Source organism: Diuraphis noxia, unplaced genomic scaffold (assembly GCF_037042655.1).
Source record: "Diuraphis noxia isolate RWA-SAM2 unplaced genomic scaffold, SU_Dnox_SAM2 contig0002, whole genome shotgun sequence".
NCBI classification, from domain to species: Eukaryota; Metazoa; Arthropoda; class Insecta; order Hemiptera; family Aphididae; genus Diuraphis; species Diuraphis noxia.
Window position 1 is genome coordinate 19668951 of NW_028301712.1, and position 63193 is coordinate 19732143.

The 63193-nt window shown below is 29.8% G+C and overlaps 4 protein-coding genes and 1 pseudogene across 9 annotated transcripts in view; 4 read left to right on the top strand and 1 right to left on the bottom strand.

Moving 5' to 3' along the window:
- The window catches only part of AGO1 (protein argonaute-1), an 18399-nt gene extending 10079 nt beyond the window's left edge, over positions 1-8320 (top strand). For both annotated transcript variants that reach the window (XM_015525005.2, XM_015525007.2), the window contains 17 exons: positions 97-204; positions 310-590; positions 652-783; positions 880-1054; positions 1109-1331; positions 1392-1539; positions 2334-2591; positions 2710-2864; positions 2996-3066; positions 3130-3243; positions 3332-3498; positions 3561-3745; positions 3807-3903; positions 4358-4464; positions 4527-4656; positions 4736-4935; positions 7756-8320. In XM_015525005.2, coding sequence (XP_015380491.2) covers positions 97-204; positions 310-590; positions 652-783; positions 880-1054; positions 1109-1331; positions 1392-1539; positions 2334-2591; positions 2710-2864; positions 2996-3066; positions 3130-3243; positions 3332-3498; positions 3561-3745; positions 3807-3903; positions 4358-4464; positions 4527-4656; positions 4736-4935; positions 7756-7864 — 2660 coding nt within the window. In that variant the 3' untranslated portion in view covers positions 7865-8320. The remainder of the gene's footprint in view (positions 1-96; positions 205-309; positions 591-651; positions 784-879; positions 1055-1108; positions 1332-1391; positions 1540-2333; positions 2592-2709; positions 2865-2995; positions 3067-3129; positions 3244-3331; positions 3499-3560; positions 3746-3806; positions 3904-4357; positions 4465-4526; positions 4657-4735; positions 4936-7755) is intronic.
- Positions 8321-23180: 14860 nt separating this feature from the next.
- LOC149058192 (uncharacterized) lies at positions 23181-34755 on the top strand (annotated as a pseudogene). Its single transcript, XR_016190607.1, has 7 exons — positions 23181-23384; positions 23926-24274; positions 24477-24643; positions 24720-25002; positions 25070-25308; positions 25409-25570; positions 34347-34755. The product of XR_016190607.1 is annotated as an uncharacterized LOC149058192 (transcript).
- A 3149-nt stretch (positions 34756-37904) lies between these two features.
- Tap42 (immunoglobulin binding protein Tap42) lies at positions 37905-40417 on the bottom strand. Of its 2 annotated transcripts, none has more exons than XM_015524999.2 (4): positions 40098-40417; positions 39819-40040; positions 39241-39729; positions 37905-38265 (listed from the first exon to the last, which is right to left on the bottom strand). In XM_015524999.2, exons 1-4 carry the CDS (start codon positions 40145-40147, stop codon positions 38073-38075), a joined length of 954 nt encoding a protein of 317 aa, XP_015380485.2. In that variant the 5' UTR covers positions 40148-40417; the 3' UTR covers positions 37905-38072. The 2 variants fall into 2 exon arrangements, with proteins under 2 accessions (XP_015380485.2, XP_015380482.2); XM_015524996.2 differs by having other exon boundaries at positions 39819-40045; positions 40098-40416.
- Positions 40418-40552: 135 nt separating this feature from the next.
- Positions 40553-43430, top strand: LOC107174161 (EARP-interacting protein homolog). Its single transcript, XM_015525000.2, has 7 exons — positions 40553-40879; positions 40965-41099; positions 41426-41620; positions 41677-41800; positions 42007-42157; positions 42409-42549; positions 43071-43430. The coding sequence occupies exons 1-7, from the start codon at positions 40826-40828 to the stop codon at positions 43354-43356; spliced, it is 1086 nt and encodes a 361-aa protein (XP_015380486.1). The 5' UTR covers positions 40553-40825; the 3' UTR covers positions 43357-43430.
- A 6018-nt stretch (positions 43431-49448) lies between these two features.
- On the top strand, positions 49449-59632 carry P5CDh1 (delta-1-Pyrroline-5-carboxylate dehydrogenase 1). Of its 3 annotated transcripts, none has more exons than XM_089221610.1 (13): positions 49449-49774; positions 50467-50579; positions 51888-51964; positions 52510-52643; positions 54015-54062; positions 54130-54344; positions 54407-54578; positions 54644-54831; positions 57130-57352; positions 57416-57594; positions 57667-57855; positions 57914-58032; positions 58944-59632. In XM_089221610.1, the coding sequence occupies exons 2-13, from the start codon at positions 50527-50529 to the stop codon at positions 59054-59056; spliced, it is 1710 nt and encodes a 569-aa protein (XP_089077736.1). In that variant the 5' UTR covers positions 49449-49774; positions 50467-50526; the 3' UTR covers positions 59057-59632. The 3 variants fall into 3 exon arrangements, with proteins under 3 accessions (XP_089077736.1, XP_089077735.1, XP_089077737.1); XM_089221609.1 differs by having other exon boundaries at positions 49449-49739; XM_089221611.1 differs by lacking the exons at positions 49449-49774; positions 50467-50579 and having other exon boundaries at positions 51889-51974.
- Positions 59633-63193: the final 3561 nt, after the last annotated feature.

Consider the following 63193-nt stretch of genomic DNA (forward strand, 5'->3'; position numbering starts at 1 on the left):
TTTTCTTCTATAAATTATTATATAAAGTAAATAGCTAATTGGTAATTTATATTTTAATTATCTATTAATTATAATTTTCTGAACAAATGTTTTTAGCCCCTGCACCAGCAGTCGTTGCCCCAGTACCAGTTGGTGTACCTGGAGCAATGGGTGTTCTTCAACCTCAGGCTCCTGCATTGCAACCACAATTAGTTGATGTACCAGGTAAAATTTAATTTTAATTATTATTATTTTTTCTTTTTAGTTTTTAATATCATAGTTGTTTTTTTTATTTATAAACTGTTTGTCTTTAAAATTATTTGTTAATAGTATTCAACTGTCCACGCCGACCAAATTTGGGACGAGAAGGCCGTCCAATTGTGCTTCGTGCTAATCATTTTCAAATATCCATGCCTCGTGGTTATGTACATCATTATGACATCAATATTCAACCAGATAAATGTCCTCGAAAAGTCAATCGTGAAATTATTGAAACCATGGTTCATGCGTACAGTAAACTTTTTGGTAATCTTCGACCTGTATTTGATGGTCGCAACAACTTATATACAAGAGATCCACTACCTATTGGAAATGATCGAATGGAATTAGAAGTATATTTTATATTTTAAATTATGTTATAATAACATAACATTTTATTAATATTTATTTCAGGTTACATTACCCGGTGAAGGTAAAGATAGAGTATTCCGTGTCAATATTAAATGGTTAGCTCAAGTATCGTTATTTGCTTTGGAAGAAGCATTAGAAGGCCGCACAAGACAAATACCATATGATGCTATTTTGGTAAGTTCTTCACTTATATTACTTACTTCTAATCAATAACTACCTAATAATTGATTTTTTTTTTTTTATCTTAATTTATCAATTTTTTTTATGTAGGCATTAGATGTAGTCATGCGGCATCTTCCTTCTATGACTTACACACCAGTGGGAAGGTCATTTTTTTCTTCCCCGGAAGGATATTATCATCCATTAGGTGGTGGTAGAGAAGTTTGGTTTGGTTTTCACCAGTCAGTCCGGCCTTCTCAGTGGAAAATGATGCTTAATATTGATGGTAATTTATTATAATAGAATAAGCCTATCTTCATTGACATATTTCTTCTTTTAGTATCAGCAACAGCTTTTTACAAAGCACAACCCGTGATAGAATTCATGTGTGAAGTGTTAGATATTAGAGATATTGGTGAACAACGAAAACCATTAACAGATTCTCAAAGAGTTAAGTTTACAAAAGAAATTAAAGGACTTAAAATAGAAATTACACATTGTGGAGCAATGCGTAGAAAGTATAGAGTTTGTAATGTTACAAGAAGACCAGCTCAAATGCAATCGTAAGCAATTCATTTTAAAACTCATTTATACTGTCATACATATTTTGATTCAATTTTTAGTTTTCCATTGCAATTGGAAAATGGTCAAACAGTAGAATGCACAGTAGCTAAATATTTCTTAGACAAATATAAGATGAAACTACGTTATCCACATTTACCATGTCTTCAAGTTGGACAAGAACATAAACATACATATCTTCCTTTGGAGGTTTGTTTATTTAGATGATTAATATATTTTGAATACATCATATTAGTATTAAATTGCCTTTAACTAATAATTCAGCTACCAATTTGAATTTACTGATCTGCTTTACTATTTTTATTTTTAAACTATATAGTTTTATGCATACAGTGGGTTAATTGCATTGATATTAAAGAATGGATTGGCCATTTGTGCTTATTATATGGGAACAAACATGAAAAAAGGCCTTAACACAAATATATATATTACCTATATATATATATAATTATTTTACATGATTTATGATAAAAGAAAAAACTGTTTTTTCGCTTCCCTATTTCGGCACACTTCCCTCTATTTTATTAATAAAGCCATGGCTTATCCATTCTTTTATATCTTTGGTTAGTTGCTATAAATATAAATTATCTCTAGCAATTTTACTATACATTTAGATCCTTATTGAATTTAGCATACAATGATACAACTAATCTATTTGATTTCAAGCTTGTTTAATTTGTTCCATATATGTATGTTAAAACAATTGTTATACTTTAGATAACTTGTTTATAAAACAGGTACATTTAGTATCACAGTATATGATAGGTGCTGTGTGACAGGATTTTAATGTGTTCCTTATAAAACTAAAATAGAAAACATATTATCTGAAACCAATAATTCTTTAATTTTAAATACAGCTACTTTGAGAATGTATTTAAAGTATTTAAATTTTGAATAGTATAAAGAATAATTGAATTCTTTTACTCTCAAGTACTTCACAAAATTTGTGACAAGTAGTAATTATTGTAAACTTCTTTCATTAGGTCTGTAACATAGTTGCGGGTCAACGATGTATTAAAAAATTAACCGACATGCAAACATCAACCATGATTAAGGCAACTGCAAGAAGTGCTCCTGATCGTGAACGAGAGATTAATTCCTTAGTTCGTCGAGCTGATTTTAATAACGATTCATATGTACAAGAATTTGGTCTTACTATATCAAACAGCATGATGGAAGTGCGTGGTCGTGTTTTGCCACCACCAAAATTACAATACGGTGGACGAACCTTACCTAATCAGGTATAAAAACATATTAAGATTTTTCCCACTATATATTTTGTAACACTTTCAATTTTGATAACAATCTATCTCTAAAAAATGTTTGTTTAGTTTTATAAATTATGTTAATTAATTATAGGGAGGGTTAAATGTTCAACAAACTAAACAACAAGCATTGCCAAATCAAGGAGTTTGGGATATGAGAGGCAAACAGTTCTTTACGGGTGTTGAAATTCGTAATTGGGCAATAGCTTGTTTTGCACCACAGAGAACTGTGCGTGAGGATGCATTAAGGTAACTAAAAGTAATTTAATAATTATTAGAATGGGTGAACTAAATTATTTTACAATATATTTTGTATTGAAGTCTCAAAAATGTATTGTAATTTTTATGTTACTATGTACTATACACTATTTATACTTTAGAAATTTTACTACTCAACTCCAAAAGATAAGCAGTGATGCTGGCATGCCAATAGTTGGTCAACCATGTTTTTGTAAGAACAAAATAATAACAAATTTAATATAATTTTATTTGACTATGTTTTTTTTTCAAACAGGTAAATATGCTACAGGGCCTGACCAAGTAGAACCTATGTTCCGTTATTTAAAATCAACATTCACTGGATTACAACTTGTAGTTGTTGTTTTACCGGGGAAAACACCAGTTTATGGTATTGTTATTTTATTTGTTAAAAATGTTTAATATTATTAATTGATTTTAAATGTTAAATTAAAATATGTTTTATTAATTGTTATTAGCTGAAGTCAAAAGAGTTGGAGACACAGTTCTGGGAATGGCTACACAATGTGTTCAAGCAAAAAATGTTAATAAAACGTCACCCCAAACATTGTCCAATTTATGTTTGAAGATCAATGTGAAATTGGGTGGTATTAATAGCATTCTTGTACCAAGCATCAGACCTAAAGTACATAAACTTCTTAAAAAAGAAACCGGGCTTTTTATTAATGATTAATTTAAATCTTCCAGGTATTCAATGAACCAGTGATATTTTTGGGTGCAGATGTAACTCACCCACCTGCAGGTGATAATAAAAAACCATCCATTGCAGCAGTAGTAGGATCTATGGATGCACATCCCAGTCGTTATGCCGCTACTGTACGTGTCCAACAACACAGACAAGAAATTATTCAAGAACTTAGTTCTATGGTCAGGTATAGTAAGATAAACTTACTTTAATATAATCATATTGTTAATCATCATATTTAATTTTAGGGAACTTCTAATCATGTTTTACAAGAGTACTGGAGGTTATAAACCTCATAGAATTATATTATACCGTGATGGAGTATCCGAAGGACAGTTTCCTCATGTACGTTTGGTTTTATATAAATATATAAGATACTAGAGTTGCAGTTTTTTTTATATATATATATGTATATTAAGAAGTTTGCTTTACTTACTATCATTTTTAAACTACTAGTATTTTGAGTAATTAAGTATAATCAAGTACTCAAAATATTGTAATATTTGTATGTACAATAAAATATAAATTACTTAATACATACACCATAAGACTATAGGTTAATACAAATTAAGAAGACATCATCATTATAATTCTTTTCTTCTCAGACCCACGCACTACAAGATACAATGCAATTATGTTGTATCAATTTTAATGATTTTTAAAATCTCTTAGAGTAAAATCAATTACAATAATTAAGGATGTGCACTGGCATCCTTTTAACAGATGTTTTATTCATTATTCACATTTTTTAAGATATAATTTATTTTTTGATGTGTTCTTTTATTACCTATTTGCATAGGTCTTACAACATGAACTTACAGCTATTCGAGAGGCTTGTATAAAGTTGGAAGGTGATTACAAACCAGGAATCACTTTTATCATTGTTCAAAAACGTCATCATACCAGGTTAACTTTTTTTCAGTATTTCAAGTCTTATGTTTTTAATAAATTATTTACTTATGTTTTAGATTATTCTGTGCCGATAAAAAGGAACAATCTGGAAAATCTGGAAATATTCCAGCTGGTACAACCGTTGATGTGGGTATAACACATCCTACAGAATTTGATTTTTACTTATGTAGTCATCAAGGAATTCAGGTAATAATTTGTAATAATAATTCTTACTTGTTTGTATGTGTATATTGTGTTTTATAATTATAATTAAAATATTTAACAGGGAACAAGTCGGCCAAGTCATTATCATGTTCTATGGGATGATAATCATTTTGAGTCTGATGAATTGCAATGCTTGACATACCAATTGTGTCACACTTATGTCAGATGTACACGTTCTGTATCTATACCTGCACCGGCCTATTATGCTCACTTAGTTGCATTTAGGGCTAGATATCATTTGGTTGAAAAAGAACATGACAGGTAACATTATTGAATTTATTTGTTTAATATTATGTCTGCATAGTTCTTCATGATTCATTTTTTTTGATCCAAAATTACTTATACTTCAACTCTGGGTCTCAAATGAAATGGTTTATTATTTCCCCATGCATGTTACAATTTCTGAATAGTTATGACTAGCCTTTTCTAATGGTAATATTGTTGTGTTGCATGAACCTGAATATTTTAAGAATCCATTAGTTTTGTAGATGAAGTTCATACCATCTTTAATATTAATATGTAAAGCTTGAAAATTTACTATACAGTCCCTTGTAAGTTTTTCTTTCTGGAATTTAATTAGATGTCGCTTTGCAGTACAGTCGAAGGTTACTGTAGTTGGATAGAATTAAATTTGAATCCGATGATATTATATCATTACATATGAAAAACGATTCTGAGTGGAGACGGTTTATTTGTCTAGAATATATTATTATTTTTAAAAATTGTCATATCTTGGATTTAAAAATATTTTTTTTATGAATTTCTAGGTTAAAATAATTTGTGAATTTTCATGATTTTTACGTATGTTGTGAAAATTCAAACTTTGAATGCTTATAAAAAAAAATTGTGCTATTGTGTTTTTAATTTTTTTTCAACTGCTATTGTAACAATATATATTGCATTCAATTTTCAAGCTTTTCTACCCAACAAATAAATTTTTATCAATTTTATTAAAATTAATTTCAAATGCCCATAAATGTTCAACTTAAGTCGACATTTTTTGAAATTTGCGTGGTGGATAGAATATATTTATTTAACATTCAGTGAAATTTTCATGTACCTATCTATGGTCATTTTTTTTTAAATTTCATCAAAAACCAAAATCAATTTTGTTGAAAACTGATTATGCGTAAAATTTCCCGTTTATCCCTTAATTTTTAGTTTGTTCATCCCGATTATTTAGAAAAATATTGAGAATTTTTTACTTTTGACCCCCCAAAGTACCAACCAGATTCACTTTCTGATCGAATGTGGTACTGAAGTCGAATATCGAAGCACTTTTACTGCCCCAAAACGTGATGACAGACACACAAAAATAAAACATATTATGGTAATATTAAGACATTCCTCGCTCCGCTAAAAATCTAAAATAAGATTAAGTCACATAAATAAAAATATTTTTTTGAGTGTTAGAAATTCAAGAAAATAACACTATGTCTCGAATCCACATACGACTTATGACGCTTAATGTTAAAGTAAATTGTATTATTATATTTAAGACTATGGACATAATCTATATTTTTATCTGTTTTTTTACTATATTTTATTTTAGATTCTGAACAAAGTGATGAATGTAATGAATGTATTGATTTTACAATGATGTGTGTTTTTTTTTTTGTGTGTGTACAGCATAACTAGTCGAAATAATGCTTCAATTTCAAACTTTGGGGGTGGCTTCTGATGTAAAAGTGAATAAAATCTTAGTTCATTATAGAGGTCAAAAGTAAAAGTTTTTTTTGAAGTGTTGATAAATTTTTTTTGGCCCTATCAAAATACTTGAAAATTTAATAGAAAGTTCCTCATAAGTTATTCTTAAAGTGATTAAAAAATTATAAGAATACATACGCACAATTTTTTTTTTATTAGTATTTGAATATCAAATATTGACTTAATACATAAAAATTACGGAAATGTTCAAATTATCTTCCATAGAAATTCATAAAAGTTTTTTTTTTTAAATCTATGATTTGAAAATTAAAATACAAGGCTCTTAACACATTGTAACAACAGCAGTTGAAAAATATTAAAAATGTATAGCCACAATTTTTTTTTAAAAGCGTTCACAATTTGAATATTTACAAAATACATAAAAATCACGAAAATTCAAAAATCATTTTAAACTAGAAATTCATAAAATATTTTCCTTTTATATCTAACATTTGAAAATTAAATACAAGGCTCCTAACATATTTTTACAATACCAGTTTGAAAAATAAAAGAAATATATAGTCACACATTTTTTTATAAGCATTTAAAGTTTAAATTTTGACTAAATACATAAAAATTACGGCAACGTTCAAATTATCTTAGATAGAAATTCATAAAAGTTTTTCCTTTTATATCTAAGAATTTTTAATTTTATATAAGGCTCCAACATATTTTTACAATAGCAGTTAAAAAAATATTAAAAATACATAGGCACAATTTTTTTTTTTATAAGCATTCAAAGTTTGAATTTTGACAACATACGTGAAAATCACGAAAATTCGCAAATTATTTTAACCTAGAAATTCATAAAAATTTTTTTTTGAAATCTAAGATTTGAAAATTTTTAATAATCTATAATATATCCTAGACAGATAAACCGTTTCCGCTCAGAATCGTTTTTCGTATACAATGATATAATATCATTGGATTCAAATTTAATTCCGTCCATTAGACCATTAGAGTAACCCACTTGTAACTTACTGTACAGTGTACAGCATAGCGACATCTACTTATCCACTTTTTTTATGTTAAGTTAGGATTATTTGATATATATACGTGGAAATGTTGACGTATATGTAAAAATTTAATTTTTTTCTTTGTTATTTGTCTGTGAAAACTCAAATAGCTGGCTAATCCAAAAATAAAACTGCCTAGACAACATTTTTTATTTATTTTAAATTTAATTTTTTTTTTGTAGTATTAAAAGTGTAATCCAAACAGTACTATCTGTATAAAAGTATAGCATATTTTATTTAAAAATCCATACTGACATTATTTACAATTATAATAATGTTTATTTAAGCCATAATTTATCCTCGAATTAAAAATTTTTTTTATGAATTATCTGTAAAAAAAAAAATTATTTGTTTGCAGTGGTGAAGGATCACATCAATCTGGCTGTAGTGAAGATCGAACACCAGGTGCAATGGCACGAGCTATCACAGTACATGCTGATACAAAGAAAGTTATGTACTTTGCTTAATACCAAAATTGAACGATTACACGTAACATATAAAATTAATATTAGGCATAAATTATAATACGACCTACCTTGCCAATCATTGCCTTTACATGTAACTTTAGACCAAAATAATTATTATTTTTTCGACCTCTGACAATTAATTTTAAGTATTCATTGTCTTATTATTATTATTATTTTTTTTTATATTTTGAATTCCCATCTAGTTTTTAGATATTTTCCAAAGTTCAATTTTGTTGTTGCTAATAATTGTTTTGTTACCTATTTTTCTTTCTTTTTATTTCTAATCAAAATTAGACATCACTTGAATGCTTCCAGTATCTTAGTTATGCAATTAAATTCTAGTCTAACCGGTGTATCGAAGGAAATGTTTTTGAATAGCAACAGCAGTAATGAAAAATGCATTCCTCTTTTAAAATATATAATTATTGTATAATAAATATATCATATTATTGTTAAGTGTGTATTATAGTCATAATTAGTAATTGTTTGTATTCCAATCTTCCTGCCAACTTAATCTCTACTTATCTGATTTTATTTCTCAATTCTCGAGCTTAAATAATTTTAATTGTGATTAACTTTAATTGTATTTACTTTTTCTGGTTGGTTTATTCCCATTTCTTGTTGACATAGACTTTTGTTGAATGTGGTCCTCAATCAAACCGGAAATGTGGTACCAGTCGTTGCTTAATATCTCAATAGTCTTAATTTATATATTTCAATGAGTTTTATCGTTGGCTATTTAATAACTCCCAAAAATTTCACAAAATACCTTTATTGTGATTATTGATTGAAATTATATTTTATTTTTATATTATACATATTGGTCTTATACCTAAAGTATATTATTTTGTCTTATTAAAATACGAAAACTTTTTTTTTTGGGGTTAAATTGTTACAAACACTAATTGTACCTGATACTTAAGAATATTATACATCTTGATTTAGCATATAAGATTTCAATTCAAATTGTTTTTAGGTTAACTTGATCAAATTTTAAGGGAACAAAATAATTTTCCCTCAAAATGATTTTTAAATACTTAGATACATAAAACAAAATTATACACTAATTATATGATAACTTAAACTATATTATACATACATATAATTTTTTTTAATATCATAGTATTATATTAATCAAACAATGCATATTATTTTAAAATGTGCATTTGATTGGTACCACAATATTGCTAACCCTCCGATAATATAATTTGAGTATTAAATCAATTAAATTAAAAAAATATATATATATATACATTTACCCAATAATAATAATAACGATTATTACTATTTTATACAATATATTATATAAATTTAATCTTAGTTAGAATTTAAAATTTGGTTAATATTTAGTTGTCCAGTATTCAAAAAGTGTATAAGTATACTTTGTATGCCTTTTAAACTACTGGTGTAAGTATATTTAATATTTATAGGAAAAATAACATGGGATAACTTTTATCATACCCATTTATTATATATTACGCTTATATTCTGTTAGATTTTATTATTTTTTTTTTTTTTTCAAAAAAATGATGGATCTATAACTTTTTTGCAAATCATTATATACGAGGTATTTGTATTATAAATTATAATAATATATATTTTAAAATTGTAGTGTAAAATTTGTTTTAAGTAATTTGATTTTAAAAATATTGTTTTAAGATTATAATATATGCATCAAAAACATATAATTTAATTTGTGCTTAATTTATATCCGTGTATCTATCTGATAATTCTTAATTTACAATGTGTGGTTTAAGGGGTTCAATAATATGCATAATCTTTAAATTATTCTGTATGCAAATAGATGTTATAAATGGTATGTAATGCTTGTATATACATACATAATACATATATTATATAAAATAAACATGATATTTATTACCATTTGGTGTGCGATTAACGGATATGTAATATATTCAAACTTTGTAATAGTTTTTGTTCAGTTTTATAAACATTTTGGTAAAGCATTGTGTAACATCAGTTCAAATGTATCTTAGATTAAATATTCAATTTTTTGATTTTTATTTTTACATTACTTTGATGACATTGCTGATGGTTAATATTTGGATAGGTTAATTTAATGTTTTTTTTTTTTATTTTTAATTATACACTTATACATATGATTTCATAATTCATACCAATCTGTAAAGATTGATAATAGAGGGTGTATACAAAATATTGAATCCTAAAGAATAAACAAAAATCTACTAAAAAAATAGTTGAATAAATACTTAATTCTAAAAATACTTGTTTTATAACTTATAGTAAAATAATATTTTCCAGAATAATACACAATTAACAAAATATCATTTAAAACATTCATAATGCTTTTCAAGTTTTCTCAGTTTTAGGAGTTACTATAGCTTAATTTTATATTTATGTACACTATAACAGATGAATATTTATTTAACAGTAAAAATTTTTCATAATATCATGTTGCTGAAATAAATTCTATTTTACTGTCATCTAAAGAATAAAGTTTTATTTTAACGCGCTGGCAGAGTTTAACTCCGTAAAAGGTGATTGTATTCTTATGACCATTATTTTTGTTAAGTGGGAAATTATTTTAGTTGTTTCATTTTTTAACATGTTTTAAATAATACTAATTTTGTGGTAATTTAAACTAATAAAAGTATTTTTTAGTTGAATATTTATAGCGTCAATATCAATATCAAAAATATCCTCTGGAATTCCCTTGATGATATTCTTGCGTTTAAATTTTACACAATGTAAATTTACTTTAATTTTAGAAATACATAACAATGTAAAAACTAGAATGTATTATTGTGAATGTAATATTTGCCATGAAATTTGTAAGATGGAGGCAGTAAATACCCACGTAACGATCTCTTAAAAAACTTCTATTACCCTAAACATATTTTATTAAAGTTTCTCATCTGTGTGAATAAGGTAATATAAATTACCTATAAATAGGTGGCAATTTTTTATTCTTTTCCCTATACTTCTCTATTAGTTGTTTTACATGAGCCTCCACGCAACGCCCTCTGGACAACGACAGCATTTTGATCACGAACGGAGACGTACATCATCAACATGCTGACGGCCAATCTTTCGACCACCGGTCGACAAAACCACCAAAAACGGTCCTTATCAGGACCATATCTGACGAAGATGTCACTTAATATTGAAGGACTGACATTGGAGAAAGAAAAAATAACATCAAATTTGGTGAAGGAGTACAATGTAGACGTACTGTGCTTACAGGAAAATATTATAACCACGATTGAACTTACCCCAAGTGAGTATGACAATTATAAAAAAAGGTGAAGATAGTATCTAGAAAGCACATACCACGGAGGTGCCGCCAAAACTATATAGCAGGCATGCACATAACTTTGGAAACCTCTATAAGAGCTATAAGGAAAAATTCGCTTAAAACCTGTTTGACGATGAAACAATAGAAATAAGCGAATTCCTAATCGCTGAAATTTCAGAGCAGAGAAGAAAAGTCTGGAGAGATACTATAGAAGAATTAAACCTCGCTCAAAACAGTAGTAAAGCATGGAGACTGCTGGAGAAGTTGAATGGAGAAAACAAACAACGACTCGCGCATACAAATGTATCTGCAAATGAGATAACTCATCAGTTAATAATGAACGGTAAAACTAAAAAAGTAGAAAAAACCTCATAAAGATTAAAGAGAACAGTTGAGGAAAACAATGTGTTTACAAGTCTTCTCAAAACATCGGAAATTGAGACAGCAATATGAGAACTTAAAAACAAAAAAGCAGGAGTAGATGAATTAAGAATGGAGCAAATTAAACTACATTTTGGCGCTCAAACTATCAGGCGGATTAGTGAATTTTTCAATAACTGCATACGCCTCAAAAAAATAGCAAAACCATAGAGACAAGCGCACGTAATAGCGTTACTGAAACCGGGCAAGAACCCAGACGAAGCAAAAAGCCACCGCCCCATATCACTGCTTTGCCATATGTAAAAAATATTCGAGCGAGTAGTTATGAATAGAATAAAAACTACAACCGATCCAAATATTTTTCAGGAGCAAGCAGGTTTCAGAGTCAGGAAATCATGCACCAGTCAAGTCCTTAACATAACACAACACATGGAGAATGGCTTTGAGGGAAAGATGATTACGGGTGCTGTCTTTATCGATTTATCTGCGGCATACGACACGGTAAACCACAGGAAACTACGTAGAAAAATTTACGAAATGACAAAAGATCCCTCACTTGTCTGTATAATAGATATGTCATAAAAAGATAGACGATTCTATGTTAGCCTGAATGGGAATAAAGTTTAAAGGAAGACTCAGAGAAACGACTTCCCGCAAGGGAGTGTACTAGCACCAATGTTATTTAACGTGTATACGAACGACCAACCAATTTGTGATAGAACGAAGCAATTCATATATGCTGACGACCTTGCTCTAACAGTACAAAGAATAAAATCTGAAATAGTCGAGAATGTACTTAATAAAACCCTAGAAGAGCTGACCAGATACTATTACACCAACTTTCTGAAATCAAATCTGACCAAAACTCAGGTATGTGCTTTAAACTTAAGAAAACGAGATGCAAAAAGAAAGCTTATGATCAAATGGAATGGCGTAGACCTTGAACACTCAGACCACCCCAAGTACCTTAAAGTCTATTTAGATCGAAGCGACAAAACACACTGCGAACAGACGAAAGCCAAAGTAAATGCAAGAAACAATATACTTAGAAAGCTTGTGGGTAGTAAATGGGGAGCAGGCCCTCACACTCTACGGACCGCCACTTTGGCATTATGTTTTTCAGCAAGGGATTTTGCATGCCCAGTTTGTATCAGATCAGCACATGCAAAAAAAGTAGACATTCCGCTGAATGAAGCGACCCGGTCTAATAACAGTATGTCTGAGACCTACCCCAGTACAAAAATTATACATAACGAGTGGAATTGCCCCACCTCACATCAGGAGAGAAGTGCACACCTGAAAGGAAAGAACGAAGCCATTAACGGATGAACGACACCCAATGAATGGACAAGTAGCACCCAATAAACGGCTCAAGTCTAGAGAGTTTCCTTGGAGCATGTGAACCGCGAACAAAAAGACCAGCCGACGAACGCTTAGAAAATGGGAAAGAAGAATCAACCAACTCTGACGTGATTAAAGAAGCATTACCCTCTGGACACCAACTACCATATCGAGATTGGAAAACGTTTAATCACATACGGCAGGAACAGCCGGAACACGGGTAAATCTTGTAAAATGGGGCATTGAGGAAAATCCAAAATGCGACATTGGAGAAATACAAGACGACGAGCATCTGCTGAAATGCACGAATGCACCATATATTATACAAAATAAAAATGATCTGTTTAATACATTGACTGATCGGGTAATTGATTTTATAAAATATTGGTAGGTATAGAGATAGGTATATGAGTTTTGTCGAGAAGAAGAAGATGTTGTCTTACACCAAAATAATGGCTCCATTGTTGATTTTCCTGGCATAAAACCAAACTGATATTCTGATATTGATGTCTCACTTCTTATTCTCTTCTCTATAATCTTTTCCCAAATCTTGATACCATTATGCCTTATAAGCTTTATTCATCTATAGTTTCCATATATGGGTATGTCATCTCATTTTCTTTTAAATATTAGTACAATAAAACTTTTTCTCTAATATTATGCAATTTTCCTCTCTATTAGTCTATTCGACCATTCAATGCTTACATCTCCTAAAATTTTCTACGCCACTACAGGTACTCCATCTGGTCCTACTGTTTATTCTTTTCCATCGCCTCTTCATAGCAACTTTCACTTCTTTACAGACTAGACAAATCAATCCATAATTTTATGAAATACTCTCCAAAACTTCTATTGAATACTCGTTCAGTAATTTCTCCAAATATTCTTTCAATCTCTTTTTACATTGTTATGTAATCTACTTCCAACTCGGATAATATGCTTTGAATCTAAGAATGGGTTCAATAATTTCAGTTTGCTTTTCGAGGACACTAAGTTCCCTTTACTCGGCGCACCTAGTTCGTCTTGGAATGATACAGCTTGAGCTTGATCGCCTACTATCAGTGGTCCGGACTGCCGTGACTGTTGAGTTTTAAATAATAATGAATTATTACGGAAATGCAATATGAATGCGGTGATTCGTATGAGTGGCAGCCATTTAGAAAAATTGTTTAATATGGTATTTTCTTCTTGAACCGTCGTCACCAGCGCAAGTTTGATTTGGCGGACTTCTGGTACTTCTTCATCGACTGATGGTTGTGCTGGCCACATTTCATGGTCCAGTGTGAGCCACGTTGGACTACACCTCCTGATGGAGGTTTGACATTGTTACACCATGGTAGATTAGATCTGATGGGTTGCAGTCGATGGGAACATGGTACCACTGCTCACTGTTGGAATTATCTAAAATTTGCGCTACCCGATTTGATACAGATGACTGTAATGGCTGCTTACTGTTGATCCAAGATATCACAACTGTGAAGTCAGACCACAAGAAAATGTCAGAATCATGAATATATATATATATATATATATCAAGTCTTTTGGATTGGATTTTAACATCAGTGATATGCTCAGTCAGTAACACTGCTCCGCACAACTCCAGTATGGGTATGGTGGTTGGGCGCATTGGTGCGACCCTAGATTTTGATAAATATAAACGTGTTAACTCCATAAGGTTTGGCCGACCTGTTTTCCAGCGTCATCGGCCCTGTCGAACGACAGGACGATATCTGAGTAGTTGGTTATGCGCCAGGCGCTGTCTGTGCGGTTGTTAAGTTGTTTGTTTGTCAAACTTTTTGTTTTGTGTATTTATTAGGGTTTATTTTTTGTTTTTATGTTTGTATAGCGGTGCCAATAATTTGTGAGTGCTTGTTGCCATTGCGTTGCACTAGTGTTGGCAGCACTTCATTGTTATCGGCAGCGGCGATGGTGATTATAATTTTTGGCCACATTCGCTATTTCCGTTATGTTTTTCTTTCTTAATTCGTTCGGATAAGTCCTGTAGGCCTTTTTAGGGGTAATATTAATACCCAGTTAAATTATTATTGTGTAACAGTTCTTTTTTTTGTCGTGCATGAAAAAACCTCGTGTATTGTGATTTATTTTTTATTGTGTTCGCTGTGATCAACGCTGGTTTTCTTGTTCCTATTGTCTGGTAATTATGGTTCGGCAACTCTAGTTTGAATATTTATTAACTTTGTTATTGTTAGCTTAGGGTTGTCACTTTACCAGCAACAGGACAACTTTGGCACTTAGTGTCTGTTGGTCCAGCATTTGTGAATTGCACGGGGTTCGTTTGTTTTTTGCTAACGGTCTTGTGTCGGTACCGTTTGTTCTATGTGGCCACGTAAGTGAATCATAGCTTGTATTTGTGTGAGCTGTAGCTCAATATTTAATATTAATAATTTAGTTACCTCAGTAATATTGTATTCTTTTTATAAGGGTCACCTGAGGCACTATTGATAATTTGCCATTTTTTATACTATTATAAAGGCCGTTTGAGGCAGGATGATGTATTGTATTATTATTATTATTATTGTTACCAGAGCCATTTTAAGCATAAATTTATTGTTATTATTATAATTATTTTGACTTCGGCATTTGTGTCACTTATTATATCTATTTCTCCAATTGGAGTCATCCTGGCTGTGACTTATTAAATTATTTTTTTTTTACTGTAATTATATTGGACCAAGTGGTAATTTATATTATTTTATACACATCATAGGTATATATATATATATATTATTTATTTGTATTTATTATTATTTGATTATATTGCCAACCAGGCAGTTTTATTCTATTATTTCTTAATTTTATTTATTTATCATAGGTACAGTTCACTAAATACTTTATATAGCGACAAGGCTCGTCCACTATTATTGTAGTCACCTTATGCACCAACACTTTTGTTTTTGGTTAATATGTAATAAAGTGATGTTGGTTTAACTCTTTTGTTTGCTCATAATCTTAGTGTTTAGTTGATTTTTTAAATACTTATAATGGAGTTAAAAAGCGGCGTTTTCTTGGCAACTCATATTCGGTTTGGGAGCGCACTTAGATACATGCACGTACTAAATTCTTCTAAGGAAGCATCACAAAAACCAAGCAGCTGCAACTTGCTCCAAGTTCGAGAAAAGACGTAGCGTGGAATTGTTATGATATAAAAAACTCATAAATGCGATAGAAAGGATTAATTTATTTTACTTAACAAAATGAACATAATAAGGTTATAACTTAACATAACATAATAACATGATAAGTCGATACAAATCTCTCTCGGCATTCGACACTGAGAAATGACGCGATTTCGCAGATCAAACGTCGCATACGTACTGACGTCTCTCCCAACGTCCCAACGTTCTCACTGACACCCTTTTTGAGTAGTACAGTGCTGACACCCTGATTTTACAAAACTTATAACAGTTGACGTAGTTCACCCAATAAGTTATAAAACAACTTCCAACGTTTATCCTCCGGTAAAACTATGTCTCAGTTCAACTTAAGGGTCCTGTTGCGCCGTTACCGATCCTACAGGTTTGGCGGTTGTCGACAACTACAACTTGCGTCATGTGTTGAAAACTGGAGCGGAAACGGGTTACCCAATACATACTCAGATCACAATGTTATGGCCGGAAACACGTATATTTTGCAATAACCATAAGATAAATAAATAATAACTAGCGGGTACCCAAAGTTATTAACTTAAAATGTAATAAAAATAAAAATATAATATAAATACAAATATAAGAGCTGGAAAACAATATTTTATTTTATATAGCCCACTGCCTACGTGGGGGGACTAAGTAAAGGATTGGCCTGATTTAGCGACTGTTGGTTCGGCGATGCTCCTGGTGGATGACCAATGGGGATCCCTCGCCGGAACTGCGACGGTGGACAATATTTTCGGCTCGTCGCTAAACGGTGACACGGCGTAGTTCGTATATCGGCGCGAATAGCACGTGATTCGGTACCTGGCGCGAGGTGTGGCGAACACGAAAACCAATGTACTTAAGTGCCACGGTACTTAGTAACCACTCGCGATCACGCAGAGTGTACATAAACGAGAACGCAAAACACGATGTATCGCTCTGCGTCTGACGTCGATCACGACGGAACCGACGGACAAACAGGCGTGTTCACACACGACTTTTACTTAACGCAACGTACCGGGTGCGTATAACGACAACGAGAAAAAAACGAAATATAAAATTGTTGTGAATACTAAATATGGCCGCTGATCACAGCACAGCTGATTCACACACCTCGTGCTCACACGAGGTTTTCGGGACACACACACGACACGGAGAGCGGTAACGCGGACGTTGCGTCACGTTCAACCGTTGGAAAAGACAGACTTTACGAAAAGTGTTCACGATGGCCGATGGCCAACACGCCGGCACGGAACCGCGGAGGGGGGAAGCGTCGCTCGGAGCTTCGACATAGAACGCAACTTGGAACGTCTCTGCTTTGGCGGCACCTGTTCCGCGTTCGAACAGGTCCACAGCTGCTGAAAAAATATCTTTACCTTGATAATCACAGGAGAATTAATGAACCCAACAAGTTCATATATCTTACTAACTTCAGATAGTAAGGTCCGTTTCGTGATTTTTACAGCTTGAATCCATTCTCCGAATTCAAACTGGAATCTGTCAGTGCTTGGCTGCCACATTAACCCGAACGCACTAATCATTTCTTCGTCTGTTAGTGTTAACCGATAGGCAAGATCATTTTCAGCATTAGGAATTTTCAACATCAGACGGGTTGAATTTGAGACCACTTTCGAAGTGGAAAGCCATTAGAGTAAAAATGTTACTAAGTGATTTGTACAAGGTGTAGGTAGCAATGATCTTCAGTGACACCACCACTCATAAAATCATCTACATAGAAGTCTTCAACAATGGTTCTTTTGACTGACGAGTCATATATATCATTTCAAGTAATGTATTGAACATATTTTCGTTCATTCGTAGAAAGTTATAAAAACTTTATGTCTTCAGCAGCACGGAAAAATAAGTTTTTTCAATTTTTCCGAGGGAGGGGGTCCCATACAAATTCATACAAATAGCGACAAATAGTTTGGAGTAGGAAAAAGTTGAAAATTCCAAATCGGGGGTGGGGAACACGGGAAAATGGTTTTTTTCATTTTATGTCAAGATTTGAGGAAATAACACCAGTATCGTCAGCAAAGGTGGCTAGGGTAATAATGTCGTTAGAATGGCAAATATCATCCGTGAAAATGTTGCAGAGAGTAGGGGTCAAGATGCTGCCTTGGGGTACAATTGCTTTAATGTCATTGACTGTAGATAGTTCATCATTACGATTAACCCTAAAAGATCGGCGGTTGGTGAGAAAGGATTTGAGGAGGAGATAGAGTGAAGTTGGTAGAAAACGAACTTTATATAAGAGGCCATCATGACAAACACGTTCGAACGCTTGGGTCACGTCTAGAAATGCACATGTACAATACTTTTTTTATTCTAAAGAAGAGGCTATTATGTTGACTTTTCTATGAATTTGGTAGTAAGAGGAATGTTTGTTTCTAAAACCGAATTGGGTGTTTGGAAAAATTTTTTTGTCGAGAATAAATGGGAAATGGGTAGATTCTTTTAAGTAATATTTTTTCCAGGATTTTCGTGGGCAATATCGTGGGTCTGAATGAGGAAGTAATATCCAGAGGTTTTCCTGGCTTATGAATAGGTATTATAATTGAATGTTTCCAAGAGTCAGGGAAATAAGATAATCTGAGTATAGAATTGTATAGCTGTGTTAGAAACAAAATAGCTTTTTAAGTAGGGGCTTAATGATTGAGTTAGTTATAAGATCTTGTCCTGGGGATTTGTTTGTGAGGAGATTTTCAATTAAATACTGGATTTCAGATGGAGTGGTGTGTTTGGTTGATTGGTTGGTTGGTAAACACATAGGGAGAGTATTGGATAATGTGATTTACATGAATTAAATTAATTTCTTCAGAGTTTGGCAAAAATCTGTTTTCGAGGTCGGAGGCAAATAAGTTAGATTTTTCAAGGTCTGAAATAGCAAGGGAGTTATCTGGGTTAGGTATGCTTATGAAATTATGACTGTAACTAACCTTGACTATTTTGTGCTAAATAATGTTGATATTGGTGGAATGGATAAAATATGAAACAAATGCCAAGTAAAGAAATAGAAGGCTGAGTCTTATGGACCTGAGTCTTATGGACTATGTTGTAGTGGTAGAAAAGTAGTTATACATAAAATTCCCGAATCAAAATCGGTCATCCACGGCAAGTTTTGAATATGACTAACAGACTATTTAACGACGAATAAAACACTAATTTTGAATCGTATAAATTTGGTATTTTTAACGAACAACGAAGTTCTCGGGGATCAGCTAGTTTTCTAATAAATTTAAACATTAAATTTACCTCTGATGAAGTTTTTTGTTTGTTTTAATTAAAACAAAACAAATATGCTCGTACTAGTGTTTTGTAATATTGTTGTTGAAAATGTAGGTACTGCAGTATTTATTACTTGTTAGCTTCTTGAAATGCATTTGCATGAGCGCTCGTGTTCCCCTCCCCATTTTATTTTGAATGACTTCTTCTTCAGTAATCAACCCTAAGGTTGGTTTTACAGCATTCTCAATTGTTCCCTCCATTCTTCTCTGTTACTGGCCATTCTCTTCAGTTCTTCGTAGGTTCTCAATCCGGCATCTCCAATAATTTTAGATTTTGAACGAAGTGATGAATGTATTGATTTTACAATGATATTGTGTTTTTTTTTTTTTTTTTTTTGTGTGTGTACAGCATAACTAGTCGAAAAAATACTTCAATTTCAAACTTTGGGGGTGGTTTCTGTTGTAAAAGTGAATATCCTTGGTGCATTATAGGGGTCAAAAGTAAACATTTTTCAAAAAAATCGAGAAAAACAAAAAAAAAAAATGACAGAAAAACGGGAATTTTGGCTGCATACTAGTTGCGGTCATGACGATTTTTGAGATAAACAGATGTAACAGTTGCGGTCACGCCAATTTAGGTAATATCTTAATTGCGGTCATAGTTTTATTAACTCCAATTCCAGGTGAAATTTATATAATTTGAATGTGGAAATAAAACTTGATACAGGCGCTGAAGTTAGTATATTACCCTATAGTTTCTATAACAGTTTGATACCAAAGCCTACAATTGAAAAGTGTGAAGTAAGAATAGAAACATTTGGAGGATATTTAATAAAACCATTAGGTACAATATGGGTAGAATGTCAAGCTCAGAGTGAAATGAAAATAAAAGGAAAATTTCTTGTTGTTAATGATACAGTTTAACATGGGAAATGTAAAAAAAAAATAGAGGCAATACTTGGCTCAGAATTGTGTGACAAATTGAATCTAGTTAAAAGAGTGCGAGCGATTAAGAATGAAGATCAATTTATTAATAACAATATTGATGTTTTTACTGGTTTAGGTTTATTTCCTGAAAAATGTAAATTGGTTTTAAAAGAAAATGTTAGTCCTGTTATAAACACTGTAATAAGGGTTTCACTGTCTATAAAAGATAAGTTAAAAAATACATTAGACCACTTGGTTAAAATTAAAGTGATAGCTACTGTAAATGAACCTGTTGACTGGATATCAAATATAGTATTAAGTAGAAAAACCAAATAAAAAGTTACGTATATGTCTAGATCCTCAAGATCTTAATATAGCACTCAAAACTGTCAAATATCCAATACCAACATTAAAAGAAATTATACCTAAGTTAAAAGGAAAAAAATGGTTTACGGTGGTTGACCTCTCTGGTGGTTTTTGGCAGGTAGGTCTTGATGATGAATCAAGCAAATTATGTAATTTTAGTACCCCATTTGGAACTTATAAATTCTTGAGACTTCCCTTTGGGTTAAATATATCACCAGAATTTTTTCAAAGCTTATTAAATAAATATTTTTCTAGTATAAAAAACCTAGTAATATACTTTGATGATATATTGATAAGTGCAGACACTAAAGAAGAACACGATACCATACTAAATCAAGTAGTTCAAATAGCAAGAGAAAATAATATAAAACTAAATAAAAATAAAATACAATACGGTATGAACGAAGTTAAATTCTTAGGATTTTTATTCAACGGAGATGGAATGCGTCCTGACCCACAGAGAGTAAAAGTAATAAATGAACTAAAAGATCCTTTAAATAAAACTGAACTTCAGAGAATTTTAGGCATGGTAAACTATTTAAGAGAATTCATACCAAAAATGTCACAAATAATATCTCCTCTAAGAGAGTTGCTTAAAAAGATAAAATTTGGGTCTGGAGTGAGAGCCATTCAGCAGTATTAAAAGAAGTGAAACGTTTAATATGTAACGCCTCCACTTTAACTAATTTTGATCCTAATATAAAAGTAGAAATACAATGTGATGCATCACAGGATGCCATTGGGTGTTGTTTACTTCAAAACAAAAAACCAGTACGTTTTCTCTCAATGTCCCTTACAGATACAGAAAAAGGTTATGCCCAAATCGAAAAAGAATTATTAGCAGTGACGTTTTCTTGTCAAAAACTACATAATTACATATATGGAAATGATAATATTATAATTTATACTGATCATCAACCTCTATAGTTAGCATAATTAAAAAAGGTTTGGATAAAATACAAAACAATAGAATCAAAAGACTAAGAATGAAATTATTTTTGTATAAATTTGACTTAATATACCTATCTGGCAAGTATATGTACATTGCTGATCTTCTAAGCAGAAATTTCAAAACTGGTAATATTGTGACAGACGATGAAAGTATGAAGGATAAAATACACACAGTAAAAGTGGGAGAAATCAGGTTTAGTAAGGAGAAAATTAATCAGTATAAGCAAAACATGCTGGAGGACGAAACGTTAAAAATGGTAACTGAATTTTATAAAAGTGGATGGCCTAAAAGTCTTAGTAAATTAGAGAGAAATTCAGAGCTAATACATTATAGTAAACTAAAAAATTAAATAACAATGGAAGAAGACCTCTTATACTGGAATAATAGATTATTAATCCCTAAAAAAACTAGGAGAGGGATATTGGAGTTGCTTCATGAAACACACCTAGGAGTTCATAAAACAAAACTTAAAGCAAGACAGCATTGCTATTGGCCAGGTATTAATAGTAATATTGAAAATTTTGTGTTGAGTTGTACTATCTGTCAACAAATTTCCTATAATAATACTAAAGAGCCGTTAATTCAACATGAAATACCTGAAATACCATTTTTAAAGCTAGGAGCAGATATAGCAGAATGGGCCGGAAAAAAATATTTTGTAATAGTTGACTATTATTCCAAATGGTTAGAAGTAATACCAATTAGAAGCGCAAGGTTTACAAAATTTTTAATTTTAACTATTTTTATATTTTTCCTATGGTAAATAACTGATATCTTTCTACATAGTACAATATAGTAGTCTGCAGAAATGTCTTAAAACGACATTTTAAATATAGCCAGTACTCAATAATGTATAAGTTATTTTACGGTATTGGTACTTTATGTGACTAATTTTTCAGCATGATTGAAATAATATTGTTGTTCGAACGCGGAACGCTGTGCGATAGCACAAGGTTTGCTCCAGACACCACAGGTGCGTGGTGACAAATAAGTGTCGTCCAGCAAGTTCCCCCCTACACTGCCGAGCAATTTATCGCCTGCTGCTGGCTATGCCGCTAGCCAAGCTGGCGCCCGACACCGTCTGTCTTTTTTGAGCGGTCGATCCGACACATAGTTGTGTCCGCTCGTCAATTTTGTTTGCGTACCTGGTGGTGCGTCCAGCAAGGCCGCGGTGTCCGATTTATATTTACATCGGCACGTTGTCGACATTTTCAACATCCACCACCACATTTTGTTGCGATCCAGCATTTATTGTCGCTCGGGGTTGTCGATGCCACTACGTTTTGGCGGTACAGTGGAAAATCGGCCGAATGCAAGGCCGGACAGTTTGTTCCAGAACCACAGCCGCGGTGTTGTATCCAGGTCGTACTTGTAATACATTATTTATTGTATGCTGAATATTAGTATTGATATTTGTTTAATCACGCTATTAGCTGTGAACATTGTAATTAGTGCAATCCGCATTGCGATTGTATGTTATTTGTAGGATATATACATATTTATTATTATATTATTAATTATTTCCCGGGGCGCCCTATATTAATTATCGTATGTGTACCTTATACATCATATTTATTGATTATTGTTTGTATTAATATACTGTGTTGCGCTGTTACGCATACACGCTGTAATCTATTACATATTGCCTTGTCTGTTATATTTACACTGTAATCATTTGTGCGTAACCCTCCCAATCCTATACATCGCGAGTCGATATAGCCAACCGCCGGAATTTGTAGGAGCTATATCGGCGATCAACAATTGTCGTCTTCGTACGTGATTGATTTAATAGAGAATAGACGAAACCACAAGTAGCACATTTGCGGTAGCGCACTGCGTTTCAGAGGACCTGCAGTTGGGAGGGGCCTAGGCCTAGCCGCCTAGCGGTGAGCATGAAGTAAGTTTAAAATCCATATTTCATAGTTAGGTTTAAGTATTATACGTAATTGTTCATTAGGTACCTACCTACCTACCTAATATGAATGTGGTAAAAACTAATTATAAAAGAAGTATCTTTAGAAGTTTAAAAAAATATCGTTTGAACATTTATTTTCATTGTTGCATTGTGTGGTTTACTTACCGCAATCAGTGGCGTAGTTACGATTGGGAGGGGGGTGTAAGGGGTTTCCACCCCCCCCCCCCGCCAAACCACCCAAAAAAAACTTTTTATATTGGTATTTTATCTTCTGTGATACTGATTACTATTATTATAACTGATTTGAAACAAAATAAAAATTACGTTTAGTTTAACTAATAACTTGTATTTTGTGTCATAAATATATTTTAACCCCCCCCCCCCCCCACAGAAAAAAATCGTATCTACGCCGCTGACCGCAATAGTGTGGCGACCATGTCTGGTCCGGTTTATAATGAGCGTTTTCACCGGTCCGGTGAAACCGGAGTAATGTGGCGCGGCCCTAAGTTAATTTATGTTGCAGACTGAAGTATGGTCGGATTGGGGCGCTCATAGACCAAAAGGTCACAGTTGGTGGTACAGCAGAACTAAAAATTGTCAGTGCCCAGGGAAAAGATGTTTACATTTTTTACCTGGTCACTAAAATGCTGTATTTCAACAAACCGACACTGCAGTCATTGGCATCCACATTAGTCCAGTTATAAGGGATAGGTTGACAGATTTTTCAATCAATTTATTAATAATCCCGAAAGTGGGCTGTTGTTTATAGACGGCCTTAACTGGTACGAAATGCGTAATCTGCGCTGCGCGCTACGTTTGAAGAGGAGAACCTTCAATTGAAGGTGATTGTGTGCGACCCCGTGCGCGAAAACGTAAGATTTAATTTTTATAACCATTTATATAATATACCTACTATACATTTTCATGTTCATAAATAAAAATTATTTTTTTTTTACACATGTGATTGAATAAGATTTTTATTTATGATGCCAACAAATGTATGTGAAATATGTAACAATATTCAAGAACAAGTTAATAATTGGCTCATCAAAGCATAAAATATGTAATTTACAGTTTCAGATACCAAATCATTCGATCGCCGCATGTTTGGAGGCAAAAATAGAATTTTTGGAGTGTAGTGCTCATCCGGACACGCTTTTAATACTTCCAGTGGAATTAAAAAGCGCTAACGAAAATCCCATATTTAATACATGCCTGGAACATTTTCGTCTGTCACCAAGGTAATTTAATGGTTTTATATTTAAATTTTTATCAACGTGTGATTAATTTTTTTTTATTTAATTTTTATTTTTACAGCTTAATAGAGAACGGGAAATGGGCATGTGTTGAAAAAGGAATAGTGGTCCGAGCAGATAATAATTTTGTTATCTGGGCACTTTCGTGGGATGATATACATTTTTTTCAGACTTTGGAAGTCCAAATTAATGAAACGAGGGAAATGGTGCCGAATTCATTAATTTGGGCATTTCCAAAGACGCAAATTATCAGATATCCCGTATTTATATCTTTATTAAGGTCCAAGTTAGCCGACGATGTACCACAGCGGTATACAATAAATTATAGTGTGCAATCCAAATATGTGAGTTCTGCTTCGGATATCAGAAGAAAATATTATAGTAATTTTATTTATTTATAAATTGTTAAAGGCCAACGCAAACAATTTCAGTGACGGGAAAATGGCCAAGAGGTAGAGCTACTCACCGGCCTTTACCAGTATCATATACACCTGGCCAAGGCGGACTTGTACGTGGTCGTGGCGAGCTGATACGTGGTCGTGGAGGAATAATGGGTGGTCGTGGCAGAGGGTTCCATGAACTTGGTAGTCACACGCCCACACTATCCATGACCATTTACACAGACGCCCTTAAATCGATTGTGTCTGTCGGTTAGTTTCAATAATAAAATATTAAAAATATTAATTTGTATAATATTATTATTAGTTAAGAAATAGTCTATAATATATTATTTTATATTGAATTAAATAGTTCAAATAGCTATAACTACTTCCACACTGGCCGCACAATCAGCACCACATTATGGTGCACTAAATGAATCTCGGGGACGTGGACGAGCACGAGGATGGCCACCAATCATATGCCATTTGTGCACAGCGTTTGGACACTTGCTGCGGAACTGTACAAACAAATGTATGTACCATGGTACTTCTAGACAATTAAATCAAAATTATTATTTATTTTCTACTCCTAAACTAATTTTATAGGTAATGAAATATTTTACGCTATACATCAAAGTGGGTCTAAACAATGTTTGAACAACGTTAAAAACAAACATTTTTTTAAATAAAATCAATAAATTTATACCAAATTAGTAAATTACCCATGACAAAATGTATCATGAGTTTTATTAGTTTTACATTAGGCCACAAATTCGGTAAGTTGTGTAACCCTGTTACCTACTCTAGGTGGTGTTGTGTCGTTTAAACTAAATAGCATTTCGGGACATTTCTACTAATGTAAATGGACATTAATACTGAATATACCAAAATGGTAACAATTTATTAAATACCAATATTTTTAAGTAGCTGCCTGGAACTAGATGTGCTGTCACAATATGCAAAAATAGTTTACAAGCAACCAAGAAAAATAATTTAAATATTTCATACCATACATTTCCAAAGGATCCAAAATTATGTAATGCTTGGATAAATGCTTGCTGGAGAAAGGATGAATGGAATCTTAAGAGGCTAAGACCAGCACAATTTGTAGTATTCATTTTTTAGAAGATAAATTTGAAGTAGATTTAAGAAGTAAATAAATGAACATCAAAACAAAAAAAAAAATTGAAAACGTCAGGTGCCTAATTAATTAACTACTTTATTAACCTGGGTATACCTAATAATTTTATTCTTTTTTTAGCTGTTCCAACTCAGAACTTAAAAGAGAATTATTTATCAAATATATCAACTGACTTGACATCCAGACAAGTACGAGCTAATAAACGTCATAATGAAACTATTGTTAAAAACTTATTACATCCAACTGAAGATAATGATCATGCACAAAGTGATGAAGATTTAATACAAGAAGATCAAGACAAATTATATGGGCTGTCGCCAGCTATCATTGAAGAATCTATTGAACAAAAGTACCAAAAATTACTCGACGAGTACTCAAAATTAAAAACAATGTATAAACATTTATTACAATTCAAAAGAGTTCAAAAACACCGTGTTCTCACACTGAACAAAAATGTTAATACACTCTCCCAAAAATATGGAGAGTGTGTTTTACAAACTCAATGCCTACAGGAATCTTTAAAGTTTGTCACAAACTAACACAAAAACATTTAGACTGTATAAAGTCTGAAAGACAAAATGTTGGCTTAGCAGCACAGTTACTTTCACATAGTGTTGCCACAGCTTTAATCCATTATAAACCTGGTCAAGATAAGATACTATCAGAAAATACTGGACAATTTATTGAAACTATAAGTAATTGGTTTGATATAATGAATTCTTACACGCCATCTGAAACGTGCACTAAAAAGCCATATGGCTTAAATTTAGAGGAGCAGAATAATTGCTTAGAAAAAGTATACAATTTAATATATTCAATGAAATGCCAAGGTAAAAACGTATTGCAAACATTTCAAAAAGGAATTTTAATTTCAATTAAATCTACTCAAGAACTTTTCAAACATTTGAATAAAAAATATAATATATCTTACATACTGACTCACAGACTAAATCAAGATAGTCTTGAAAGTTTTTTTTTCTTTGATTAGGAGTCGCGGAGGACTAAATGATCACCCAACACCTTTAAATGCTATGTATAGGATCAGAATAATTGTGCTTGGTAAGAATCCAGGAGTAGTGCAGTCCAAACAGAATATTGAATTACAAAATGACCAATCTAATTCAGAAGAATATTTAGTTGCCAATGTTATGGCAACTGCAGATGTTAAAATTGATTTAAATAATGGATAGCAGTTTGTCATCAGAATATGAATCTGCCCAAAACAACTTACAAGCAACAAATGAAGAAGATGGCTTTAAATATTTATGCGGCTGGCTTGCCAGAAAATTTAAAAACAAATATCCACATTTGGGAAACTATACTAAAGATAATAAACATTCATATAACATGCCTAGTTGGGTTCATAATTTATCATTTGGAGGTTTAACTGAGCCAACTGAAAATTGGGTTATGAAAGCTAAACAGTTTGAAAACATTTTTAAAAAGTTTTACAAAGAAAAAGTCGACCCAAACTCAAATATTGTTAAAAGATTATCTAATTTAATAAAAAAAAAGCGGGCAAGTCGTGGATGTCGCTCTGCTGTACTGTAGGTTACTGTAATGGATGGGATTAAATTTGAATGCAATGATAGGTATCATTGTATACGAAAAACGATTCTGAACGGAGATGATTTGTCAGTCTAGGATATATTATATTTAAATATTGTCATATATTCTATTTTGAAACAAATATTTTATTTTTCAATTAAGACGCATTTTGCATATGGCATGGTTAATCAATTAGTGTAGTTATCATGTAGTTATCATAATTCATAATACTTTATATTATCATAGATATTATACATGTACCTGGTTTGAGGATAAATCGTTATCATTACGCAATTTCATAAAAATTTAAAACTCAAACGCTCAAAACATTTTTCCCATAATGATGCTTCAAATTTTCTCTATAGCTGTTTGAAGCAAAACTTATGGAAAACTTGGTGTTAAATTTTATAACCTTAGATATAAATACAAACAATATTATGAATTTTGAACTACAAAATAATTTGCAAATATTCATGGTTTTGACGAATTTTTGTCAATATTTGAAATTCAAATGCTAATAAAAATTTAATTTGAATTTCCGGTGGACATTTTTTTTGTGATAAAGATTGAAAAATTTATAAGGAATCTTGTATTAAATTTTCAAATCTTAGGTATAAAAGGAAAATTTTTTATGAATTTCTAGAATAAAATAATTTACGAATTTTCGTGAATTTTACGTATGTTGTCAAAATTAAAATTTGAAAGCATGTAAAAAAAAAATGTGGCTATATATTTCTTTTATTTTTCAACTGCTATTGCAAAACTATGTTATGAGCCTTGTATTAAATTTTTAAATCTTAGAATTAAAAAGAAAAACTTTTATGAATTTCGATCTAAGATAATTTGAACATTGCCCTAATTTTTATGTATTTAGTCAAAATTTGAACTGTAAATGCTTATAAAAAAATGTGTGACTAAATATTTCTTTTATTTTTCAAATGCTATTGTAAAAATATTTTAGGAGCCTTGTATTAAATTTTCAAATCTTAGGTATAAAAGGAAAATTTTTTATGAATTTCTAGGATAAAATAATTTACGAATTTTTGTGATTTTTACGTATGTTGTCAAAATTAAAATTTGAATACATGTAAAAAAAAAATTGTGGCTATACATTTATTTTATTTTTCAACTGCTATTGTAAAAATATATTATGAGCCTTGTATTAAATTCTCAAATCTTAGAATTAAAGAGAAAAACTTTTATGAATTTCGATCTAAGATAATTTGAAAATTGCCGTAATTTTTACGTATTAACTCAATATTTGAACTGTAAATACTTATAAAAAAAATTTCTGACTATATATTTCTCTTATTTTTCAACTGCTATTGTAAAAATATATTATGAGTCTTGTATTAAATTCTCAAATCTTAGAATTAAAAAGAAAAACTTTTATGAATTTTGATCTAAGATAATTTGAACATTGCCGTAATTTTTATGCATTTAGTCAAAATTTGAACTGTAAATGCTTATAAAAAAAATGTGTGACTTTATATTTCTTTTATTTTTCAACTGCTATTGTAAAAATATGTTAGGAGCCTTGTATTAAATTTTCAAATCTTAGATCTCAAAAGAAAAATTTTTATGAATTTCTATCTAAGATAATTTGAACATTGCCGTAATTTTTACGTATTAAGTCAATATTTGAACTTCAAATGCTAATAAAAAAAAATTGTGCCTTTGTATTTTTATAATTTTTTAATTACTATAAGAATAACTTATGAGGAACTTTGTATTAAATTTTCAAGTGTAGTAAGTAACTGTTGAAAAAAATCTAAACATTCATCTACAGTTAAATTTATAAGCTAGGTTAGGTTAGGTATAGGACGATATAATAATAGTTTTACTAATTAGTCTTGGGTCTTAACAATATATTTATGTTGAAAGTCTTTAACGAATTATTATGAATTACGAAATTTGAAAAGACTTAAGGTGGTTCTAGTCAGTCATATTCTAAGGAATGTTGTATAGGCAATACATTAGACCCTTGCGATATGACTTGTTAGTGTGTGAAAAGTAAAATTACATTAGTGTGTGTGCGTTATATTTTATCGCGCCCGCGACCCGTATCAGTACCCCTATATATATATATGTCAAGCCGCGTGGCGCGTACCGTGTCATTACGGACTGCTATTTTTAATTTTATCTTATCTAACAAAATAAACTACAATCAATATAATATACAATGAAGGGTCAATGATCTTATTATTATTATTTATTGGCGGGTGACACATAACAAGGAAAATGCTTTTGCAAATATGATTTGTTTATAGTTCTTAGATGGGAGGCCACTCTGTTTTTCAGTTACGTGTCATCTCTAATAATACATCGACTTACCTATGTTGCCGTGGCTTGGAAAAAAGTTTTATAAAAGCAATAATTAGAATATTATAGTCCATACAGTTTCGTTAATATTTACGTAGATGGTTAAAATTCAACCTAAAATACATTTTTTTACTTATTTTTATTTTTTCAATTCTGTGTCATCATTTGATGTTTTTTGTGACTATATGTCTATATATTATATTACGTAGTTTTATAATACATTATGCATTCTACACTATTAAGTCACCAATTAATTAGTTTATTATACATACTAACTACGCGTTTGGCTTATTTTCACGTCAGCGATTTTTTTAGTTTTTCCGTGAAATCATATTTTCAGTTTGATTGTTCTTATACCTCTTAGTTTGGATACATTAAAACAATAATTAGCTATAATATCAGCTAGGTGTATTACAATTTGAAATAAAAATTAAAAATTTATATAATATGCCTTTTGTTCATAATATACAAATTACAAATACAATATACATTATTTTATTTTGAACTGAATAAAATATGTTGCATCACGTAAAATTAAAAATACAAATTAAATGATAGTTAAATAAATGAAATAATAATTATAAATGTAATAATTTACCAACTAGGAATTATCTTCATTTTCTGATGCAAGTCCATCCCTAATAGGTAAATTTCTATCAAACCGAGAATCAACCATTTCTGGCAATAAACAGCGATAGTAGAAGTTAGTTAATTGTTGTAACATTTTTTCGGACCAAAAATTGTCGTCTCTTTTAATTTTTTCATGCAGCATACCTCGAGGTGTCCAAATACAAAAATAACAAAATTGTCTCTTTGAAATATGAAGTTGACCTTGTACTTGGTAATAAAACGTATCCGTACGTTTCAATCGAAGCTTCCCATTCACAATTTCACAACTTGTAATTTTTTTTCTTGATTTTTGCGTTGCGTAAAAATTCCCGTATTTTTGTCGATTTTTTGTTTGTTTTTCCCGCCGCGTTTAAAAACTTTTTGAAATTTTTTAATTTTGACCCCCCCAAAGTACCAACTAGATTCATTTTCCCATCAGAAAAGTTGCTGGTCGAAAAAATCTGAGCACTTTTACTGCCCCAAAACGTGATAACAGACACAAAAAAAATAAAAAATAAAAAAACACTCATCATTGTAAAATCAATACATCAAATCGGACCAACCATAATCTCACAATCTTGTCACAACCAAAGGTCTAAAAGCGATAATTTTTCAACTGGCTAGAACCACCATAAGTTTGTCTACCTTTATCAAAAAAAAAAAATGTATAAAATCAATTCAAAATAAATTTTTATGAGCGTTTGAAGATCTTATTTTTACAACATTGGATATTCACTCAATTTCTCAGGTAACAATTTTCTTATTTTGTTTTAATTCAAAAACAAATGACTGTAAATGCATGAAAATTTCATTGAATATTGATATTCTCATTTTCTAGACACGATAAAATTTTGAAAATATTTTGACTAATTTTGAGCTGTTTATGGACAATTTCATTTTATATTTTTAGTTTTTTTTTTTCAATAAATATCAATACAATTTTATTTGATCGGCCGAAAAGATAAAATAAACACTTGATAAAAATTGAATTTTCCGAGGTTGTTTGTTTTTTAATTATAACAAAAATATAAAGAAACCAATTTATAAAAACTAAACACATTGCACCTATAATGTATAATATTGTAGTTATACTAATAAACATTAATCACTTCTGCGTTTATTTTATGTCTGTCTGATACTACTAATCTGTATGTGGGTTGAAATATGTTATTATTTATAGTATGAGTCATTGTGTCATCGTTTGTATTTCTTTTAAAAAATAATAGAAAATTAAAAATTAATAATAATAATAGAACAATAAAATACAAATTACCTGCTATCAGACCAATCAATGTTTTTGTCATTATTTTCATTTGAACTATTAGAATGATCCAAAATCTATCACAAACATCAATGAATAATACACCATAATTATTATTATATTTACTTATGTAATGTAAAATATAATCAGAGACGGATTTACCATAAGGCATTGTAGGGAGGCACTACCTAGGGCGGAAAATTTATTATAACACTTATTTTTTACAGCGTATGCGTATTTTAAAATATGTTGAAAATTGTAATAAATGCCTATGCCATATAACGGTAAAAAACCTGCCTCTAGTTATTTATATCTATAACATTACAAGGTATTATTTTAATTTATTATACAAAATAAACACATAGATACCTGAATATCGTTGTTCTCTAAGGTTTTAGTAATTTTGGATTGCAGATTTTTCAAATTATGCCTTGATTTTTTCCGTGGTGCAGATAATTTTGGACGAGTTTTTTTACTGAATCGCCAATCACTCATTTTTATAAATGTATTATTATTTGCAAATGCATAAAATGAACACAAACGTTAAACGTAGTGAAACACGTGATGGCAACTGACGGTAACAACTTACTATTTTCATTGATTATAAATATTATAGTATTATTATTAGTAGTACCTATATATTAGCATTACTACTAAAGTATTTTAATCAATGGTATTAATAATAATATAATAAGTAAAATATATAATTTTAATTTCGAAGAAATTCGAACTCGATAACAATAGACTTTATATCGCCCAGCTGCGGGTACACGGTTCAATAGCACACGTACGCGCATGCACAAGTCAACGTAATCACTCTGGAAAAATATTTTTGTACACTCGTAACAGTGAAAAATGCTAATAAGCTGGCGAAAAATACACATACTTATAGTGGTCCAATTTCAATTTTGAAAAATTATTTGAATTCGTCAGCCTCTTTTCTATGATTTGTAGGAAACCGATTTTGGATATTTTGGATAATTTACGTATACTACGGTTTCAAATGACTGCTTGATTTCTCAAATTTAACTTGCACTTTTAAGTGCTAACAAGACAAAAAGATGAAAAAGTTTTTCCTACAGATCATAGAAAAGAGGCTAACGAATTCAAATAAGTATTCAAAATTAAAATTTGACTACTAAAAGTATGTGTATTTTTCGCCAGCTTATTGGTCTAAATGCATGAAAAATCCAATCTGACTAGAACCACCTTAAGACGTTTTATTATACTATACGGTGTATATGGCTGAAAAATCGGGCCTATTGTGACGTCATTTATCAATAATCGTTTTTGATTGGCTAGCGGTGTTTGGCTTCGACCGTATGTCTACTATCCGTGGGTTAACCTCACCTATTTGTATCTACTATCTTATCATGTCATAATTTTGATAACACAATTTCTCACAGGTTTAAATAATAATAAACGTTTATAATTTATAAACTTATAAATAGTTAAAAAATGATTTTTTTTCGTGAAGGTAATTAATTAATTTTATTATTTGACATTTATATAATTAATAGTGTGATATATATTTTTGGTGTTCCCATAAATTAAATGATAATCATAATAAGCCTATTCATATCACAATAGTATCCATCTATTGTCTGTTCTCTGAGTTTCATGTCCATGGTATAATAATATAATAAATAATAGTATAACAAATTGAAATTGAAAGTTAAGAACTTGTGAGTTAGACAATTACCATTTATTAATTAATGTATGGTTTTCAATAGTGTATAATTCAGACTTTGTGACTTGTGTTTAGTGTTGAGTGTTGTAACTTATCGTCTGTAGAGTCAAGTTGTCTGATATTTATTGAGGGTTTATATTATTTCTCTACTTTCAGTATCATTAATATTTTACAAAGATCTTTTAACCAACTAATTCAAAATCATTTTGAAGGTAAGATCACTTAGGTCTCAATTGTCTTTATTTCCAAATTACATTTTCCATTAATGTAATTTATTATTTATGTTCATACCATGTGTATATTAATTTGAATTCAATTTCCAAATTTATATATAAGAATACATCGATATTGTGTAAAATATATGATTTAATTTTTAATTTTCAAAATGTATGTCATGATACCCGTTAAGCACCGATAACTTTTCTCTAACCTTAAATTTTGTTACACATATGCTGTGGGCCTGTAACACCTTTTGAAGTTTGAGCTATGTCTAAACACTCTTTTTTTTGTGACTTGGACTACCTTGATTATTGTGTTAGTACCTTTGAATATCATATCGATACCAGTTACCTATGTAACTGCCTGAATGTGTGATTCCATTATACTATCTTTTGTTGAACCCCCCAAACCCCTCCCCCTAAATACACCACTGAGGTTAATAAATAGTATTAATATTAAATTTATTTTTTATGATTTATATTAATTCTGGCATATGGATTATTTGTCTTTTGTTTCAGGCTTTCTCACTGCTGTAAAATAGTTTTCAAAAATTAATCTGTTGAATTAATAAAATTGCACATAACATAAAATGCAGGAATTTGACGATAAAATACAAAACCAACTAAATCATGCAATAACGGATAACAGATATGTGTTTGATTTTGAACAAATCAATTGGAACAACAAACAAACAAACCATAAAAGCAGTATTACACAAAATGCAATAAACAAAATTGAAAATGAACGAGAAAATATAGAAAAAGATTTAAAGTTATTACAAGCTATTAAAGACGAGAGATCAAGACTGGAAAATTTAATGGTTACATTTTTACAGATGAAAAATGAACTTGAAGAAAAACTTGAGGGGTCACCAAGTCTTTAAAAAAATTGTCCATTTGACTTCAAATATAAATTGTTAATATGAAAGTTGTGATTTATTGATCTAATTTATAAATATTTACATCTCAATTTTTCCCATTTTCTCATGTATTTTTTTAAAAAAAATTCCACAACCACCTAAGTACTCATTAGAATCCACTTATCAAAAATTTAGCCGGTGCTACAATTCCTGGTAATCCACCAAGACGCCTAAAGCGCAAGTGGTGTCGTGATTTGTTATATATAAAAAAAAATAACATATTAACATAATAATAGTTAAATATCATTATCAAGTGACCATAAGAAGTGTCATAATTGGGTGGCTCCTTGAGCTCCTTCCATCACAATAATGTTCTTGTCAATTGTATTCTTAGCATATATTCTTATTGTACCTATAATGATAGAGTATATTAATTGTAAAAATAAAAATAAAATAAAAAAAGCATTTTGTGCATTTGTTTTTAACACATATTTTATATTTTAATGAATTTAATTTCAATTTAGAATATTAAACTAATTGTAACTTTTTATATATTATATTAAATAATGATAGAACAAAATTAATACATGTATTATGTACTTATAATTTGTTTGGGTTTTAAAAATAGTTTAAATTGTATTTCCTAACATCCTCTTAAGTATACATAAGTTATGTTTATAATAATACATATTTTTTTTTTTTTTTTTATTGACGATAAAAGTTTATTTACAATCTATACATACAGTGTATAATAAGTAAGTGTGGTGACTTAAAAAGAAAAAAAAATAACATTAGTTACAGAGAAGGAAGGTTCCCAGCAGTGCCACCTGACAAGAAGTTAGGGTTTGAGTTTATTTATTTTATTTTTTATAATTAGGGTTTTTAATTTTTTTTTTAATTAGGTATTGAGCAGATCTCTTGGCCATTGCCTTTTTAACCTTCTAGGAATGATTGAGGTAGAGGATAAACTAATAATACATATTGATGAATATTTCTAGCCTCCCTCCCCCTACCAGTTTCTTAACTAAATTTATGCTGTATGAGTGTCTGATAAGTATAACTTCTTTAAAAAAGAAGATATTTTGGTATTCATGTCATATGCGGTCTACCGCACATTTGTCGTCTACCACATAGTTAAAAATATGAATGAAAACATAAATGTAGAATTACTATATATTTATTATTGTAGAATTTCAACATAATATTTAATAATACAAAAAAAGTATATATATATATAAAAAATATGCATTCAAATATGTTGATAAATTTAATTAGCATATATATTAGAAACTAACTGACAAAAAATGTAAATTATATAGAAATATTCATTAATAAATTTAAATTAGGTACAATATAATCTCACATCTCTTAAAAAACAATCAAATGTGTTGTCATTCTTGTTTTTTAGACGCCACCATTGTTCCGCCAAATATGAGGGCAGTAATGATGGAGATCTACCATGCATTTTTACCACAGTGAACACAAGGATGAGTGTCGATTTCAATAAGGCCTCTTTCCTTTTAAAAAGCTACAGTATTTTCTTCTGATTGAACGATTGCATAAAAATGTTTAGCTAACATAATGCTTTAACATAGAGAATGCATAATTGCAGAATAATGTATCATGTATAACGGCATAAACTAAACTGTAACTGATTTTCTCATACGTTTATGATTACAGACAGGAATACACGATTATTGCTATATAAGATAAAGAATTATTAAGTTAAGATAAAGCTTAATAGCTGTCGAATGCCACCGTCAGATCAACTTGAATGACCATAAAAATATAAATAGATGTGCGACAGTAGACCGCATATGACATGTAGATACATACATGGTAGGTTACATACGACATGAATAACAATATTTTCCTTTCAAACTCAATTTAAATGTTTTTGTATAGAAATCATGTAATCATAAAATAATTGATTAATTTATAATTATTTTTCAAGTATATACTACTATTATGAGTTAAGTATTCGATCAGTTAAATAGTTTCAGAGATTAAACCGATCAGACGAACATTTTTTATTCTTTAAATTATATAACATTTGTTAAATAAGAATTTTGAAAAATCCTTTTTAAGGGGGTTTTTGCATTATAAAATGAACTTTTTGACTAAATTTTACACCCATATCTTCAGTGGTTTTGGCTAGGTTTTTTCCCTTTTTAATCACTGTAGGAGCAGAATTTTGAAAAATCCTTACTTAGGGTAAGGGTGCCTATATTACAAAACGTAATTATTGTCCAATTTTCATACTTATACCTATAGTGGTTCCTGCTAGGCGATGATGAATTATCCAGGACATCTAATTTTATAATTATATAGATTGGTAGTTACAATTATTGCGGCTATCGCTTATTAATTTATTATTCAACTGTATCATTGTTGGTCCAAATTGGTAGAATGATTTTTTCGAGTAAATCTCTCAATGTTTATAACTTCAGCTTCGATAACTCGCTTCTTAATTATTAAAATCACTTGTTTCCACCACAAATCCTAAAGTCAAAAATTATTCAATCTGCCTATACAATGTCTACATCCAGTGGCGGCTCGAAGGGAGTATATTTGAATCATGTGATTCACAAAAATATTAATGGGTGGGTGGGTGGATCTTATGGTTGGAAAAGGTAGACTGGACCATGTTTGCAGGTTGGTAATTTAAATATTAAATTATAAATAATAAATATTATATATTTATATATAGCCGTAATGTGTACTCAGAAGATAACGTACAGAAATAAGTAATAACTAGTAACTATATTTTAGGGTGGGTGGTGTAAAAATATTAAACGTGATTCGAGTGAAAAAAAGTTCAAGCTGCCACTGTCTACATCTTTGAAGCTGTTTTAAATATCACATAACATTTGAAGAACATTAAGTACATATCTTCTTACTCTATGGTACATACTATAGTCTCTAACCACAAGTAAAAATCTATCATTGGTATAAAATATAAAAAGCCAGATTTGCTTGGTATCAGATTCATTTTTATTAACAGTTGAAACGTAATGTACTATGTTAAATTATGTTTTTTATGCATCGCGACTGGTAAGGTTAAAGATCAGGTCTCTAAATTTCTCGAATAAAAACTCATGTGAATAAACAATTTTTTTCCAATACATTAAAAAAAAATGTATTGTTTTCATTAAGTATATTTAGGTCTTAAATATAATTTCCTAATGAATTACATATTTACAAACAATAATACAACTATTGGCTGACCAAAATTTATTTAGATTGAATATAGCTATTTACAAAAATGTATTAATAGTATTAGTAAACGATTGGACATCAAGTAATATAGTAATATAGTTCATACATAACAGACATATTTTGTATTTATAGTACATTTTAATATCAAAGACTCTTATCAGGCCCTTTAACTTCTATTATGCCTATTACCCCATCCTCGGCGATGGTCATCTTTGTACTCGTCACGAGCATTTAGTCGTTGTCTTTCGTTTTCTTCTTCTTCCTCATTGATTTTGTCTTCCTTATCTTCTTGTTCTGGTTCTGGGGCTTCAGATAGTTGTTGTAAACACTTGGTGTTATCAGCAGTAGGCAAATGCCATCTAACAAGAAAAAAAAATAATATAACATACATTTTAAGGAACAAATGCAGTTTAGCTCCCTCGTGATTTTTTCGATTTCCCCCCTCCCTCCCTCATTTGTGTGCTTTAAAGCACTGAATACAAAAGACTAATTAAAAAATTCTTGCAAATTCATAACTTTCCCAAGTTTACAATTTTACACATTTACGCATGCATGAGCAAAACACTGTATACTTTGCTTTCCTACGTTTTTGTAATGAATTATCACCTCATATTAATTATGTTATTTTATCTTGTTATAATATTATTAAAAGATAGTTCTTGAAATTTGTAAAGAGGAACTTAAAGTATGATAAGTAGTTGATCACTTCGCCTACTGGCTTCGGTCACCAAACTCAAGGTTCTCCATACGATACCTCTCGTTCGATGCATGATCGGCTCCCAAACCCCCCAGAGTTAGAATGTCGATCTGAGGAAGAGGGGACAACCTCTTCGGAGTCGTGGGGGGAGCATCCCTGCCCTTTGAGCAGACGGATAACCTCACAAGTAAATTTAACTTTATTAGTTAAAGTAACAAATACCCTCTTCGCCTACCGGCTCTAGTCACCAAAACCCAGCCTCTGAAAAGGGGCAATACTTAATAATCATATAATTTTAAATATAATTTTAGATAAAATTATATATTTATGGAAATTAGGTTATAATACACCATTAAAATGTCGTTACCCTAAGTGTGTGACTAATGCCGCTAAGCAACAACAACAACATAGGTATAGGAAAGCTACTTACAGTGTTTCAAGAATGCATGCGTAAATCCGTAAAACTATAAACTTTAGAAAGTTATAACTTTCAAAATAATGATTTGCGAGAATTTTTAAATAAGATTTTCGTATTAAAACACATATTTTCAGGGGAAAAGAAATCGAAAAATAGCGTGGGAGCTTAATTGCATTTATACAAATTTTACAAATTCAAACTTATTTTTTTTATACTTACATTCCATCATTGATACGTTTTTGACAGAACTCTTCAACTGTCATTGTTGGCAAACTCGGATAACCAGCACCAAATACTTGTTTTTGTAACTCATTTTTTGTGATAATAATAGGCATTAAAGGTTTAGGTTTGAGCTTTTGAGATTTTGCATTTTCAGGGTTGTCTTTATTCTCATGTTTCAATTTATAGTGTAAAATTCTCATTTCAGCTTGAAGTGAATCTAATTCTTCCAGAGCCTTGCCAATATTGTATTTCAGTAAAGAGACTATATACTTTCTTCTCATTTCGTCATCAACAGACTCGCTTTCATTCTGTTCCTTTAACAGTTGTAACTGAGACTCCATTAATTTTTGTTCTTTGTAACTCTTAATTTTTTCGGCACGCCTACGAGCCATGAGAGAAAAGTCCATAGTAGCCTGAGTAGTGATTTCTTCAGAGTCTGTGTATGCAGGTGGTATTGTATGGTCGGTCAATCCATAATCCTTGCACCTACAACACATCAAAATAATGTAGTCTGTTGATGTGAATAACCGTGAATAACCTTGAAAACAACAATATGCTTTATTTGAAATACATACCTTTGGAGATAATCTCTAAAATATACTTCTGCTGTTTTTACGACATCCAATCTGTTGCCGTTGTTTGTAAGTTTCAGAGCCAGAGACCCCAACATGAACGGAAGTAACATGTATTTGACGTCGGCTGTCGGTATCTCTTCGATGGTCTCATTGTCGCTGAACATGCCAGCGGCGGATACAAGTTGTGTAGTGTGCTCCAATATTTTCATGCATTTTATTATCCTATACTGAAAACAGAGTGTAAAGTTATCAGAATAACAGTAATGCCATCACACAAACCTGAGTTCCAGATTCCTTCGCCGGCTCTGTAGACTCACAAATACTTTCATAAGACGACAGGCCTTGGTCGAAGCACTCAGACAATGAGAGGTTTTGAAATTCTACAGACACTGATGCCGTCGCCATTCTTTAATGATTTAAAAAATATGTTTAAATTGTATGTACAAAAAACAGATTCGCAACGACGCAGCTTCGTACAACGGTTTTACCACGGATAACGGAAAACTAATTTTTATTTTTATTTTTATTGATTTTATTTTTCCTTTTTCCTATTCGTCAAACTGTTTTTATGGACCAACTTCAAATCTCTACTATAATAATGAATAATATCTGTAGGATGCACAACAATATTGTTTATAATCTGTGACAATGATAATATATCGTTTCTTATCAGTTGACTATTCTACTCAGATAACATATTATCAGAACAAACGTTAGCATGAAGTAAAATATGAAATAATAATAAATATGACAAATGGCAAATGTCAATAATTATTAATTACTAATTACTAATTTTTAGTTAGGTACAAAAAGTATAAGTCATAGATTACTGGTAGAAATAGTATAATAATAATAAATAATAGTTCAATTTCAAGTTAACACTCAAATTCAATTGTTACTTAGTACAGAATAAACTTAGTTCTTACTATTTTCCTAGATTGTGAAATGTTTGATGACACTTATTAACATTTTAACTTAAAAAATTTGAAATTGAATATAAAAAAGAAATGTCAAATAACATCATGTCCAACAATCCTCTAATTTATGGAGTTGAATTTCAGGTACTTGGATAATAATACAAGCATAATCATACCTTATACGTTGCTGTTATGCGTGTAATTTTTATCCAATCTGTTTTAATTTTAGGCCAGATCGTTGTGTTCTCTGCATGCTGAAAACGATCAAGACTGTTTTTTAATTGGAACTCAGTCATTGATGACGTCTAATAATCAAGTACACCTTGTGAAACTACAAGAAGAAACTAATACACTTTGTCCTCAAGTGTGTATTGATAGAATATTGTCACCATTTTTTTTTTACCTATAATTGTTTAAAAGATCAATTCGATCAATAAAAACTGTTATAGGGGCGGTTGAACAAACTATAGTAAATTAATAATAATTATGTATGAGTTACATTATTTTGTGTATAGGTAGTTAGAAATTATATAAATATAGAAAAATTTCATAATATTTTAATGAATTGCTCAGCTATAATTTTAATTAAGTTTTATTTTTTCATTATGTATCCCAAATTTTCATTAAGTATAGTAGGTACTATGTGAATCATTATTTAAGTTATTATCATGTAAAATAATTATATTTTAGATATATGAGCATAGCAGTGGTGAAATATGGTCATTAGCATCTTCTCCAACAGACAAACGCTTGATATCTACTTGTTATGCTAGTATAGAACGAGATTGTGAGAAATGTACAGCTTTATGGCGACTACCAGAAGATGACGGTAATTTAGAAAATGTCATCACTTTTCCTTCAGAAAAGTATGGTACTGATGTTAAGGTATTTATTATAGTTCAATTTTTTTATTTTATAATTTTAATTTTAATTTAATTTAGGTGACAACCTTTCATCCTACAAATGATGCATACATGTGTTCTGTTATCGACAATAATATAGTGATGTGGGATGTAGGTGAAAGCGGAGTTAAAATTGTATGTACTGCAGTACTGGATGGCAAAGGTATGCAATTTTGTATTTTATTTGAATGTAAAATATATTGTTAAAATTAAAGTTGATTTTTGTGTTCGACGTATACATATTTATGTATTATTATTATTATATATTATGGTTACGTCTAGGACTTTCTCAAAAAAAAAAAAAAAAATGTATTTATTTGAGCAGCAGCATTTAGTTAATTAATACATAAGTTATATTTTATTTATCAGGTCAGCCAAGATTTACTACTGGAAAATGGAATCCACAAAGTGTTAATCTACAGTTTGTAACTGCTGATGATTGTAATATAAAAGCTTGGGATTTAAGAACCCAGACAAAAATTGCATGGAGTTTAGATGGAGTTCATACTCAAATCATTAGGTATAGTAAATGTTTGATCAACTAATTTAAGAATTATGATAATTTTAGCAAAAATTAAGAAAACTAAAATTTTTCTTTAATATAATTTACATAAACAAAACACATTAATTTTGTTTGTAATATTTAATTATTTAATAGTATACAAACTAAATATTACTTTTTAGTAATTTTAAAATATGTAGTTGTTTTGTGATCTCAAATGTTCAAAAAAGTAATGTGTTCTTGCAATAATAAGTTTAAAATAATTCCAGAGATTTTGATTTTAATCCTAATCGTCAATACTATATGGCAACATGCGGTGATGATGGATATTCTAAGTTCTGGGATATACGTAATCCTAAACAACCTCTAATATCCCGTGCTGATCATTCCCATTGGATTTGGTCTATTAGGTAATAAAACATCATATTATAATGAAATATACTACATTAATTACTATTTAGTAAAAATATATTTTCTTTGAAATGAATACTATTTTTTACATTGCTTTGTAATAAGATATTATTTTCTATTTCATATTTTATCATAAAAGGGCCATTAAGAAGTAACTTCTTTCTGTGTCAGAATATTTAAATTTTCTGAAATTAATTTATAACAATAATTTATTCATGATACATATTAACCTACATAATATTATTTTAGGTTTTCACAACTTAAATTAAACAATTTCATGTAAAATATTTTTACAAAAAATTATTATTGTTTTTCATATTTCACAGAATTTTGAGAATATTGATCAATTAGTGGAACTGAAATAAATATAATATTTCAAGTTTAACTTAAATTTGAAAACCTAAATGCATGTTTTTAGATTTTTGATCTAGAATTATTGTCACCAAATTAAATTAACACTTTATTTTTGTTATTTACTTAAAAACCACCAAATATATTGTTTTGTTATTAATTTCTACAGATACAACCCAGTACATGATGAATTAATTGGAACAGCTTCAAGTGATGGTCAAGTTCTTATCACATGTTTAGCAGGAATTTCGTCATCAGCTATTGAAAACGAAGACATGAAAACCAAAACTTTCATTGAAGATAAAATAGTTGCCACGTGTGATCAACATGAAGATTCTGTGTATTGTGTTGAATGGTCCTCTGCAGATTCATGGCTATTAGCTTCTTTAAGTTATGATGGTCGATTATTGCTTAATAAAGTACCAAAAGACGAACAGCTTAGAATTCTATTATGAAGAAATCATTTTGCATTACTGTTTTCTTCAAACATCAATTGTATAAAAGAAGAATATATTGCAAATAAAATAAACATTCTTTTTTTTTTTAGAAAAATACTTTATACTATCAAAGTTAAATGATGTTTATGAATTTTAATTAAAATTAAATGGAGATGTATATACTTATTATAAGTATAGATGTTTGAAGTGCATTTTATAATATAAATGTATATTTAAGGTCTCAAAATTGCTAAGCAAGTTTTATATTTTTAGTTTTTACCAAAGTTTGTTTGAGGTGTTTCTCTTGTTACTCAATATTTTTTAAAGTTATTTACTTATAATAAGCAGTATTCAGAAAATTGAATTTAAACTTGAATTTTTTCAACATTCATGTTAAATTTTTTTAATCAAAGAATATTTTATTTTATTAATGTTCTTAAAAAAATTAAATTTGTAATTCATTTAAATAATTATTTTATAAATCTTAAAATCAAATGTTGAGTAAGGTATCATTTTAAAACATTGTTTATTTTTATGCATGTGATAATTAAATCTTGTAACTATTTAATAAAAAAAATGCGGGAAAGTGGGTATCGCTCTGCTGTACATTAGGTGGTAGTGTGGACCTCTGACTGAGTAGGTTAGATTTGAATGCAATGATAGGTATCATTTATCATTGTATACGAAAAATGATTCTGAACGGAGATGATTTGTCAGTCTTGGATATATTATATTTAAATATTGTCATATATTCTATTTTTAAACAAATATTTTATTTTTCAATTAAGACGCATTTTGCATAAGGCATGGTTAATCGATTTTTCCAAAAACATTGCATGTATTTATCGTAATTCATAATACCATTGATTATAAATACCTTATATTATCATAGATATACATATACCTGGTTTGAGGATAAATCGTTATCGTTACGCTATTTCGTAAAAATTTAAAATTCAAACGCACTTAAAATTTTTCCTATAATAATGATTCGAGTTTTTTCTATAGCTGCTTAAAGGAAAACTTATGGAAAAATTAGTGATGTATTTTTAATCCATAGTTATAAACAACAAAAATTTTATGATTTTTCAACTTCAAAATAATTTGCAAATATTCATGGTTTTGACGAATTTTTGTCAATATTTGAACTTCAAATGCTGATAAAAAAAAATTGTGCCGATGTATTCTTATAATTTTTTTAATCACTATAAGAATAACTTATGAGAAACTTTGTATTAAATTTTGAAGTATTTTGATTGGACCAAAAATTTTTTTTCAGAAAAATTGAAAATTTCAGTTGTCTAAAAATATCTCAAAAAAAATCAAAATATTTTGAAAATTATATCATGTAAAGAAAATGCCAATTAAAATAACCGGTAAAATTCAAGTATCTACGACTTATACTTTTTGAATAATAACAAATATTTAAAATTGTTTCAGGATAAATCGTTATCGTCACGCTATTTTCGTAAAAATTTAAAATTCAAACGTATTTAAAGTATTATATTCCTATAATGATGCTTCGAGTTTTCATTATAGCTACTTTATGGAAAAATTAGTTTTGTATTTCTAATCCTTAGTTATAAACACAAAAAATTTTATGATTTTTCAACTTCAAAATTACTTGCAAATTTTCGCGTTTTTGCAGATTTCGTAAAAATTTGAACTATAAACGCTTATAAAAAAATTACTAACTTTATTTATTAAGTTTATATCAATAAAAGTTAATAAAAGTTAATGAAAACTACAGTAATAAAAATTAAAAATATTTTAACTTTAATTTCTTAACTCGTTTATGCCCAGGCTTGAAAATACATATCTTAAATATTGTATCATACTATAATAAGTAATATAAATATTTCAATTTCAACAAGTCCAAGTGTATACAAATATACAGTGGCGTGCGCAGGGGTAGGGTTCTAGGGTTCTGACCCCCCACCAAAATTTTTTCATTTTACAAAAAATATCCTATTTACCACCATTTGAATACACAGCTAGTCGATCAATTGTTAGTAATTTTTAATATAAACTAAACTGTTAATTTATTATTAATTATAATTTGTTATAACTTAATGGTACCTAACTAATTTTATCATATAAAATAACTGTTAAGAAAATTATTTGAATTGTTTATTATTATTAAAATTATCTACTCATGTATAAAACCCTAACCGAACTAAAATCCTGCGTAGGTACGCTACTGCAAATATACAATTACACAATTTAAAAAATTGCTTTTCAACTAAAAATTGTTACCTAATGATTCTTAAAACAGTTGAAACTACAAATTTCTTCATTTCTATCGACTATTTGATGTAGGTAAATCAGCCACGTTCAAGTATTATTATCAAATTTTTTCTAAATGCTGCTTATAAGTTGTAACTTATAACAAAGTATTAAGCAAATAGTACAACTTATAAGGTCATCTTATTAATATAAACAGCAACGGCTATTTTCAAATAAATCTGTGTTTCTGGCTGCTATAAGGATAATCACTATGAGGTCCCGTACCAAAAAACAATTATTAGGAAATATTACAAATTACCAATAGCCATATATTCTTGTTAATTTTTGGGTGTCATCAAAATATAATTTTTTTTAAAAACATATTTATTTTTATAAATTAGCTAAAAAACAAATAATAATCTTTAATTAGAATAGCCATTTTCTAAAGGTTGGTACTTTGAAAAGGTCAAAAGTAAAATACCTCTGTCTATCAAGTTTTTTGTTTTAAAGCATCGTTACTCAACCTTTTTAATGTCGCGACCCCCACTCCGTCTATATTAGGTAAAAATTTGAACGGTAAAAATATCCTATCATTATCAATATCAATTTGAAATCGTCGTTTTATTATTTTTGACCTACGCGATCCCCTGGTTAAGAAACGCTGTTTTATTGGAATACTATAAAAAAAAAATAGCAGTGCTATTATACTGCTATATAGCAGGAACTTTTAGGAAAAAATTGCTTAGATAACAATTTAGATAAAACGTTATTTTTTACGTACCTTTAATTAGTATTTGATAAGATTGACATTATATTTTTAGTTTAAATGAAAGAAAATATTTATATTAGGTTTTTCTATAAATAATACATAATATGTATCATACGAAATAATATATTAAATCGATTCTTTATTTTGTGCTATTTATAGACATTTTCAATTTTCAATTTAATAAACGATTCCTCGTTAGTTTTTGTTCTTCAAACATTAAGAATAAGTTTGTCAGAAAATCAAATTAATTTTTTATAAACGCCATTAGTTATCTAGTTAAGGTTTTCTAATTCAACCGTATTATATCAACTATATGAAAATTTCAAATAAGACTTTTCATAAGTAGGTAGGTATCAAACAAAGTAATCAAACAATTTAAATAATATACGAACACAGTTTTTTTTATAGATACCTATGACAATTAGACAATTTGGATAATATTAGCCTATTACCTATTTAAACGAATAATATGAATTTTAGTTATTTTGTTATATTTTTTTTTTTTATCTATACGCAATCGGCACAATAAGAGTATGAGCTAATGACAATGACAATATAATGAAATTTTGAATGAAGAAGGCACCCACCGATGAAACCTACGTCTTTAATTATTTTGTTTTAATTTTAATATTATTATTATTATTATTATTTTTTTATGTTAGGGATTAAGTAGGTCTCTGCACCATTTACGCTTAAGGCGACGAGGAGGGTTACCAGGAATGGTTGTTATAGTATAAAAATATTATTCGGAGTTCTAGAAACCTTAAATGTACCTAAATTATTATATTTTATACATACAATGACATTTTAAAAATTAATTAAATCTACTGTATCATAATTTATTAATAGATTGTAAAATAAATTAGGTACTTTATAGCAATATCATAAAATATAAGAAAATCGTTTTAAAATTTAATACAACTATAACAGTGGCCCACACAACATTTAATTCTAATGTACAGCTACAGCAAATTGGTACCCACTTACCAATATGTTATTTATAAATAAACCAAGTAAATATAAATATTAAAATAACAAGAATTGAATCCGCAGATGGCACATGTTGAAGGTAATATTTTTATTATAATTATTTATAAATTGAATATATTTAAATATCGTTATAAAATAATACAGTATTATCTTCTGAAAATAATTTATCCTAGAACTTGTACTTATACTGTTTTGTATTTAATTATGTTAAACTAATAGACATATTATAATAATTAATAAATAATTACTCAACATTCAACATTCAACCGTCCACCAAATTGTATATACGTTCCTGTCAGTTGAAGTAACACATGAACTGATGAACTAGGTACTAGGTAAGGATAGTCACCGTATACTATTTTAATTAAATATTTAAATGTATTCTAGTGTTCCAGTGGTACAAACAACTATCATTGCCTGTCTATTTATGTGTTAATGGACTTTTTATTATTAAAGTTTCTTTACCATAAACAATATCTAATCATTATTTGTCCATTCACTTTTGATGATTGATTTCAGTAAATAACAGATCGTTGCCGTTGTTGCCGACTAAGATTAACTTGAAGCTTATGTTATAAATTGTAATAGTTAATTAGAAATTAAAGTACGTATATTAAATTATTAGATTTTTTTACTAAAATAAATCGTTTTGTTCTAATAAATATTAAAATGTAATATAATATGCAATGTCGGCCTGGCCCTGACGGCTAGGAAGCGATCGCCTCCGAGGCCCGGCCTGTATTTTTCAAGATGAGGCCTTATTTCATTTGTTGAAAATGTTTAAACAAGTGTATAGTCAAACGTACATTTACCGATCGTGTGCGTACTGCGTGCTGATACCCAAGCCATTGATTACAGCCGCGTCACCCAAACATATTATAAACATTACGTCAGTACTGATAATTTATTTTTAGAAATATTGAGAAAAATTGATCATTCGACAATGTGGCTAACTGATCAAGTGTATTAATAGGACTACTAATATAAATTGAACAAAACAAACAATCTAGTTCTAGGTATTTAATTAATTTTAATGCATATCACATTTTGTGGTTACATATTGTTTACATACCTATAGATATTGTTAACATTTTGAACATTTTTTACTACAGTGAAAGCTGTTAACAAAAAAGTTAAAGGGGTATTTATGAGAGGACCTTTGAAAAGATTGCCTCATGGGCCCTTTAGATCCCAGGCCGACACTGAATATATGTATTTGTTGTGAGTTTATTCCGAACTGTTTATGCTATTGTTATAGTAGGTAATACAATTCATTAACAATAATTTTTTGAATTTCCACGAGTTAGAGTTGATTTAAATGAACTTAATTTGGTAAGAAACTCAGAATAGCATTTTTCAAAGTTGGGGATTTGCATTTATTTATTTTACAAACGTTATATACGCTCGACTGTTGTGGAACGTCTTAGTGTTACTGATTACTGATCAGTAGGCAATTGAGTGGACAGCGTAATTACTAATTAACGGCGAGTTTTGACGCTTGACTAATAAAAAATGAATGCTAATAATCGGATGATTAACATTTAACTACGACGGTCGACGGCTCGACGCAACGAACAATTGAACAGTTTACAGTGGTCCAGTCGTGCAATTGCGACAGTGCGACACTGCGGTCTGCGACCGTTAATTTAATTTGACCGTTTAGTCGGTACTTTGGGCACCTCAGTAGCCAATAGCTGGTGATCAGGAATCAGGATTTGTCGAATGCCGATATGGTATTCCTACTATTCTGCAATTCTGGTGATGGTTGAATCGTCCACACTAGGTGTGAGTTGTAGGTTTTGAGGGGAGGGTTATTGGCTCCATATCGTTTTTCGAAACGACTGGCCTGTGATATTATCGTCGATGTGTTTACGTTGGCAGCACTTGTGAACCCGCGTCTGTGCCTTGGATTGTGCCACTGTGGTAATTTTAGTTTTTTTTTTTCATTTTGGCAATCGACCAACCGCGCGCTAGCGTCGTTTGTCCAAGCGAGGGACACCACCGGGCACCGGCCACCGCCATCGCTATGTTATGGTGGATGGTGATGGACGATGGTTAGGTAATAGGTGGTGAGTAGTGATTATTTTACAGTACATTGGGTACTGAGTGGTGGCTGGTGGTGCTGCCATACTGGTGTTAATGCAATTGTGTCTGTCCTCTGTCAAACTCGGTATCTACTATCAAATAGTGTACTATAGTATAGTGTTGCTCACACTGGACGTCTGAACTCTTGAGACCTCGGCCGCCGATTCGAATTTGCGGTGCTGCCTCCGTTGTCCGTTGTTGCCATTGCTCGGCGCTCGCTTGTTCCGTAGTATCGTATTCACGTCCCAGTTTTAATTTTTAATATCGCGTTGGCTGTGTCTCAGAAAGCTCGTCGTGCGCTGTCGCGTGTCGTCGTTCGAAAATTAACATAGTAATAATAAACTAACATAATAATAATAATAATTGGTAAAAATAATAGATAATACTTATTACTTAATATTCAATTATTATTTGTTATTATTATTTAGTTGTAGCGTTGTATTAATAATAGTAGGCTGCGTTGAGGGAAGGTCGGCAATCCAATGATGTAAACACATAGTTTTTACCGTTTTAATAACAAGTAATCGCGCCCAGTAATTAATAGCGACTAGCCGGCAGCCGCTGACTAGCATCGTCATTATTTTAATAATGTTTTTGGCGAAAATAATATGGACGGACGACGGTACCCTCGGCCGTCACCCGTGTTGTTTTCGATGTCCGAGAGAAGTTTTTTATTCTAATTCCCTTACCCCTTCCCGTTTTGAGACCGTGCCCGGCGCCCGCTGAGTACTGACACAGTGACACCGCTGCACAGAACGTCGTACTAAAAAGTAAATTGTTTCCGCACACCGCAGTAGTGCAATGCGAGTGCAACACACTGTATACGACTACGCGACATTCGATGACAATATTCGTCAATTAAACGTCGTCAGCCGTTGGACCATTGTTTTGTTATCATACACCGTCTAATGTTTATGATTTAATGTTCGATACCTATTTAAATCGTTGTACCAAGTCGCCAGTTTTTCTCTGGGGGAAAATATAGTTTTTTTTTTTTTTTTTTTTTGGTTTTAAGAACTGATGCCTTAAAAATAACGTATATTATTATCATAATTTAGTTTTGTTGACAATCAGTCCGTACGTCGTCGAACCAACGACAGTTACCTACCTACATCACGATGTTGTTGAACGCCAACCGTTTCTCATCGGCCACGCTTAAAGGATTTCAAAGGTAAAATAATTTTTAAATAAACTGTCTACGACGTATTTGTGTGTGTGTGTGTGGGGGGGGGGGGGTACCTATAAATTAATTAGGCACTTAAACGGGGTTTTTGAGTTATCGATGATACCTATGAAGTTGGGTTAGAAACTGTGATTGTCAAATGTTTCACATGAATCCATTATTGTATCTTATGGTATGAGAATGTTTGCATATAAAAACCTAAATCTAATGTCGTTTAATAATGTATTTTGTGTACCTATTAAATATATTTTCTCTTAAGAACGACTCATTAATTGATTTAAAAACAAAGGTATTCTAGGCTGTATTCATTATTACATTGTTGTGTCAGGTTGTTTTACACCTATTTGTGAACACACATTATAGCGCATTATAGGTATATGCGACTTTCAAATTTTAAGAAGTTTTTTTAATAATATATGTTATTTTCAAATTTCAAGTGTTTATTATTGTCTATTTAAAGAGTTGAAGTATAGAGAGCTAAAAGTGCTTAAGAACCAATTATAAATGTTATCTGTTGTTATGTAAATAAATAATTAAAATAATAAAACACTGGATTTTAGCTGCTTGATGTACATTTTAATTTATTATTATGCTTATAAAATGTATATTAAATAATTAAACTGATTCTATTATTTTAACTGAAAATAATTCACATATTGATAAATACAATTTGTTTTATACATTTAAAAATTAAAACAAAAATATATGTAAATGTATAACAAAAAAATTTTGTTTTTATTATTTTGCCCAAGATTTGTCTAGATTTGAGGTATAATTAGTATATGTTTGAATATTGGCAAACTTTCCAATTCTAAAACTGTAAATAAAAATCAAGACCTCTAATGGATCCCATATTCCATTTACCATTCCTTAACCTCAACTGTTTCATTTTAGTTAAATATATGTATTAATACAGTTTAATCGTTTTTTTTAAATAGTAAAAATAAAACAATATTATGTATTCAAAATTATTTTGGTAGCTGTTTCAATCATTTTGAGTATATTTCTAAAATATGTATGAATAAACATTAGTTGACACATAATTAACCTTGACCAATATTTTTAACTGAAGACATTATTAATGTTAACCAAAATAGATTGATAAATGAATATTTAAAATTCTTAACTAAATTAAATATTTATGTAATTTTAACTAATGGATCTTGTATACAGAGTTGTAAAATATACTTGAACAATTGAGACAATGTTATCTACTTTCTACCTACATTATAGTACCAATAGGTATAAGTAATATTTTTATTTTGGATGTAGTTTAATTCTTTGTTTAATTTTTAGCTTTTGTTGCCGAAGCATTGGATCCCTTTCACTGCCTAAAGTTAAAGACTTTACTGTAGAAAACGAACCACTTTTAGGTAAGCAAATGTAAGTTATACTATAGGTAATACTTTCTTCTTGATAAATGTTATCTATGCAATTAATACAAATATTTATATGTTGTGTAAAGTAAAAAATAATATGTAGATTAAACTGTAATATACTGCATCAAATTTTGGATTTATCAGGAAAAATACTTATCAGTCAATTATAATAATTGTTAAATGGATTTTTTATTTAAGGTCAAAGTATATTGATTTGAAGAACTTAATCTAAAAAATATAAACTAATAATTGAACAGCTTATTGAAGTTCTTATAATAATTAGTTAGGTAAATACAATAAATCTAGTGATTACTTATTCAATTATATAACAATAATATAAACAAATATAAATTAATTGAATAAGATAAGGTAAGGTAATATCTAAAAATATATTTTTATTATTTTAGGCAATATTATATCTTAATTTTTACCTTTGATATGAAAAGTTATTTTAGTAATTCAAAGTTTTATGTGTAAAAATATTTATTTTTAGTTAATTAATAACTACTTTATTTCACTTTCTTTATATATTTGTTCAGAATACTTGCCTGGCAGCAAAGAACGCAAAGAAATTGAAGCTGAATTAAAAAAATTGTCAAATAATGTAGAAGATGTACCTATTATCATTGGTAATGAACAATTCAAGACAAAAGATGTTAGATATCAAGTTATGGTAAGACATCTTGATATGATTTCATTGTTATATTTATTTATTATATACCTATCTATGTATTTAATTATTTTAGTAATAGATACCATTTATAAATACTAGATACAAAATAATTAAATATGTTTTAATTTACATTTGAAAGTTCTTAAACAATACATGATTCATTTTAAAAACTAAAATATATACATAAACATTTTACTATTTAAGTATTGTTTTCTACTAAATAATTTATTTATACGAAAGGTTTTTATTTTATCTTTTTTATCTGTTATTTGTTTTTGTATTTTTTTGGATTTATGGACTTAGATTAAGTTAATTGACTTATCCACTATAAACTGAGCTCAGATTTGTTAATTTTTATAAAATACTAATAAAAATAGCAATGAGCAATACATTTATTTTATACGTCAGGGACTTCAAGTATAAAATTTTTTTCTGCTATTTTTTGCAAATTTGGAATATTTTAGGTTTTTAGTGCTATTTTTCAAGTTTTTGTGCTATTTTTTACTAATTTGCAAATCTGCTTGTATTTTCATGAATCCAGTTATGAAAAATAAAAAATGGTTATGATCATTTTAAATTAATTTAATTTTAATTTATAGAAAAAATATTAAATATATATTAAAATAGTCTAGCAAATCAGTCTATCGAACAGTAAACAATGACTCCTCATTAGTTGTACCTTATATTTATTTATTTTTGTGTTCTTTTTTAAATCGTAAACAGGATACATTTTCATTATAACTTTTTTCCATGTCTTAATGTAATATTATTATAGTGCATAATTAAATTATTTTCATTATTTTTAGTGCTTTAAAATCCGAGCCCTGCTTATAAATAATTTTTTTTTTCTTTTTTATTAATTGTTTATGGCATCAACTACATGGTTATTAGCCGGTGTTACATGTTAAATTTACATTAATTACTTACATATTTGCTTTCTAATTATTACTTATAATTAAAAATTTACATTTTAATCTAAGTTAGAATATTTAAATCAGTTGACACAGTTCTGTTGAGTTGACGAAATTGAGGAGTTTATTGGTCGTCTCGGGAGTGGGTGATAGCATCTCGTAAAGTGTATCGGGTAGTTTAAGTTCAATGCGCCTTTCACTGAATTGATGACATTCTGTTAGTATATGCTTGACTGATGATTGTTCCACACGTCAGGCATGATAGAGGGTCTTCTTTGGCCATGAGATATCTGTGTGTCATGCGCGCGTGGCCTATTCGTAGGCGGACAAGAATTACCTTTAAAATAATTTATATCTCCTCTTCTTTAACTTAATTTAATGAAGATTTATAGTTGTCAAGGTGAATTAAAAAAAAATATTATTTTTTATATACATATTTTAATGGAATTTTTGGTTTTAGCCTCACAATCACAGCAAGAAAATTGCAAAATTTTACTATGCATCATCAGTAAGTATTTTTATTCACTGTTAAAATATCAATAGTCAGTTATTAAGTTTTTTTATTTGCTCAAAAGGATTTAGTAGCAAAAGCAATTAAAGTTGCTACTGAAGCTCAAACAAAATGGGATACTGTGCCTTTGGAAGAAAAAATAAGTATTTGGCTTAAGGCGGCTGACTTGATGGCGACAAAATATAGAATGAAGTTGAATGCAGCTACTATGCTTGGTCAATCAAAGACAGTTATACAAGCTGAAATTGATGCGGCTGCTGAATTAATAGATTTTATCAAGTTTGTTAAAAGTGTGAATGTAATTGTTGAAAACTATTGAACTAATATTTATCAAATTATAGATTAAATGCATTTTTTGCTAAGGAATTGACAAAATATCAACCAATTAGTGAAAATAAAAAAGTTACATTAAATAGTTTGCGTTATAGAGGCCTTGATGGATTTGTTGCTGCTGTATCTCCTTTTAATTTTACTGCAATTGGTGGGAATTTAGCATACACTCCTGCTTTAATGGTAATTATTATTTTAAAAATAATTTTCGATATTACCTATATTTTATTTGTAATTTTGATTTTTAGGGGTGTTCTGTTTTATGGAAGCCTTCAGATACAGCTTTGTTATCAAACTGGGTGATTTATAAAATAATGACTGAAGCAGGAGTTCCACCTGGTGTAGTTAATTTTATTCCAGCAGACGGTCCTGTATTTGGTGATACTATTACTGCATCTCCACATTTATCAGGAATCAACTTTACTGGATCAGTTCCGTAAGAAATGTTTTATATGAAATTTATGCTTCAATGTTTAATTCAGTAATTACTAATTATATTACATATTCACGTACAGAATACTGTGTGAATTTTAACATATTTTAGTTAAATAGAAATTTATAACTTAATATTTTACTTAAATATGTTTACTTAGTCTAGACATAAAAAATACTGTCAGTACTTCAAACGTATATTACTCAAGAGCAACAAGTCGTATAAAAATTTTATAAACATATTTGAATAGCATAACTTATTACAATTTGAATCATATATTAATTATTCAAAATGCCCCCCTTCATTTTCAATACAATGACTCAAATTTTCCGGCTACTGTGCAATACACATACAAATCGTTTCCAACAAAATTTCTGCCGCTGCCATCACAATACTTCGTTTGAGAGACTCAAAATTTGCGTGTCGTTTTTAACACGCTCCCTTCTCTAAAATGCTCCATAACCCATAATCAAGCGGACTGAAGTCCGGGCTTGCGTAAGGCTAATCAGATGCCTTAATGAAATTTGTAACATTGTTTTCAAACCACTCTTGTGTCATTTTTGCCTTATGGCCAGGATCCTGTTGAAATGCTCAATCGATTCCTTTGAACAAAGTATTATTAAGAGGCTTTACTATAGAGTCTAAGATAGTTGTCTGATAAACACGAGCCCCAATTTTAACCCCTTTCTTACATAAATGGATCTCTGTAACACAGGGCCATAACACACCCCAACGAACCATTACTTGCGCAGGGTGGTGGCCCCGTTGAATGCGTGAAATCTTCTTTCTCGCCTCTAATGATGACCTAGCATATTATATCCTATAATTTTGCTTGTTAAATTTTTCCTCTACGGTAAACATTTTTCATCGGTAAATAAAATATTTTTAAATTTTTTTCGACCGTACAAAAGATGCTACCTTTTTAGATTTTTCGTGTTTTATTGCCTTTAATCGGTCTGTCAACAGATGGCTTGTACATCTTTTGTATGCACGCACACCTAAGTCATCGCGTAATATGCGAGAGATCGATCGTGTGTTGATTTCCATCTCTCGAGTGATGATTTTCTGTTTTCGTTGAAGGTTACGATTAATTTTCGAACAAAGGCTTTGATCGCCAATTTCTTCGAACAGAACGAGGGCAACCACTTCTAACCCGATCAATAACATCACCAGTACTATGATATTGTTTTATGGTACGATAAACAAAATGTTCACTCATTTTATGTGGTCGAAAGAGACCGAAAATTTGTGACGCCGATTTTTCTGACTTAAACAAACCAATTATGGCGATTTCCGTATGATACTCTTCCCACTGCATCGTTACTATGGATACTATGACAATTTCTGTGATTAACCAATGTACCTGACTCTAATCATAGTATATTAACAGTGTTGCAACATTTAAAAGTCAAAATTTTCTTAAACTGCATATAACTGACAGTATTTATGTCTAGACTAAGTAATATTATGTTTCTTAAATGACTCAATAAAAATAACTATCTTGTCCTTCTTAACCTTTTAATTATTGGGTATTGAAATATCGTGCTCAATCATATACTTAAAAAAAGTTTCTGCATACGTGTATGAACAATCTCACTGCTACACATACTACACACACTAACCTAAACATTAAAATGATAATATTATTATAAAACCTTCTAAAACCCATATGAAACTGTGGGCTCCAGCTCTGGGTTAGCGCAAAAAAAAGTTCAAACTTTTCAAAACATATCTCTAAGAAAAAAAAATGACCCTCCCCTTATTTCCAATCTTTACACACCATACTGACCTAAAAATAGGAACAGTACTTGATGTAGCAAAATGCCACTGCAAAAGATTTCACACCAAAGTATCTCTTCATTCTAATCCTCTTATACAAAATTATCCATCTTATCCATTCCAGATAATCTCCCAAGGTGGTTTAAGGGAAGATGGTGTCGCGACCTTCTATCTGAAATTTAAAATAGCTTAGTAGATTTAAAAAAAAAAACTCAAAGTAGGTAGTAACAATTAATGGGTGGCTTCTTTCCTAAAAAGATTCATATGTAATTACTTGGTCCACATTTGCTTATTATTCTAGCTAAGAACAGATTGTAAGTTTCTTATAAAATAAAAACCTGTATGAATAATCTCAAATTTAGTAAACATTTGAATCAATAACAGACTGACTATCTCATGTTTGTTATTTTGTTCAATATTTACTATTTAGGCAATTAGTAATTACTAATAAATGAATAACCCCTATATTCTGTGTTAATATGAATATAATATTATATGTGTTTCATAAATTTTTTTTTCTAGGACATTTAATCGACTATGGACACAAGTTGGAAAAAATATTAATAGCTATGTTAATTTTCCAAGATTGATTGGAGAGTGTGGAGGCAAGAATTATCATTTTGTACATCCAACAGCTGATGTGACATCTGTTATTAACGGTACTATTCGATCTTCATTTGAATATTGTGGTCAGAAGTGTTCCGCATGTTCTAGATTATACGTTCCTCAATCTTTATGGCCTAAAGTAATATTGTTATTTATGGTAACTTTTGTATTACTTAATTTTAATTGTGTTTTTCATAAATAGATAAAAGAAGGACTACTGGAAATTCGTAATAAGTTGAAAATTGGGGATGTTAATGAATTTGATTCATTTACTTCAGCAGTTATTGATGACAAAGCTTTTAATCGTATTACTGGTTATATTGAACATGCCAAAAAGTCTCCCAATTTGGAAATAATTGGTGGAGGACAGTATGACAACAGGTAATTAAATATAATATATTTTAATTTTAATATTTTATCTTTGTACATATATAAAGAAATTTTCTGATTTAGCAAAGGATATTTTATACAACCAACTATAGTTGAGACTAAGGATCCTTTAGATAAAATTATGACTGAAGAAATCTTTGGGCCTCTCTTGACTGTTTATGTTTATAAAGATTCAGAAGTTGATAAAACAGTTGATCTCGTCATTAGTTCTACACCTTATGCATTAACTGGAGCTGTATTTGCTCAGGACAAGTATGGAATTTAACTAGAAAATATTGTGTAGTTATGTAATGAATTGTTTTTATTTCAGAGGCTTTTTAAAAAAATCTCTTGAAACATTAAAGTACTCAGCTGGTAATTTTTACCTTAATGATAAGTCTACAGGTTCAGTGGTAGGACAACAACCATTTGGTGGAAGCAGAATGTCAGGTAATTTGAATTAATATTTAATTTTACAATGGGTTATTTATTAATAACTTATGTCTTTATAAATAGGTGTAGTCATGAGTAGATAAGTATTTTTTTACCATAATTTATTTTATTTTTACTTAAAATTAGAGATGATGTTATGTTGCTCTTTGTATTTTGTTCAATGTTAGTCGTAATGCTCATTTTATTATACATATGTTTTCATGTACTTTTGAATCAGAATTAGCCAATATTTTTAAATTTTTTGTCATAATTTGACTTAGTTATTTAAAATTAAAATCTATTCAATGTAGGATTGAGATTATAAGCAATAAATTGTAAATTCAGCTTGTTTCATAGTCGATATGTGACTTGCGTCTTGTTTTCAAAAACCTAAATTTAAAATTTTTTTCATATTAATTTATTATATATTTTTATTATAAAGATATAATTCGTAATTTGATATGTTTATCGGCTGTTAGCTATCTTTACTACTTTTGTGTTAAAAAAGTACAGATTAGATCAAATTATTTAAAATTATAAAACGTATTCACTAATATTTTGGTTATTGATTCATTGAATTTAAGTATGTAGCTCATGAACATATTCATGTTGATCACCCCTTGTCTATAATTAATGTTTCATTGAATACTAGGGTGACCACAGAAATATAAAGGGGGGAAGTTAAAATCTGAGAATACATCACTTATTTTTTTTTAATATCAATTGAAATAGCGGGAATGCCATGCCCCTAAACCACAACCCCTTGTGTATGCCATTGTATTCTGATGTTAATGATTCAATATTTGTTCACAAAATATAAACTAGCATAGTAATTTAATTAATTAAATTTATGATTGTGATCATGTAGTATAAATTATAATTATAGAATTGTATAACTTATTATTACATAAAAAAAATTATTTTTTTAGGGACGAATGACAAAGCTGGTGGTCCACATTATGTTCTACGATGGACTTCACCTCAATCTGTCAAAGAAACATTTGTACCATTGACCGAATGGAAATATCCTTACATGGATTGATAATGTATTGGTTAAAACAAGATCTAGTGTTTTGCTATAGGTTTATTTTAACACTAGCAAAACTGTGATATTGAATCTGATACTACTAAAGTGCTAATTAATTAAATAAGATAGAAAAAAGAAGCAATTCCTTTATATTTTATAGAATAAATATTATTTAAAGTTTATAAAAAAAATATGAAAGAATCTTTGAATTTCACTTCAAAAATATGAGAGATTCAATTAAAAATAATTGTTTTTTAATTTATTAATTATTTCCATCTTATTGATATTAATATTTTTCCTACTGTAACTTTGATATACCCAATTTTTAATTCACCGGCTATGTTTGTAGCTCTAGTATTATTACAGTTTTGATAGTATACTGAACTATATTGTTGAGCGTAAAAAGTGATATTTGTCACTATATAATGCTGACCGATAATGATCATATAAATTTATAATTAACAATAATGTTTGTTTATATTAAACTTTATTTATTAATTTAGTGATGATAATGGCCTAATAATTTGTTAATTGTATTACAAACCAGATAATACTTGTAATTAGAGAATAAATGTATTTATATCATTGAAATAGTGTTGTAGTACTATACTTCAGCCATAATCAAATTAATAATTACTCAAATTTCAAAATTCTATTTTTATCTAATTAAAAATGTTATTGTATGATGTAAATATGAAAGGTTTTTACAGTGTATACGCACTCATAATATAATATATTTATATATGTAATAATATTGAGAAAATTAAATTGAAATTAGAAAAATGTATTGTGAACAGAGTGTTGGTAATTAGTAACAAATTACGCATCCATTAAAAAAATTATATTTGAAATATAACGTCATTTTTTATATGAGTGATGGCACTCCAATTAATTATACTTTATTTTATTTCACCTGTTAGCCGCCACATTTTAACTTAGATTATAATAATTTTTTTTTTAAACATGTATGGTTAAATTATAGACATACTATTTTATCACGCTTTGGTTGATTATCATAAAAATATGGTTGTCTCGTTGATTTGTTTTAATTATTAAAGTCTGATGAATTCTATTATTTAATTAATCATGTTTTTATGAATAGTTTTAAACATTCAATATTTTTCAAATGAAATGTATGTGTATATTATTAAAATTATTTTACTGTGACTGCTGTTATCAATGATAAATAGGATTTGTAAGTTATAGAGGTTAAATTGATAAAATATGCAAAAAAATTATTCAAAATTTAAAAAAAGGAAAAATTATTAAATTTATTATTTATTATTTTCTTCAGTATCATAATATTACTATAAGCAATAAATATTATCTTCATTAAGTATAGTTTGTATTAATGAAACTTGTTGGACCAAAAAATATGTAGAGATATAGGTAATATATTGTTGGCCATAGACTTTCAAAACTTTTTATTACAATGGAAAAATTGGATGTTTGGTAGTCTGGATTAATCTTTTGAACAAAAAATATCTGTGTATAAAGAAATAAGTATTTTTTCTTCTAAATATGCAAAATAATATTTATGTATTTTAAATGTTGCGTTTTTTACTAGGTACCTAGTTTAGTCATTACTTATTGTATAGAATGCATTTCTAGTTCAGACTCCTATAAACCGAGAGTAGATACCTATGTAGACAGATATCTATTCAATTCCTACAACTTTTTAGTCCTAATGGTGCCCTATCTCTTAGGTAATATGCCGCATCTACGTGTCCGCACTCAAATGAAGAATATTCTTTATATATACATATAATTCTATTGTACATGTGTATGTTAATGAATTCCTAAACGGCCGGACAGATTTGAATCAATTTTTTTGTATGCGTTTGTGTGATGCCCTGGATGGTTTAGATTCACAGATCAGTCTGGACAGATAGACAGAAATCCATTTTAAAAAGATATAAATGGATTTCTGTTTGTATTTTATGTATTCCTAAACGGGTGGACCGGTTGCGACGAAATTTAGTATAGAGATATATTAGACATATGGGCAGAAGATAGGTTAAGTTAAAAAGTGATGGTTGCTTATTATTATTATTATTATAACATTTATTCCTGAATTATTATTAACAAATGTGCGTGTAGGGGACGTATAGGTATATCTAAAAAATGATGCATCAGCTGATGGTTTCGCAAAACAATTGCTGAAAATGGAGAATGAGAAACTAGCAATCGATGAATCAGCACAATGCATCACATTGTCAAATAATTTCTGTAAAATATCAGTTGCAAAGAAAGAGTTAATTTACAAAGTTTTCCCAAATCTAACACTAAATTACAAAAATCGTCAGTGGCCATTGCACGGGCTATATTTGTGTAAATACCTACAATAAATAACACCATATTCTAAACGAAATTCCAGGCAACACGATTTTAATGTAACAGTACATCTATACCGTAATGAATCAATATAAAAATGTTAAATATCGAACTGAATTCTTAAATTCACTTCATTTGCTAGGCATGCCACCGCAGTACCGCACATTGAAATTTGACGTGCCCGTCATTTACGAAACATTAATCCACCACGACTCTGCAACGGTACCAGACTTACAGTGAAAAAGTCTATGAACATCATCGAAGCTACAATTTTAAAAGGAAAGTTTTCTTTAGATCGTAGATTAACCTGGGCCCACCATATTAAGTCTAAACGAAAAAACTTAAACGCTCGTTTACGCCTTCTTAAAACATTTATTAACAATAACAAATTCACTAATATCAACTCAAAACTGCTCATATATAAATCTTTAATCAAACCAGTCTGGACTTATGGAATAGAGTTATGGGGTAATGCAAAAAAATCAAATATAAACAAAATACAAACTTTTCAAAACATAGCACTCAGGAAACTTCTAAACGCTCCTCCTTACGTCTCAAACCATACTATTCACACTGATCTAAAAATGAAACTGGTACATGAAGAAGCTATAGATCATTACCAACGCTTCCACAATCGTCTTTCCTCAAATAGCAACCCGCTAATACGTAATCTTGCAGTCCATACTATTCCTGGTAACCCACCCAGACGTTTAAAACGTAAATGGTGTCGTGACCTACTTGCTCACCCCCCTGCCCTCAACTAATCATTTACAGAGTATCAGTTGTTTAACTAATTATTCTAAAAAAAAAAAAAAAAAAAAGGAAAGTTTTAAGTCGGAGATGCACTGTTGCCACGCATCCCAATGATGAGATATGCCTTTCGAACTCACCTTTGAAACGACCATCAACAAAGCACAAGGACAATCGCTACAAGTGTGTGGAATTTGAAAAATCCATGCTTCTTACATGGACAGCTGTATGTGGCGTGCTCATGTGTCGGAAAACCTGATTAATTTGTATACGCACCAGAAGGAAGAACAAAAAATATTGTATATTCAAATACACTTCAATACTGTGTGTTAAATACATTTATATTACGACGAAATTTGGTACAATGATATATAAGACCTAAGGGCAGAGGATAGTCTAAGTTAAAAAGTGATAAGCCCAAGTATCATTCAATTGAATATTTGAATTGTCAAACTTTTCTCGATAAAATGAATAAAAATATAAACTAAATTGAATACCTATATGTATAAAAATATATTCTAGCATAGTCACAAGAAATAAATGTAACCCACGGTTTGAGATAAATAAAATGTAGGATTTTTAAGAGGCTACGAAGTGCACGAGTTCAGCTAGTAAAATTATAAATTATTACTCAGCATGAAATTGTTTTATCTTTTCCATTATTTGTTGTCTATTGTTCGGTAGGATCATTTTATCTCTGACAGCTATTTGCATGAAGTGTGGGCAAATGGCGCCTAAGTCCTAAAAATATGGTGTGATAAAGTAGACGCCTACTTAAGTGCATTAAGATGTTCTCCAATAGGAATATATAAGAGCTATAGCTATAGTGCCTTATCTAGGATTTTAAGCCAAAGTTTTAAAAATTTGTCTACCCATTTTTATATTTTATAGGTACCTTGGTATTAGAAGTTAAGGAAATAAATGGACGTCATTCTAAGGTATCGGGTTTCAAGCCTTCAACATTCAGAATCTGCACATTAAAAATATTTTATAGATACCCAGACACCCAGTACCTACCTACTGAGTACTGGCTAATTATATTTGACGCAAAATGTTGATTGTTGAGAA

Coding starts and splice junctions, on each gene's coding strand:
- P5CDh1 (XM_089221610.1), top strand. CDS start 50,527: ATGTTGTTGAACGCCAACCGTTTCTCATCGGCCACGCTTAAAGGATTT. Junction 50,580..51,887: donor ACGCTTAAAGGATTTCAAAG/GTAAAATAATTT, acceptor TTTAATTTTTAG/CTTTTGTTGCCGAAGCATTG. Junction 54,832..57,129: donor AACTTTACTGGATCAGTTCC/GTAAGAAATGTT, acceptor TTTTTTTTCTAG/GACATTTAATCGACTATGGA.
- LOC107174161 (XM_015525000.2), top strand. CDS start 40,826: ATGTCAAATAACATCATGTCCAACAATCCTCTAATTTATGGAGTTGAA. Junction 41,801..42,006: donor TGCAGTACTGGATGGCAAAG/GTATGCAATTTT, acceptor TTTATTTATCAG/GTCAGCCAAGATTTACTACT. Junction 42,550..43,070: donor CATTGGATTTGGTCTATTAG/GTAATAAAACAT, acceptor TAATTTCTACAG/ATACAACCCAGTACATGATG.
- Tap42 (XM_015524996.2), bottom strand. CDS start 40,223: ATGGCGACGGCATCAGTGTCTGTAGAATTTCAAAACCTCTCATTGTCT. Junction 40,046..40,097: donor CGAAGGAATCTGGAACTCAG/GTTTGTGTGATG, acceptor CTCTGTTTTCAG/TATAGGATAATAAAATGCAT. Junction 38,266..39,240: donor AAACGTATCAATGATGGAAT/GTAAGTATAAAA, acceptor TTTTCTTGTTAG/ATGGCATTTGCCTACTGCTG.